At 41.6% G+C, this 72,089-nt stretch overlaps 2 protein-coding genes and 1 long non-coding RNA gene across 5 annotated transcripts; all 3 read left to right on the plus strand.

Moving 5' to 3' along the window:
* The first annotated feature begins 5,609 nt into the window (after nt 1–5,609).
* Nucleotides 5,610–17,327, plus strand: LOC131697545 (uncharacterized). 3 transcript variants are annotated; one of them, XR_009307357.1, is made up of 5 exons: nt 5,610–6,665; nt 9,598–9,653; nt 9,770–9,853; nt 13,170–13,268; nt 14,770–17,327. It is a non-coding gene; the product is annotated as an uncharacterized LOC131697545 (long non-coding RNA). The 3 variants fall into 3 exon arrangements; XR_009307358.1 differs by lacking the exon at nt 9,770–9,853 and having other exon boundaries at nt 14,770–14,816; nt 15,184–17,324; XR_009307356.1 differs by lacking the exon at nt 9,770–9,853 and having other exon boundaries at nt 14,770–17,326.
* A 14,606-nt stretch (nt 17,328–31,933) lies between these two features.
* LOC131697543 (skin secretory protein xP2-like) lies at nt 31,934–33,463 on the plus strand. Its single transcript, XM_058987180.1, has 2 exons — nt 31,934–32,526; nt 32,646–33,463. The coding sequence occupies exons 1-2, from the start codon at nt 32,068–32,070 to the stop codon at nt 33,306–33,308; spliced, it is 1,122 nt and encodes a 373-aa protein (XP_058843163.1). The 5' UTR covers nt 31,934–32,067; the 3' UTR covers nt 33,309–33,463.
* Nucleotides 33,464–35,021: 1,558 nt separating this feature from the next.
* Nucleotides 35,022–37,049, plus strand: LOC131697544 (skin secretory protein xP2-like). Its single transcript, XM_058987181.1, has 2 exons — nt 35,022–36,112; nt 36,232–37,049. Exons 1-2 carry the CDS (start codon nt 35,566–35,568, stop codon nt 36,597–36,599), a joined length of 915 nt encoding a protein of 304 aa, XP_058843164.1. The 5' UTR covers nt 35,022–35,565; the 3' UTR covers nt 36,600–37,049.
* Nucleotides 37,050–72,089: the final 35,040 nt, after the last annotated feature.

A 72,089-nucleotide genomic window follows, 5' to 3' on the forward strand; every position in this document is an offset into this window, starting at 1 on the left:
GTGGCGGAGGCAGAGGCAGCTCCAGCTCCTCTGCTCCTGGCGGTGGTGGAGGCAGAGGTAGCTCCAGCTCCTCTGCTCCTGGCGGTGGTGGAGTCAGAGGCAGCTCCAGCTCCTCTGCTCCTGGCGGTGGCAGAGGCAGAGGCAGCTCCAGCTCCTCTGCTCCTGGCGGTGGTGGAGGCAGAGGCAGCTCCAGCTCCTCTGCTCCTGGCGGTGGTGGAGGCAGAGGCAGCTCCAGCTCCTCTGCTCCTGGCGGTGGTGGGACCAGCAGGTATTCACCCTCTGCTGGTGGAGGTGGGAGGGGCAAGCAGTCCTCCCACTGCGGTGGAGGTGGAACCAGCAGGTATTCACCCTCTGCTGGTGGAGGTGGCGGAGGTAGAGGCGATGGGGCTGATGCTGGCCACTCAGAGGGAGGCTGTGGCGGTGCTGGCTCCCTCTGCTGTGGCGGCTGGGCATGTGCGCACCGTGCTGCCTTCAGCAGCATAGCTAGAGGCTGCTGGGGGACACCAGCATCCTGCCCTTCTCCCCCCCAACAATTTTCAGGGGGTTGAGCCTGTAACACCTCCCCTTCCGGCTCTTGGGGCTGAACCAGCAGGCATTTTCCCTCTGCTGGTGGCTTGGGTCCCAGGGCTGTGGAAGCCCCGACTTGCCTCCCTTTGGGCTGTGGACGCACCGACTCCTCCCTTTTGGGCTGTGGACGCACCAACTCCTCCCTTTTGGGCTGTGGACGCACCGACTCCTCCCTTTTGGGCTGTGGACGCACCGACTCCCCCCTCTTGGGCTGTGGACGTTCGGGCTCCTCCCACTCAGGCGTAGGACGTTCGGGCTCCTCCCACTCAGGCGTAGGACGTTCGGGCTCCTCCCATTTGGGCTGTGGACGCTCAGGCTCCTCCCGCTTGGGCTGTGGACGCTCAGGCTCCTCCCGCTTGGGCTGTGGACGCTCAGGCTCCTCCCGCTTGGGCTGTGGACGCTCAGGCTCCTCCCCATAACTGCGGAAGGGACAGTGGGCGAACAGGTGATCCTGGTCGCAGAGGAGGCACCCCGGCGATGGCTTGTTACATCGCCGTGGATGCCTGGCCCTTAGGCGGCACTCCTCCTCCCTGTCCTTCACCTCTTTATCCGTCTCTGCCTCCCGCTTGGGCTGTGAAGGCAAAACCAGCAGGCATTCACCCTCTGCTGGTGGAGATGGGGACAGCAGGTACTCACCCTCTGCTGGTGGATATGGGGACAGCAGGTACTCCTCTGCTGGTGGTCCTGCTACCTGGGCTGCTGTTCCTTTTATGGTTGCCTCCAGGTAGCTGAGGACAAACTCCACACCTTCCTCCAAGGTGTTTGGGGTGTGTTCCTGCTGATAGGCCTCCCATCTCTCACTGTCCATCATCCACAGGGCCCGGACGACTATGGGCAGAGACTGTGCCTCCAGCCCAGCATTCTCCAGGAACCAGCCCCGCAGTTTGATGGCGTCTTCTGCCATTTACTTTTTTTTTTTTTTTTTTTTTTCTTTTTTTTCCCCAAAACAATATTTGTAATCCTTTATTTATTTATTTATTTATTTTAAATCCAGACACCTCCTGGTCTGACGCTTGGAGGCGCGGCTATCCCACGAAGACACCACGTGTCACAAAGACGGCCAGAGTGGGTGGCGTCAGACCAGAAGCAGGAAGGAATACAGAGAGACTTGGGGTTTTGGTATAGCTGAGCGCGTGATCGCGCTCAGCATTTAATAAACAGAACAGAAAATAAAAAGGTTGTAACAAAAACACAGGACACGGCACTTGTAGCAATATGTGCGGAACCTATTGTTGTGTGTTACTGTGTTCCTGGGGGGGCGCTTTAGGCGCGGGGCTGCTCCAACAGGTCATTGAGCAAGAGCAGAGTAGAAAGAAAGGCAGCAAATGAGTCCTGAGTAATAAAAGCTAAGTTGTTTGTTTCACATCTGGATTTGTGTCGACTTCTTACGCCGGGGAACACATCAAGCTTTAAACATGGTGGCAGCGGTATGCTTTCAGGAACCCTGAAGTAATCAATGAAGACGTGTTTGCGGAAAAAAAAAAAAAAAACAGCGCGGAACGGAAAGGACTAAAAGTTAACCGTGAGTAGATCGATACATTGACACCCTAGATATTGTGTAGAGTAACAAGAGGAAACACTGAAAATTGATTGTTAATAATAATAGAAATAAATAAATAAATAAATAAAAAAAAATGGAACACGCACTCAAACCCCCAGGAAATATAGACTTTGATGAAAAGAACTTATCGTTGGCCTGGAGAAGATGGAAAGAGGAGTTTAATTCATACATTGCCCTGACAATGGGGGATAAAGAGGATGTTTTGAAAGTGAAACTATTGTATTACTTGATTGGAGACAAAGGCAGGGAGGTGTGTGAAACACTGAATGAAGGCGCGCAAGCCGATCGTACGTTAGTACAAGTAATGACTGCGCTAGACAATTACTGTGACCCAAAGAAAAATGAGACGGTAGAGAGATACAATTTCTTTACACGCAACCAAGGCCCGGATGAAAGTTTTGACAAATATGTCACATAATTAAGGATATTGGCAGCCACCTGTAATTTTGAAAATATTACAGACTCCCTCATAAGAGACAAAATTGTGTGTGGAACTCGAGACGCACATTTAAGAGAACGCCTACTAAGGGAAGCTGACTTAAATTTAGCCAAGTGTCTACAGATTGGGAGAGCTGCAGAACTATCCAAAGAAAGAACAAAAACAATTGAAGAACGGGGGTCTACACAGATACATGCAGTTACACATAAGGAAACAATGAGACAAAAAAGACCCACACCAAATGACGCTAATTTAATACAATGCAACTACTGTGGAAGAAGACATGAGAGGAAAAAAGAAAAATGCCCAGCATATGGCCAGCAATGCAAGGGTTGTGGCAAGTGGAACCATTTTATTAGCAAATGTAGAAGTAGCATTGGCAGGAGAAAGCAAAATGTGTTAGCATTGGAGAATGTTTCAACTGAGTCAGACAGTGGCGAGGATATCCTATGTGTAACCTTGGAGCCGGAATCAGAGAACATCAATGCAGTACAAGCGTCAACACTACAGCCTCACGCAGCACTGTTTGCAACCATGTTACTGAACAAACAACCAGTTAAATTTCAACTTGACTGTGGTGCTAGCTGCAATGTAATCCCAGAGAACCTCCTAACAAGAGACATCCACCTTGAAAACTGCAAGCAAGTGTTAGTAATGTATAATAAAAGCACAATGAAGCCAGTTGGAAAATGCAAACTTAAATTAAGAAATCCACGCAACAAAAAAGCGTATAGGCTGGAATTCATTGTTGTCAACAATAATGTTCTCAGACCACTGCTAGGCAGCAAAGCCATACAGGCTATGGAGTTAATAACAGTACAGCACCAAAACATTCTAGCAGTTGATAAATCCACCAGCAACAGAGACATTAACTCGTGGAGCATGGAATCAATCCGACAAGAGTTTGCAGATGTATTCCAAGGGGAAGGACGACTCGAGGGAAAACTCAAGCTAGAAGTAGATGATAGTGTAGAGCCTGTGAAACTACCAAAGAGAAGAGTACCGGTGGCGCTGTCAAAACCATTGAAGAAGGAACTGGCTAGACTGCAAGAACATGAAATCATAGCTCCAGTTGAGACATGCACAGACTGGATCAGCAGTTTATTGGTTGTGAAAAAACCCTCAGGAAAGTTAAGGATATGCATAGACCCTAAGCCACTAAACAAAGCACTCAAAAGAAGCCACTACCCTCTTCCAACCATTGATGACGTCTTGCCGGATCTGGCAAAAGCAAGAGTTTTCTCAGTATGTGATGTTAAGAATGGGTTTTGGCACATTGAATTAGAAGAAGAGTCAAGCTATCTCACCACTTTTGCAACTCCATTTGGACGTTATCGTTGGTTGCGCATGCCGATGGGAATCAGTCCTGCACCTGAGGTCTTTCAGAGAAAACTAAACCAAGTGTTAGAGGGGGTGCCAGGAATCAAAATCATAGCTGATGATATCCTTATTGTTGGGGAAGGAAACAATGATATAGTAGCTGCACAAGACCATGATGATAAATTGAGAAAGCTCCTGGAAAGGTGCAGAGAATGCAATGTGAAGCTAAACCCAGAGAAATTTCAGCTCAGGCTGAAAGAAGTGCCATATATTGGACACCTTTTGACATCACAGGGTCTGAAAGTCGATCCGGAGAAGGTCAAGGCCATTAGGCAGATGCCCAGACCAACAGACATTCGGGGAGTGCAACGATTCCTGGGTATGGTGAATTAACTAGCAAAATTTTGTGAACACCTGTCAGGGATGTGCGAACCTTTGAGACAACTGACACACAAAGACGTATTGTGGGAGTGGACTGATTGGCATGAAGAGGCCTTTGAGAAAATTAAAGAGGCAATTGCAAAAACTCCAGTACTAAAATACTACAACCCAGAAGAACAGCTTGTTTTGCAATGTGATGCATCAGAAACTGGATTGGGGGCGGCACTCATGCAATCAGGACAGCCAATTGCTTACGCAAGCAGAGCCCTGACAGATACAAAACAAGGCTACGCTCAGATAGAAAAAGAGCTGCTGGCAGTACTGTTTGGAATAGAGAGATTTCATCAGTTCACATATGGACACACGGTAGAAGTACAGTCTGATCACAAACCACTAGAGAGTATAATAAGGAAACCCCTTCTTTGTGCACCCAAACGACTACAGCGGATGCTACTGAGGTTGCAGAGATATGATGTCAGACTCAGATATTACCCAGGAAGACATTTACTACTGGCAGATACGCTAAGCAGGGCATACCTACCAGACTCCAGCTCAAAACATCCAGTAGAAACTGAAATTGAATCCATTAACATGGTGCACTACTTGCCCATCTCTGATGAGAGGCTAAAGGCCATACAAAAAGCAACAGAGCAGGACAAGGATCTTCAGGTGTTAAAGAAAGTGATCCTACAGGGTTGGCCGGACACTAAGGAACACGTACCTCGGGAAGCAACAGTGTTTTTCCATAGCAGAGATGAGCTTAGTGTACAAAATGGAATTGTCTTCAGGGGTGAGCGTGTAGTTATACCAGCTTCTCTCAAAGCAGATATTATGCGAAGAGTCCACTCCTCACACATTGGAATAGAAGGATGCCTAAGAAGAGCACGTGAGAGTATCTATTGGCCAGGCATGAATGCACAGCTGAAAACATACATGGAGCAATGCAGTGTGTGCAGTGCACAGGGAATCAAGCAGCAAAAGGAAACTTTAAAATCACACGAAGCACCAAGTAGACCCTGGGAAACAGTGGGAACAGATCTTTTTACAGTCAATGAGAAGGACTATATGATTACCGTTGACTACTACTCCAACTTTTGGGAAGTTGACTTCCTGGAGAACACGAAATCCAGGACAATTGTACGGAAGCTAAAAGCACACTTTGCAAGATATGGGATTCCAGACACACTGCACTCTGACAATGGACCACAATACACAGCAGAAGAGTTCAAAGAGTTCAGCAAAAAATGGGACTTTAAACACAAAACGTCATCCCCTGGCTACCCGCAGAGCAATGGAAAAGCAGAATCAGCAGTGAAAACAGACAAAAGGCTAATGGCTAAAGCAAAAAGAGCAGGATCTGATCCATATCTGGCCATGTTGGACCACAGAAACACCCCCTCTCAGGGTGTAGACAGCAGTCCAGCACAAAGCCTGATGGGCAGGAGAACTAAAACCCTCTTGCTGATGAGTGAAAATCTACTAAGGCCTGGGGTGACCAGCAATAAGCAGAAGATGATCATGGAGAGCCAACACAGGCAGGCACAGTACTACAATACATCAGCAAAAGATCTACCTCCACTACAAAGAAATGACAAGGTGAGAGTACAGCCATGGAGTGGACAGAGCAAATGGTGGCAGAAAGCCACGGTGATTAAGCCAGTAAACATGAGGTCTTATGAGATACTAACAGAACAAGGACAGACCTTAAGAAGAAACCGAAGACACCTTAGGAGGTCTAAAGAACAGGGAAACCACTTTCCAACTCTGGATAAGCCCCAAGAACTGAAGGAGACAATCACTGAGGATGAAGAGCACAAAGAACTACAGAAAAGTACACAGAGTACAGAGGGCCTCGCGGAGGACATCAGGGGTCCAGGGAGTTCCGAGGACCAGGGTCAGCCAGCCTACCGTGAGTCTTCAGCGGTTGCAGAGTATGCCCACAGTAGATATGGAAGACCCCTTTGCAGGCCCACACACCTAAAAGACTTTGTTTGAATCAATAGAGATGTTCATCATCATTTGTTTTAGTTCAGGTACTAGAGAGTACAAATGCTAACAAAAGTTAGTTGATATTGTTTAGTTGTTTAAAAAAAAAAAAAAAAGAGAAAGGATGTAGCAATATGTGCGGAACCTATTGTTGTGTGTTACTGTGTTCCTGGGGGGGCGCTTTAGGCGCGGGGCTGCTCCAACAGGTCATTGAGCAAGAGCAGAGTAGAAAGAAAGGCAGCAAATGAGTCCTGAGTAATAAAAGCTAAGTTGTTTGTTTCACATCTGGATTTGTGTCGACTTCTTACGCCGGGGAACACATCAAGCTTTAAACACTTGTAGCCAAAATAAAAAGACAGACAAAACGGACTAACACTAAACAAACGGTGCACGGAGAGACAAACAAACACGGTGAGAACAAACACTTTACGTTTACGATTTTATTTTACTTTTCCTTCTCCTTCTCCTTCTCCTTCTCCTTCTCCTTCTCCTTCTCCTTCTCCTTCTCCTTCTCCTTCTCCTTCTCCTTCTCCTTCTCTCTCTCCCGTTCTCCTCTTCCGAACACCCAACCCTGACTGAATGAAACGTGCATCTATATATACTGTTGTGCTGGGATTCAATTACTAATTAATTATTCACTTGAATCCCAGCACGTGAATTAATTCTGTGCAACCCCGTGCTCGCATATTATATTTTAAATGCACGTGCGTGATGTGCAATCCCGTGCCTAAATACAAATATACAATTTAAACACACGTGAAACACAGACCTGTTTATATCCCGTGTACCAATCTATACACCAACATTAACATACGCACGCATACATACAACATAGAACACACAAATGCACACAGGGGCGGGGCACTTTGCCACACTTGTGTATTTTACCTTTTTCCTGCTTGACAAAAGAAAATGTCTGTTTCAGTACACACCCTCTAAATGTAGTGTAGACCAGTGCTTTTCAACCTTTTCAGCTCAAGTATTAGTGTTTCCAGCAGGGACCGCCAGGTGTACCAGTAACTATGTGCAATCTTAAACGGCTGTTGTAAAACTGAGACCTAACCATTACAACCAGGTTTTGTTGTGTCTGTACTCACTTGTTTGTTGCCTCATTCTGCTGAACGGTTAATCTATGCAGCTGATGACTGCAATGAACTAAGCATGTTTATATTTTAAATATTTTGCAAGTGTTGTGTATGGAATTGGTGACCGCACCATTAACTGTTTACAGTTAATATGGAAATAGCATGCTGCAGCTCCCATGCTCAGTGTTAATGAAGTCCTGATCTGACAGCAACACAGACAGCTCTTATGATTACATGTTACTGTTTATTTTTCAGAACAAAACAGTGAGTTTGTTCTGCTATATTTACGATACTAAATATACCACAGCAAGCACATTGTCATGTATTTCAGATATTTTCATTAGCACAAGCTAAATTTAGAGAATGGCATTTTTTTGTTACTGCAATCAAGTAAGCTGCAATACATTTAATTTTTAATTCCCTTTATTTTTTTCTCAGCAGTACACTTCCTAGAGAGTCATAAGTATTTATGTGTGTTCTGCTTTCACATTTCTTAAACTTGTCAATTTTAAAAATAAACCTTGTTTTCCATGCAGCAGCTGACCCTGCTTTAAATACTAAAATACTGTTTTACATTATGGTATGCCTGCTTCTTTGGCTGAAGAGATATTATCAGCTCATCATCTAACTGGGGAATCTGCTGCGTAATTAAATCAGCCTTAAACTCCTGATGGTAAACAACACAATTAAATCTGTTATATCTGGGATGGAAGATGCAACAGACCAGAGCTGGAGTTGAGTCACAATTGGTCAACAGACCAAAAAAATCAGTTTGTGTTGCCTCAAAAATTTATTTAGGCACTCTACGATGTGACTGAAGATAACGTTGGGTTATTGAAGTTGGTACGGTAACCTTTTCACGTCCTTTTTTGTTTAATTGTTGAGCTGTTTGCTGCATTGCAGCTCTTTATTATTTTCTTTGTGTTAATGGCACCTGTGCAACACACAAACCGGTGTAATACCTCGTTTCCATGAACCTGTAGCACCGTGCTGGCATTGTTCTGTCACTGTTATGAAAGCGTGCCACATTGTTTCCATCATTCTTGTAAAAACCCATACCGTTCCCTGGCGTGTCAGCACCATGCCATGCCAGCATCCTTTCGTACCTGATACTGGCACGGCACGGTAGCTGCCCAGAGCCAGGTGGGTGTGTGTGGGAATGTGTAACGAAACAGAAAAAATGTGGGTAAACAAACAAAGAACTCTGGGAGGATTTTAAAATTAAAATGTTGATAAAAACATGTTGAGAACATAACATCCAAAAGCAACTGAATACTGCTGTTAGGAACATAAAAGTGTCACATTATCTCACCAGTCTACTCGAATAGAAATCAATGTTTCCCGGTGCTGTGAAGAAGAAAAAAGAAAAGCATTTTGGCCATTCACAAGCCTTATATTGAAATGGAAGAGAGATAGAGGGAAAGTTACAGATTTGCAGCAGCTGAAAACCAGCGATTATTTGTAGATGTGCTTGTTTTACTAATAGCAGAAAAGTTTGCTATCACGCAATACTGCCCGTGAGACTGCTGCCTTCTATGTAAATAGTGCATTGATATTTTTATTCTGCTTTCGCTCATTTTCATTTTTTTGTTTGTGAACTTCAATAATTCATACATTTTTCTGTAAATAAGATCAATAATTAAATTACATTTAAACAAAACGTTATTGTCAAAGAGTGTTTATGCAAAACCAATGTGAATTTACAATATAACAATATAACTTTATATAACTTAATATTATTCTGAGTGATAATGTAAATCTTCTATTGTCTTTTCCCTATAAGTGTTTTTAATATAAAAGCAATTAAAACCATTGCTTAAAAAACAAAACAAAAACCGATTTAACATATCCATCTTGACGCGTCTTCGATACCATGTGTTACCATGGTTACCATTGTACGTATTGCGTCATTTCTGTTATCTACACAGATTTATATATTTCGTGGGGACAACTTGGCATGCTTCCATTACTGTGCTGTTTAAGTAACGTGCTGACATGGTATGGAAATAGTAATCGTGGAAACGGAACAGAACCAGAACTGGAACGATAAACAGAAAAAAACCCCGAAATTTTTCATGGAACAGAAACAAAAAAAGAAACAAAATTTATTTGTTATGTTCTGGAACGAAAATGATATTCAAGATTTTGTTTATCGGTTAATGTCAGGGGTGCGTCAAAGAAGAACAGGGCAGGCTTGCTCCCCCTGGTGGTAAGACACCAAGAACTGTACACACCAATTAACCCCTCTTTCCCTACAGGTTCTAGGATCTGGCAAGACACTGGGATGCTTAACTGGACAGACAGCTCCAGACAGGTAAGTTCCAATGAAACTAACTTTATTGTTCCCGCAGAGGAAATATAAAATACTACAAATAGGTAAGTTAAAATTGATAATAATCGGCTCCAGTCCTCTCTTCTCTCTCTAAACAGACTGCAATCACTGGGAAACAGGTGCAGAAAGAGCTTCCATTAGCCGCACCCGTCTGCAATCAAAACTGCATCACTGCACAACAGGTCTATTTAAGTGGCAATTACCTTCAGCTCAATGTAATTTAGTCACCCCTGTGACATTGATAATGTTTTTCATTCCCTTTCAGCCTGTTCTCTCCGTCTCTTTCCATTGTTTTCAAACATACAATAATTTGAAAAAAGCGCTCTTCCCATTTCAGTGGTCAACAGTGTTGCCAAGTCTCCCAAAACAAGCCCAACCCATTTCAGAGGGAGGGGAATGAGTGTGTTTTTACAAATTCCATATATTTTTTTAGTAGTTCTATTTTTTTTTGTAGTTCTAGTTTTTCTTAGTTGAACTGGTGGGGATAGAATGATTAAAAAATTCTAATGACATGCATATACATAGACACCAGTCAATTACGCAGCCCGCGACTCTAAAAAAATTCAAGCGACGTTTTAAACAACAAGCCCAATTCCGCTTATTATATGTGGACTTGGCAACTGCGGAGGTCAACAACAGAGCATTACATCACAGCCAGCTAATGAAATTCAACATTACATTTAGCTTTCTTTTTCTGGAGCAGCCAACAAATCAAATAGCACTCTATCTTCAGTTCACACTTCCACCTTGCGGTCCTTACGTGATCAGTCTTGTATTCGCTCAAACTAAACAGGTACTGTTATAATTATTAACTTATTATTAAGCTATGTACACAAAAAAACAAGCTGTAAAAGTATATGTGGCAAGTGAAGCGCTTTGTTAATAATCAGAGGTTTGCTAGTTATATTAAGAGTTAAGACATTTTTCTGTTGACGAGAAAACAGCAATGTTTATTGTATAATGAAATTATTTCATTGTATTCTCAATCATTTAACGATTCGTGATTTAATTTCATTTCATTTCCATTGTTAGATCCAAAAGCAGTATGTAGAAAGGCTGTACATGTTACAATTGTTGTCTTACCTTGAAATGTGCATACCGATGATAACAATGTTCCTCTAGTGCAGTTCTTCCCACTGTGTGTTTGTTTTAATTTAAGTTATTCAAACTGAGTTAGAAATAGTCAATGCAGTGTGCTACTTGTATGCCGCAGGAAATGGCTGGTACAGCTGGATTACATTTTTTTCCCCCTGAAATTCAGTGAACACAAGCAGTGAAATGAGCACAGATTAGAAAGCAATGTGTTTACGGGAATGCTAGATGTAGATCTGTTTGTTTTTAAATAATGCTGTCTAAAAAAAGAAGTCTGTAATTTTGACAAGACAAATGTGCCATCATACTGCGTAAGTTATTTAGTTAGTACAGCAATCTGTTGCGTATCCGCCCATCCCATATCCGCCCTAGCCGTTTATCCACCATGAGCAACCTCTTCTGCAACTTTAGTTTATTATTGAACAGAGAAGATTAGTTCAGAGATTGTAGTTCCTACCAAAGTTTTCGTACACTGTATTGTATGTGATCAGTGCGCTGCCGTTGCTGGTAGTGTCACGTGAGCCGTTAAATGTGTTCATATGTAAATAAATCCTGTTCACCTGCGGGATGTATAAAGGTCTCAATCTCCTGCCTGTAACTCAGCAGTGAATGCACGCACCCACACGGCAGACGACTACTCTCTCACAAGCACTGATACATTGTCTCTTTCTACACAAGGGATTTGGGGGCGCTCCCTAATAAAAGCTGAATCTCAAAACAATAATTGTGTGACTATAGTAATTGTTACAGCTGTGTATAACGGACCACACAGGAGGCTGTGGTCCAGTGGTTAAAGAAAAGGGCTTGTAACCAGGAGGTCCCCGGTTCAAATCCCACCTCAGTCACTGACTCATTGTGTGACCCTGAACAAGTCACTTCACCTCCTTGTGCTTTGTCTTTCAGGTGAGAGGTTGTTGTAAGTGACTCTGCAGCTGATGCATAGTTCACACACCCTAGTCTCTGTAAGTTGCCTTGGATAAAGGCGTCTGCTAAATAAACAAATAATAATAATATTTAAATCAGGATTAATTCATCCGACTTTTTACATATCCACCATTAGTCTGGTCCCACCGCAGTTGGATATGCGACAGATTGCTTCACATTACAAAGCTATTTCAGTTAATATACTGTATATTCATTTATTAACACACCCATAATAAAAGAAAATAGGTAAAGGGGAAAAATTCAGACTACATACATATCTTATTATTATATATCACGTGGTTAAAGCTATTTGTTTAGAAATATTAGTAGCACAACGTGTGATTGTGTAGAAATCGTTTTTTTGCAAAAACTGCGTAATTGTATTTTGGGAGTTGTTTGCAGAGCACCTGGAGTTTGGACAACAGGTTGGGAACCACTGCCTTTGTGCTTAATAATAACTTGTTGAGGATTTTTTTCTGCATATCTTCTGTTTAAACAGAGTAGCTATACAATAACACATATGTAGGTATGGTAACTATATAATGCTTTGAAGAGAGTTTGGCACAAAAGTGTGTTTTTTTTGGTATTACCTTTCAAATACACAGCAGCTGTGTAGAGCCCTGGAATTATTTTTTTTTTATTAAGTTAAAAACACCACAGAGTTGAAAGGTGGAACAGAACGAAGAAATAAATCAAGTTGCATATTTGATGGATCCATGATCTCGATTAGCTGCAGAGTTTATTTCAGACAAACATCACATTAAATTATTATGTTGAATGTAAGGATGCTAACCCACCAAGATTGTTGGAAAATGTCGCTGTTTTTAACTGTTTAATATATATATATATATATAATCTCGAACGGAGGCAAAAAAGAGTTGCAACGGAGAAAAGAAAAAAGAAGCGGGCTGCTGTCATTTTCTTTTAAGGCTGCAACATAGGCATTGCTGTTTCTATAGACACATGTCGACTTGAAATTTTTTTATTCATCAAATGTGTTTGAATGTTCATGTTGACCAACCCTTATCTCAACATTTGGTATATTTTATTTTATAATTACGGTATTGTATGAATAAAATGTGTTGCTCACCTTACTACACTGTGGTATGAGTGTATCTTTTGATAGGGTTGAAAGTTCCTGGTAATAGTCATTTTGAGTCCAATCTTTATTCCTGCAACTATCGGAACAAAGACCCTTATTTGTTCTTAATTATACATGTACTTAATCCAAATACAGTATTTCTATGGTTGTCACTACATTTACATAGTAATCCATACAGTGTGTTTTGGTGAGTAGTGTTTGTTTTGGTACAGTCGCCTACTTCTGCCTAAATGCTGATACCTCTTTAGTGATGTCATCAGGAAAGGGCAATCCCAACATTCTAATTCATTAATGAGCATTCATAGCCCAAAAACATGAATCAACTCTAGAATGTTCCAAAATTGGGTTTTGTTCCAAAAGTAACTTTCATTTTATTTTAGATATTAAACCTGGAGTGGAATGGACCCGGAACATTAGCTAAGACGAGATGATCATAGTGCATGCTGGGATTGTTTATTTCAACTAGGACTACGATCCAGGTCAGTGAGATACACTACCCGACAACCCAACAGCTTTCACAATACACAAAAGCCTCCCCTTTTAGACTGTTCTTTGGAATTGTAAACGCTCCGATGTAGTTAAATAATTCAATAAGGCACAGCATGTTGGCCGTGCACATTGTTGTGATGACAACACCGATCTTTCTTCTTGTACAATTAGAATGTTGGATGGGCAGCTGTAAAGTGCAGTGGAGTGGAAAGCCTATTCCGTGCCACAGCTCATTACCTTGCCAGGGAACTGTGCCTTGTCATATGATCTGGACTCCAGGTCTCTGACTAAATGGTTTCCACTGCATTTGATCAATTGAACACTCTCCTATGAGCCCTGTTGATAAATATTGCACAACTCCCAGTCTGTGTCTAACACAAGCATGGCTTGTGGAAGAGCAGTGGCTGTTTCAGGCTGCATTGTTCTTAGTACAGTCTCTCCTGGAAAGGTTCTTTATACTGTTAAGTGCAGCAATGTTAGATGGGTAACTGCATTGTAACACACATCTACTGCCTTTTGCTGACTAGAACAAACCTGATTGAATGTAATTAGTCTGTATTGCATAGTTCTGCTTTATTTGTAAAGGGTACGCATCATCGCCTGCTTCCTTTAACATTCATGAAAACAAGTGGCTTTGAAATAACTAAATCTAAAAGACCATCAAATGACGAATTGTCTTCAATGGAACAAAACTTCTAAAAACGGAGAAAGACTGTCAATCGATTACAATATTTGATCAGTTAATTTATGGCATTAGTTGATTAATCGGTAGATTAATCTGTGCACATTTTTAATAAAGTTAACAATATTATAGCGGCTAAATAAAAAAATCATTATTATTATTTTTTATTTTAGTAAATGTAACACATTTTCACAGAACAACCATTCTTTCGGGCCACTGTCAGTCACATAGGAGTACCTGAAAACATAAGACAGCTGAGCTGCGTTTCCAGCATTGGTTGTTTAATCTACCATTATAGCTATGTACTTGACTTCCTTCCTACTTGAACCTGAGGCACTGAAGAGATTAAGCTGTTCTGAATCTTGTTACAGGTATCTGAGAATACTGTGGCTATTGACAAGTGATTGCTTAACATTGCTATTGTAGTCAGAAATCAGAGAAAGTAATTCCACATATTACCTTTATTTGAGGAATTGGTACCTTCATTGTGCCCTCTGAATGCCAGTTCTTGCTTGCCAAGGTATACAACAGAATCAATCAAGTATTTAAGAACCTCACGATTGTTTCTCACTTGCTCATTGTGATGAACTGTATCCCTGTGCTTCTGCTCATCGAGTTGAACATCACTCTGGGTTTGTTTAAAAGTTTTAAGTGTAACAGTAGCTCGCAAGTGGCTTTGGGAACGCTCATGTTTTAGTGCTGACTTCGTTAGACAGCCTAGATTGCTGTAGCCAGTGCTGTTCTATATTGCCTTTTCTGTACTGAACAAAATACAATTCCAGCAGTATAGTTTTTTTTTTACTTGACAGCTACCGGTAAGCCACAGATACCTTTCATAATTTGAATTTTGGAAGTGGTGAGTATATTTTTCCTTTCCTGTGTCAGTTCAGGTATTTGTAGTGTATCAATTATTCACATTGATGACAGTCCAGTCCTCTTGTTTAATTACTAAAATCTGTTTTTCTCGATAATTATTTTTCTTTGTTTTGCTTTCTTCATGCTTTGGCTGTTTTCAGTAGTTTTCAATAGTATTCAATCTTTGACTTCAGAGCTGCTGTTTGTTTAATTTCCCTTCTTTTCTTCATTAGGTATTTTTTCTCTTGCATGATCTTCTGGTCGCATTTTGTACTCTGTGTTCCAACTATGTTTTTTGCTGTTTCTATAATTACTTTTGTCACTTCCTCATAGATTTTGTTTACCTTGATTGCTTCATCTTTTTGCAGATCTTGAAGAGCATTGAATCTATTCTACAGTTCCAGTTAAAACAACAAGCTTTGCTTCGGGAGCATTTCTATGTTGATTGTGTTGGATTTCGTCATCACGAGTTTTGCTCTCTCCAGTGCTGTGTTTAAGTGTATTTTGCAGCTTACAAGTCTGTGTTCACTTCTTGTGTTAAAATTGTTTAGTACTGAGACATCTTGTACGGTGTGTTTCTTGTTGGTGAGTATGTAGTCTCATTCTTCACTCCGTTGGGTCCTCTCCATGTCCATTTCCTGATGGGTTTCTTCTGGAAGGAGGTGTTCATGATGAATAAGTTTTTGTTCTCTGCAAATTCGACTAGTCTGTCGCTCTTCTCGTTCCTGTTGCCATGTCCAAATTTGCAGACTGAATTCTCATCCTCTTGCTGGGCTCCTATTTTGGCGTTGAAGTCACCGATGATGAACTTATAGCGGCTCTTCCCATTTTCATGTAGTTCTTGTACTTCTTCATAAACTGCCATGGTCCAGCCTCCGGAGAATGAGGGCCATGTTTTTGTCTGTGCTTTCATCATGGGGAGGTTGGCCATAACTCACCATGCTGGCCAGGCTGGTTGCTGAGTGCCCCTTCCACTTTGGCAGAGTATGTTACTCAAGCTTTCACAGCATGGTTGAACCTGCTAGAGTCAGGGGACCCCGCTGTACATTGTCTCGAGAACCCGTTGTCACCCTCCTGCCACTTTGAGGCAGTGGAATTTGGACTTTAGGAGGGAGATATATATATATATATATATATATATATATATATATATATATATATATATATATTGTAAAAGAACCGCTGCCACACGGGTTCGTTGCCCCTTTAAAAATACGACCCAACACACTGGAATGGATTTTTATGCGCTGATGCACTATTTTTAATTCACACAAAATAAACAAACACGAAATAAACACCTAGCTCTTTCGGAGCACTAACTCAACTTTCGGGAACAACCTGACTACAAGTAGGACGGCTAAGCCATTTTCCCACCAAACCAAACACAACAAACAAACAAAACCACACAGGTTTACACTGCTTATGTTTTTCCTCTTGACTGTCCGGAAGCAGAGCACCTCTTCTGCCTCCTTCTACTCAGCAGCCCTGAGCAAACTGACTGTTCTCTCTTTATACCCTGCACCTGGTTCTAATTTATAATTACCACCAGGTGCAGGGGATAGTTAACACTCAAATAAATTAACAAAACAATTAAACAAATTAAATTCAACAATAAAGCAAAACAGTTAAACAATAAACCGAATACAATTAAATTAAACAAATGTGCATTTCGCACATGTTTTTTCTTCAGAGAGGCTTTAACCCCTTCCCTGCTGTCTTACAATATATATATATATATAGTGAACCGGCCGGCACCACTCACGGTTCTTTGCCCCTTTAAAAACTGACCCAGCACACAGGAATGGAGGTTTCAAAAGCGCTGACGCGCTAATTTTTAATAAACAAACAAAACACAAAATACACAAAAACAAACACCTAGCTCTTCTTTGAGCAATAACTAAAACACAAATCAGGAACCTAAACTAAAGACAGGACAGCTAAGCTGTTTACCTGTTGCACAACAAAAGGCTCAACACTACCTTTTTCTTTTTTATTACGGCTGTACTCACACACCAGCACAGTCGGGCTTCTACACTCTTCAGCAGCCCTGAGCAAACTGACTGCCTCTCTTAAATACCCTGCACCTGGTTCTAATTTTCAATTACCACCAGGTGCAGGGGATAATTAACAATCAATTAATTAACAAAACTAACCAAAAATGTGCATGCGCATATGCCTTACGCAGGGAGGATTTTAACCCCCCTCCCTGCTATGTTACAATATATATTCTATAACAGTGTGAATGCCAGAGCTACAAAAGTGTTCGAAAAACTTTTCAACACGGTGTGCTTTGTCTTGGGACAACTGCATACAAAAATCTCCTCCAGTGTTTTAAATCGAGGTCTCTCATTTGTTCCAACAAGTAATGTTAATGTTTTGGGTCTTAAGGTAAATTGTTTTAAGTTTACATGCCAATTACATTAAAAAAATAATATTTTAACTTGTCAAAAGCTGTCGTTGACTCTGATATGCAAAATAAAAAGAAAAGAACACTGTTCAAAAATAAATCTTATTTTCTTCCAAATCTAAATCCTAGTATTGTGACATTTTCTAATTTAGTGGACGTGCATATATTTCATGGGAACCGCACGTCCTGAACTGGTTTATACCGCTTATAAAACGGCTATTCCAAAGTTAACTGTCATTTAAAAAAACAAGAAGCTTTTATTGTGTATACATCAACAGTATTATATAGTCCCAAAGGACATAACCTTTCATTAGTATTCAAGAATGTGTTTGAAGTTTCACATGTTAAAAATAAACTACACATTTCCATTTATTGTGTTCTGCATTGAAAGTCAAAAGTAGAGGGTGGAGCACAAGCTGATGATGTGGATAGTCTAGGTGGCATTTCAAATGGGGAAGGAGGCAGTTCCACTGGACAACGGGGGTCATTGTCAGCCATTTTTAGTTTTGATTTAGCCTTTCTGATCTCAAAAGATTATTTTTGTCAGTTGCCAGACACACTCGCACCCAGGTTGTGCCAGGTTAAATCCAGGTTGGTAATATGGGGGTGGTTTTTGGCCTTGTCGTTTCATGTACAGGTACACATTATTGCTGGTCTTAAACTCGCTGTCAACAGAGGGTCAATAGCATCATACCAAATGTAGTCCACTTGATGTGTCTAACTGGTGGATTAAGCGGGTTTAGTCCACTTGATTGGATTCAAATTAGTACACCTGCTAATCCCGATTGCAGTGTACCAGAAATTAATCATCGCAGTGGATCATCTGCTAAATCAGACTAAACAAGATCCCGATTGCAGCGTACCAAATCAGATTCGTGATGATCCTGTTCAAGTGGATTAACTTAGTACTGTGAAGGAGAAGACTAACTTAGTACACTTGCTCATCCTAAGCATTTACTACTTACATTTTTTTGCAGAGACAGCTGCATATTTCCTCTGAAATGACTAGTACTTGATCTGAAAACTTGATTCCGTACATTTCTCATGTCTGTCACATTCAGGCAGTCAGATCTGTGAGAATAAAGCCTTACACAATATATACATATAGGCCCTACATTTCAAATAAATGTTTTAGTCATGTACCTTTGGTACCATTTTCCATTTAACGCAATACAATTTTAGTTAAGATGCTTTTACTATAAACAACTAATGGTCCATTATCACAGAATTTAACTTTTCTGTGCCTATGCAGCAGAGTCGGCAGCTTAAATGCAAGTATGATCTGCCAGTCTGAAATGTGCATTGATGCACATATGTCTGATGTAATAAAAATGTGTCTTTCTTTTTGTACAGATCCTTTTATATATTTATCTGACACTCAATTCCACATATCAGATTAGTAAAGAAGGGTTTATACAGCTATGGCCAAAAGTTTTGCATCTCCTAGAATTTGAGGCGTAATTAAAAAAAAAACTATATGAACATAATTTACATATTTTATTTAACATCATTGTGACAGCAGCAGGCAGCCCCAGGCGATGCGGAGCAGCTGGCAGCCCCAGGCGATGCGGAGCAGCAGGCAGCCCCAGGCGACCCAGGCTGGCATCTGTGAGCGGAGCGGGCATGGCATCCCCGGGTGGTGCGAGGCAGGCATCCTTGAGCGGTGTGAGGCTGGCATCCCCGAGCGGTGCGAGGCTGGCATCCCCAAGCGGTGCGAGGCTGGCATCCCCGAGCGGTACGAGGCTGGCATCCCCGGGCGATGGCGAACTGGCATCCCCAGGCGATGCACGACAGGGCGGCAGCGGTCCCTCAGGAGGCGATTGCAGGAGGGGAGCCAGGACCAGCGGTGGTGCTGGGGTTGGCCCTCTTCTCAGCCGCGGTGACCTGGCCGTTTTCCCCCTTGCTCTTTTTAGCAGCCTGTGCAAGGGCAGCTGCGGACCACCAGGCTTCGGTTCGGGTCCGTCCTGTCGTGAAGGGAGAGGCAGCTCCTGCTCCTCTCCCTCAGGTGGTGGTGGTGGAGGCAGAGGCAGAGGCAGCTCCTGCTCCTCTTCCTCAGGTGGTGGTGGTGGAGGCAGAGGCAGCTCCTGCTGCTCTGCTCCTGGCGAAGGCGGCAGGGGCTCCTCCCCTTCTGGCTGCGAAGGTGGCAGGAACTCCTCCCCTTCTGGCTGCGAAGGCGGCAGGGGCTCCTCCCCTTCTGGCTGCAAAGGCGGCAGGGGCTCCTCCCCTTCTGGCTGCAAAGGCGGCAGGGGCTCCTCCCCTTCTGGCTGCAAAGGCGGCAAGGGCTCCTCCCCTTCTAGCTCCAGCAGGAAAACCAGCAGGCATGCTCCCTCTGCTGGTGGCGGCGATGGAGGCGGAACCAGCAGGTACTCTACATCTGCTGGTGGAGGTGGGAGCGGCAAGTCGTCCTCCCACGGAGGTGGAGGCAGAACCAGCAGGAACTCACCCTCTGCTGGCGGAGGTGGGACCAGCAGGTACTCTCCCTTTGCTGGCGGAGGTGGGAGTGACACACAGTCCTCCCATGGTGGTGGAGGTGGAACCAGCAGGAACTCTCCCTCTGCTGGCAGAGGTGGGAGCGACACACAGTCCTCCCAGGGCGGTGGAGGCGGTACCAGCAGGAACTCTCCCTCTGCTGGCAGAGGTGGGAGCGACACACAGTCCTCCCAGGGCGGTGGAGGCGGAACCAGCAGGAACTCTCCCTCCGCTGGTGGAGATGGGAGCGACACACAGTCCTCCCACGGAGGTGGAGGTGGAACCAGCAGGAACTCTCCCTCTGCTGGTGGAGACGTGGGCTGTAGACGTTCGGCCTCCCCCCTTTTGGGCTGTGGATGCACCGGCTCCTCCCTCTTGGGCTGTGGACGTTCAGTCTCCTCCCTCTTGGGCTGTGGACGCACCGACTCCTTCCCCTTGTCTCCTTTGGCCTGTGGAGGTGATAGGGTCTGCTGGTCCAGCAGCCAAAACCACCCTGACGCACAGGACACCCTCCCCATTGTGTAGGCTTCCCAGAAGCAGGGGTCTTCATAGGGGCAGTCCCCCTGGTCATGTCCAAACTCCCTGCAGATGACACACAGGGGAGCCCCTTCAGCTCTCCACTGCTCCTGTTCTGTGTCCCAGTATGGGGGTCCCAGTTGGGTGGGGTCCTGTGACCACCATCTCCTCCCACCTCTCTCCTGCTGCTGCTTCTGTTGTTGCAGCCTTCTGCAGCTCTTCCTCCTTCCCATACTCCTTCCTCACTCTCCTTTTCTCCACACGCAATAATAAAAAACAGAAAAAAACCCAAAAAAACCTCTTAAACACCCACCACGAGATAGAGAGCTGCAGGCTTTTTATACAGGTGACCATATTAATTCGGGAGATGGCCACCTTCTGCACGAGTCTTCTAAATACTGTGTGTGGATGGGGCTTCCCATCCACGCTACTAAATAATAAACAAACGGCTACACCGTCACTTCTATAAACAAAACAACAAAACAACAAAACCTGCGGCGTTTCGCCGTCATATTAAAACACTAAATCATAACGATAATATTAATACAAAACACTGAAGGACGGCACCTCGCTCGTCCTATATAATAATAAAACAAACAAATACAAAATAACACGGACGGAGGGGGAAACCCTGTTCTAAAATAAATATACACATTTAATCAGCAGGGCTTACTATCGCCCTGCTACAATCATGTCTGTAGAAACTACAAAATGATTATTGCAAAAGTCTGCCAGAAGCCATAATAGTCGTAGTAGGCCTACAGTATTTTATGTTAGATTTTGAAATGTCACATTTTTCAATTTATCTGTTTTTTCTTAAGTATATGGAAAACTACAAAGCGTTATGTAATTATATATACTGTATATATATATATATATATATATATATATATATATATATATATATATATATATATATATATATATATATATATGTTCCGATCAGTTAAACCAGTTACTGGGATAATCTGCTTGGTATGCTGCAATCATGATTAAGTTAGTACAGACTTGCAGGATTTTCTGGTCCACATTTTAGTCCACTTGACAAAAAGGAAAGAAGAAACAGCATTCTCTGTTACAATGCTCCCAGACTGTGGAATAAACCGCTGTCTGATATTAGCTTCACATGTTCATATTTTTAAAATCGCTTTAATTAATTTTATTGTAACTTTTAAAGCACATTGAGATATTGAAATATGAAAGGTGCTATATAAATAAATAAACTTAAACTTAATGTTAAAAAGCTATTAAGTTCATATTTTCTTTAAAAACATTAATAACCCATGTTGTACATGTAGTTCAGGAGGGGCTAAGGAACGACATCCCCCAGAATGCCACGGGAGGGAGCCAGGAAGAGGTACACCTGGCTCTAATTATAGATGAGTGCCACATGCCTGCGATTAGCAGGGAGGTATATAATTAAAGGAAAATGTTTGTTCTAGGCAGTCTCCAGTCTGTGTGAAGTGAGGCTGTCACTGTGTGAACCTTTTTGTTTGGGCTTAAATTTACGGTGTGTTTTGAAACTGGTAAACAGCTTAGCTGTCCAGGATGTGCAGTTAGGTTCCGGAAAAGTTTAGTTAGCACTCCTGTGTGGAGTTAGGCTTTTTGTTTGTTTTGTTTAATTTTATTTATTGTCAATAATAAGTGCGCAAAAGCGCTAGAATTGTAAATCTTGTGTCTGGGTCTGTGTCTATAAGGGCAAAATGAACCTGAGCCATAAGGCTCTGTTACAATATAGATATAGATATGTAGTTGTAGTCAAAAGTTTACATACCCCAATGGAAATATATAATTTCTAGAAATTTCTTGACAACAAATAATAATAGGAAAAATCTTTTGTAGCAAAAGTTTTGCTTTTGTGGATGAGGAAAAAAGTTACAAGAAATAGATGCCTACAATTATTTATTTCAGCAATTTTTTAGAAAACCCAAAATGCTCATTCAAAAGTATTCATAGGACAAGGAGAAATACATTAATATATTGTAGTAATAATAAGCTCTTTTAAACAATTAGGATATTTGTCAGTGAGCTTTTGACATGATTCTTTAGTGATTTTTGTCCATTCTTGAACGGAAATAGATCTGGACTTTGACTAGGCCATTCCAGAACCTTGATTTTATTCTTCTTTAACCATTCTGAAGTAGATTTTGATGTGTGCTTTAGATCGTTGTTGTGTTGGAACATCCAGTTGCACTTTTAAACCAAGTTTTGTAGTAGAGATTTTCAGATGATTGGCCAATATCTTTTGGTACGGTATGGAATCCATGGCTTTATGCCGATGTTTGGGCACATATGGATTATTATACAATAACCAAATACATTCGGAACAGCAAGGTGGGATAGTTTATGTTTTATCTTTCATGTAGTGCTGATGTACCCTTTGACATTCGCTTATCCACATACACACTGTATTGCAGATCTATAGACTTTAATTGGATGAAATGCAGGAATCAGAATTTATCATATGCTGTCTGTCTGACGTTATGGTCTAGCCTTGTCATTGTGACACTACTATCAAATTTGATTGGCTGGTATTGAAAATGTTGCCTTGAAAGTGTTGCCTGAAAAATACAACATCGTCTTAAGTGGGAGACACGTCGCCGGGGTGTTACCGTGGTGTTGCCCAGGGTGGTCACACAAGGCGACAACCTGGCAACATCTGTCATCGCTTTGTTGCCGTTGACAAATGTTGCCTGTGTGACCAGGGGAAAAACAGCCCCACAGAAGGATATTACCATGTCCATGCTTGATAGTAGATATGGTGTTCTTTTCTTTGTTCGCCTCACCAGATTTTCTCCAAACGCAACGATTATCAGCATGACCAAATAGCGCAATTTTCTTTTTTCTTTTTTCTTTTTTATTCATCACTCCACAAAACCTTTGACCAGGACTCCTATCCATCATTCAAATGCCGTTTTGCAAACTTTAAGCGATTGTCCTTGTGACATTTTCTTAAGAGTGGCTTTTTCCTTGGCCTATGACCATTGAGACCTTCACCATGCAATACTCGACCTATGGTTGAAATGAAAACTCCAGTCCCACTTGCAGCCAATTCACTTTGAATATCTTTGGCAGTCAATCTTGGATTGTTATTAACCATCCTCACAATTCTTCGACTTGTTTTTGGTGAAAGAACCTTCTTTCTTCCAGACCAAGGGAGCGTTGTGACAGTACCATGTGTTTTGTACTTTTTTTTTTTTTTTTTTTTTTTAATTTAGTCGTCGCCAATTATTTTTACCCCGGTTTTCACCCCAATTTAGCATGCCCAATTATTATCTGTATCCCCGGCTCACCGCTCGCAACCCCCCCGCCGACTCAGGAAACGGAGGCTGAAACACGCGTCCTCCGAAACGTGCTCCTTCCAAGCCGTCATTTTTCGCACTGCAGATCCACAGCAATGCTACCAGACCTATAGTGCCGGAGGACAACACAGATCTGGCGGCTCCGCTGCAGAGCCACAGGCGCCCTATCGGCCACAGGGGTCGCTGATGCGCGGTGAGCCGTGGATTCCCCTGCCGACCTAAGCCCTCCCCACCCGGGCAGCGCTCAGCCAATTGTGCGCCGCCCCCTAGGAACTCTCGGTCACGGTCAGCTGTGACATAGCCTGGATTCGAACCAGCGATCTCCAGGCTATAGGGCACATCCTGCGAGGAGCGCCTTTACTGGATGCGCCACTCGGGAGCCCCGCCTGTGTTTTGTACTTGATAATAGAAACAATAGTTGAAATTGGGATACTCAAATGCTTGGAAATCTTCTTGTATCCTTCTCAAACTTTATGACAATAATTAATTTTCTGCCTAAGCTCTTCAGATAGCTCTTTACTTTTAACCATATTGACTTATTGGTAATGACAGCAATCATCCTATGCCTAACCCTTTTATACTCTCTAAGAATGTTCACCTACAATCCAGCATTTTCTACTTTCCTAGAATTAGGTTCTGCATTATCATATTGAAATTCCTAGCACCTTGTTGACAATACTATCATAGCATGATATAGAAGGCTGTGTGGTCCAGTGGTTAAAGAAAAGGGCTTGTAACCAGTAGGTCCCTGATTCAAATCCCACCCCAGCCACTGACTCATTGTGTGACCCTGAGCAAATCACTTAACCTCCTTGTGCTCTGTCTTTTGGGTGAGACGTAATTGTAAGTGACTCTGCAGCTGATGCATAGTTCACACACCCTAGTCTCTGTAAGTCGCCTTGGATAAAAGCGTTTGCTAAATAAACAAATAATAATAATAATCAAAGGGTATGAATACTTTTGAATTAGCATTTTTGGAGTTTTGTAAAAAAAAAAATGCTGAAATAAATAATTGTAGACATTTATTTCTTGTAACTTCCTCGTCCACAAAAGCAAAACTTTTTTCCTAAAATTCTTTGTTTTTGAGACATTTCTAGGAATGATACATTTCCATTGGGGTATGCAAACTTTTGACTACAACAGTGTGTGTGTGTGTGTGTGTATGTATATATAGACACAGTGCAGTGTTTCTGAGATGATATATGATGTACTGTAGCACCTATGCTGATACAACTATAAAAGTTGTTTCAGATAATCAGAGAGCCATTCAATTATTATGCAGCCACAACACAAATTCAGTTCACGCCATGTAAATATACTCTCAACCATACAGTTATAATGCTAAATGCTATAGCCGGTCAGTTATAGTAACCCTGTGGAAGGGCGAGAGTCCTGCTTGTAAATGAATTGTGGTGTTTTGTTGGTGGTTGGCAGGGATGGGGTTAATTCCTGTCCCTGCCAAAAACATGTGAGAATGTGGCTACTCCCAAATAGAATAATTGGTGATAAATGGGAGAGAGAAAAAAATATATATATGCTCCTGTATTTTTATGTAAAACCTCACCGTGATAGTGACAGACATGGGTGAGGGATTTTCGGTTTCATTTATTTTTGTTTAAACTTTTATTTTGACTGGGTTAGCTGTGTTTTGTTGTTCATTTTGGTTTATAAAAATAAACCTTCAACACTTCAGTTCTGAGTTTCCTTTCTACCTCCTGACTACCATAGAGTCCCGGCCACTCTACCACAAACCCCTAAATAAAACCTACATCACAACTGAATTAGACGCAGTTCATGCACAGTATGACTCAGAGTCATTGCTTTAGTTCTATACCCACTTCGGCGCCACCTCGCTTAACCTGAGTAGGTACTGTGCCTGCACTAGACCAGACCACACTGAGCTCAATACATTGACAGCACACGGAGAGAAGGGACCGTAAACTTGATCTCCAAAGCGTTGCTTAAATGATAAATTGAATAGCATCACCTGGTAACCGTGGCAAGGATTACTCTTGGCTGCCTGTGTGAAACGGTTCCCTTGGTAACCAGGGGCTGCTACTTGATTCATAACATGTCAAAAACATGAAGGTTACCACTATGGTACCATTTACCTTTACCACTGCTACCATTGCACCTTAGTAAAGACCTGTTGCATTATACCAGGATCGAGAGGAAACTGTACATCATTGCGCCAGTAGTGACCACAATGAGTGTCACACTGACAGGAGATCAAGATCAGAATTTCAGAATGATGATGATGACGACGACGACGACGACGAAGACGACGACGATTCCTCAAAGAAATCTCCAAAATCTTCCAATATAACAAAGTCCCGAGAACTAATGTGATCCATATGTGTCTCCATCCATTTACGTTTCCTTCCATATGATGATGTAGATATCCTTCTGTCTGGTGTTAATGGCTGAAGTGTAATGCTGGCTCCAGGGATCAGCTTATTTTGCCTCCCTGGCGCATCAGCACACACAACGGCCGCGATGCTGGCTCCGGGGATCAACCACAGTGCGGCCTCCCCAGCGCATCAGCATGACAACCGTCTGGATTGAGCTAAGTAGGGTACATCTCTGGGGTTTTCAAGTGGGCACCTTCCATCCTCAGTGTTTCGTCGACTAGCCCACGACACCAGCATCACCCCCCTCCGTCCCCCACTCAACTCAGCCCAGCTTACTTACCTGTCCCCAGCCAGAATCTTTCCGTCTCAACCACAGCCAGTTGCTGCTCCTCTCTGCTGCTTCAGATAAGTTCTTCACTGTGTGACGCAACTCTTGGCCACTGAATCCGACGTCTCTGAGAAACCGGGTTGTAGAGTGTGCCACAAATCCTCGACAACCCACTTCCACTGGGTAAACCCGAACTCTCCATCCTCACTGTTCCGCTTCAGTGGCTAGTTGAGCATACCGCAGTTTCTTCCTCTCATACGCCTCATCTACAGCATCCTCCCATGGCACTGTTAACTCTACCAGGTGAACAAGGCGTGCTGATCCAGACCACAAGACAATATCTGGTCGAAGGTTATTGGTGGCAATCTCAGGTGGAAAAATAAGCGGTTGACCAACATCTGCCAGCATTTTCCAGTCTCTAGCAGCTTCCAGTTGTCCTGGGCGAGGATTGGTTTTAACACCCTTTCTTGGTGGTTGCTCTCCTGGGCGGAGGAATGTTGTCTTTTGTGTGTAATGTTTTGATGGAACAGGTGACAACTTATTGGTCATGTTACGCTTGTCTTCCAATGCTAAGGCCAAACATCGCAGCACCTGGTCATGGCGCCAAGTAAACCGTCCTTGGCTAAGAGCCACCTTACATCCTGTCAAAATGTGCTTTAATGTTGCAGGTGATGAACACAAAGGACATGAGGGATCCTCTCCTACCCAGAGGTTTAGGTTCTGTGGTGATGGGAGAACATCATATGTTGACCTGATGAGGAAACTGATCCTGCTCTGTTCCATTGACCATAGGTCCAGCCAATCTTGCGTTGTTCCACACTCTCCCATCTCATCCATTCTCCCTGCTTGGCCTGGGAAATGGCCTTTATACACCTCATCCTCTCCTCCTGCTTTTGCACCTCGTTGACTACCAGCTTCCTCCTTTGAGCTGGGGCTGCCTTGTGCCATGTAGGAGGAGTTGAACTGAAACCAAGACCCCCTCTTCCATGCTGAACTTGCCCCATGATATCACCAATTCGAAGGGCAGCCTTTGCATCTTCCACAGCTTTCTTTGCCGCCCACTTTCTTCCAGTTTTCAACACAGGTGCTGCCTCCCTTACGCATTTATCGCGTGACTCTACTAATGTCATTTCCAGTCTGACCTTGGCGCACTTAAACTCCTCGGTTAGAGCAGATACTGGTAGCTGCAGTATTCCTTTACCATAAAGTCCCACTCTGCTGAGGCAGCGTGGAACTCCCAACCATTTCCTGATGTATGAACTGATTAAAGCTTCCAGCTTCTCTACTGTTGTCAAAGAAACCTCGTACACAGTCAGTGGCCACAGCAACCTCGGCAGTAGACCAAACTGAAAGCACCAGAGTTTTAGTTTACCTGGTAGAGCGCAGCTGTCTATGCTCTTCAACCCTTCCACTGCTTGTTGTCTAACTTCTCCCACACGAACTGTGTCCTTTAGATCCCCGTCGTACCATCTCCCAAGACTCTTCACTGGCTTCTCAGACACTGTTGGTATTGCCTCACCATTAATGAAGAATGTTTTATCTACTACTTTGCCTTTAATTATAGAGATGCTCCTTGATTTAGTGGGCTTGAATTGCATTCGTGCCCATTCAATGTTATTGGTTAATTTGCCCAATAATCGATTAGTGCAGGCTACTGCTGTAGTCATGGTTGTCATGTCATCCATGTATGCTCGAATTGGTGGTAGTCGCATTCCAGAAGCCAAGCGCTCTCCTCCTACTACCCATTTTGATGCCCTAATGATTACTTCCACTGCCATGGTAAAAGCCAGTGGAGAAATGGTGCATCCTGCCATTATTCCAACCTCTAGGCATTGCCATGTAGTGCTGAATTCTGAAGTTGAAAAACTGAATTGCAAATCTCCAAAATAGGCTTTCACTAAATTTATGCAAGGACGGTTTACTTGGCGCCATGACCAGGTGCTGCGATGTTTGGCCTTAGCATTGGAAGACAAGCGTAACATGACCAATAAGTTGTCACCTGTTCCATCAAAACATTACACACAAAAGACAACATTCCTCCGCCCAGGAGAGCAACCACCAAGAAAAGGTGTTAAAACCAATCCTCGCCCAGGACAACTGGAAGCTGCTAGAGACTGGAAAATGCTGGCAGATGTTGGTCAACCGCTTATTTTTCCACCTGAGATTGCCACCACTAACCTTCGACCAGATATTGTCTTGTGGTCTGGATCAGCACGCCTTGTTCACCTGGTAGAGTTAACAGTGCCATGGGAGGATGCTGTAGATGAGGCGTATGAGAGGAAGAGACTGCGGTATGCTCAACTAGCCACTGAAGCGGAACAGCGAGGATGGAGAGTTCGGGTTTACCCAGTGGAAGTGGGTTGTCGAGGATTTGTGGCACACTCTACAACCCGGATTCTCAGAGACGTCGGATTCAGTGGCCAAGAGTTGCGTCGCACAGTGAAGAACTTATCTGAAGCAGCAGAGAGGAGCAGCAACTGGCTGTGGTTGAGATGGAAAGATTCTGGCTGGGGATCTCAAGCACAATAGAAAGAAAGAAACGCTGATGTACAGGTAAGTAAGCTGGGCTGAGTTGAGTGGGGGACGGAGGGGGGTGATGCTGGGACGCCAGAATCACCGTCAAGCCCTCTTGAGGTGTCGTGGGCTAGTCGACGAAACACTGAGGATGGAAGGTGCCCACTTGAAAACCCCAGAGATGTACCCTACTTAGCTCAATCCAGACGGTTGTCATGCTGATGCGCTGGGGAGGCCGCACTGTGGTTGATCCCCGGAGCCAGCATCGCAGCCGTTGTGTGTGCTGATGCGCCAGGGAGGCAAAATAAGCTGATCCCTGGAGCCAGCATTACACTTCAGCCATTAACACCAGACAGAAGGATATCTACATCATCATATGGAAGGAAACGTAAATGGATGGAGACACATATTGATCACATTAGTTTACTGTAAAGGTACGTCTTAGTTGGTGCTTTTCTTGGCGAGAGCCGAGTTCAAATCAGCATGAAGTTTTAACATCTACTCTCGTGTAATGGAAATCTGCAACTGCATTGCCACAGAAGATAATTTGGTAAGGACATATATGGGTTAAAATGCCAATATTATGTATTTATTGTGAGGCAGAATACAAAATGCAGAATGGTGTATAGAATGGTGTTTTTAGGTGGTGCCAGCTGAACCATTATCTCAAGCATGTCAAACCTTCTTCATATGATCTGTATTGACTCCCACACACAGTGTTCTTTAATCTTTTTAGGATTTACTGACACTTCCAGACCTGGCATAAATCTGACTGAGATTGAAAAAAATAATAATTTTTAAACTCTGTAGAACAAGGTGATTATTCCACCTTAACTCTCACATTATAAGCACAGTATTTTATCTGCAATATCTTTCATCAGTCCATTTTTCATGAGCTATGCATGCAGTGAAATCCCTGGGGTAATTTAATTTTATTTATTTTCCTCTTCAAAAACTATTTAGATTTTTACTTACCACAAACTGACTGTTGGGTGTGGTTTTGAATGCTAATATAGCCTGATTCTTAGCTATACTGGCACACTGCGAGTATATGCTAACCCTGTACCATTTTAATTAATGTAGCAGTACACTTGCCGAGTAGGAAATGTCTTTTTTGAATTGCATGTGAGGTTATATAGTAATTGCATTGTAAATACATAACCACAGGTGTAAATACAGTGTAGTTTGTAATTAAGCACATTGTTGCATTTTATTTTCACAGCCATCTCTGTAATTACTGTGTTATTATAGTGTAGTTAATGTAAAGTTTCTACAAAGCCAGTAAATAAACAAAGAAGGAGAGGTAAGGGGTGGGGTTTTCAAAAGTTTGTAAATGATAACTCCAGTGTTAATCAAGAAATCGGCATGTAGCATTCATTGATTTTAGCATTTTCAAGCGTTCATTATGCTTATTTTGTTATTAAACAATTGTCCTAATGTGATTTACGAAATGATGTTGATTTACGAAATAATGTTAATATCTTAACGAGCAGTGCTTGTGCGGCTATTTCTTTTGTTTGTGAGGAAATTTAAAAGCAAATCCGTATTAATTGTCATAATTTATCAGGAGTTCATTTGCACTTGGAAAAGGAGGGTTTAAATTAATGAAAACAGTATATAACTCACCTTGAAACAGAAATGTAATAGGCCGTGGCTGACGATACAGAGAGAGTGTGCAGGACCAGAGTTAGCCTTTTCTAAACTTGTGGTTATGAAAGAGATTTATTCACTTGTTTTAACCATTTGTAACCTTATGGAACATTTGTTGTATTGCTAAAATGATATTCCGTTATTTGCATGTGTAGTGTTACTAACAAGAAATTATCAATGCAACTGTAGCCTATTTGAATCCTGCATCTGTACATTATATGACAGCTGACCTCTACTGTAGATTTTATTTGAATTTTACAATCTTGGTATAGAAAATGGCATATTAGATACTACAATAAAGTTTCCTTGGGTGATTGCGGATTTGCAATGCGTCCTTGGCTTTTAACACCTCTGTCTTATCCTCACAAGAACGAAGAACAGGCGTACAAGGGCACACAGATCCACTACGAATGTGATCGAGATCATTGACATGAAATTTGACTTTATGTAGAATGTACACTTTCACCTTCACACGTTTGTATGCATATAAAATGTTCTTATAATACTGTAAGTGTAACATGTTGAGTTTATTTATCATGGAGGCGAGTAAGTGTGCAAGTTGAGATTCTCTGGACTTTGTTATATTGGAAGATTTTGGAGATTTCTTTGAGGAGTCGTCGTCTTTGTCGTCATCATCATCATTCTGAAATTCTGATCTTGATCTCCTGTCAGTTTGACACTCATTGTGGTCACTACTGGCACAAGGATGTACAGTTTCCTCTCGATCCTGGTTGATGAGAGTGAAGCTGCATCCACACTGGACTTGAGTGAATAATTTAAAAGTCACTGCAGTCAAATGGGTGACATTGCTTTGAAATAGAACTCTCTGAAATAGCGTCTCTGAAATAGAACTCTTTTTTTTCGTCGCAACTGGAATGAAACTGACAATCAGAAGCAAGGTTAACACCCTTGACACACGTCAAACACATGCTGGAAAACACGTCACGCCTGAAAACATGTTAATCATTTTATATAGTACCAGTAGTCGAGCACCGAGACATTTTCTTTCCAATGGTGCAAGTTGCATAAAAATAGGTTTATTCATAAGCAAAAATAAACCGGACCATACATGCAGTCTATATAGCCAGCATTTAAATGAACAATTTGCACTTTTGCACTCTCTTAAGAATTACACAAAAATGAATGTAGCCATGTATCAAAACATTCTACTTTCTAATAATGTGATATGTTGTAACAATTGTAAGTCGCCCTGGATAAGGGCGTCTGCTAAGAAATAAATAATAATAATAATAATAATAATAATAATAATAATAATACGCATTCACACAACTTGTACATGTGGCCTCATTTTAAGCTATGGCTTTTTTTGGTTTGTTTGTTTGCTTTTATGATAAATAACGTTTTGTTCACTAAATTGTTCTGTGGCACAAATAACAAGAAGAATGTCGTTACATATGCATAAAGCGAAGTTTTGTGGAGATTTACCAAAAAAACTAAAATACTATCGAGGTCCTACTATTCTATACGTTGTAAAACAAAGCCAACAACTCGTTTGTATTCTGTGTGACACATCCCAGCATCACCAAGCTCATAGTTTGATAATGAGCCTGTGGCGGAGTGTCCCGCCCCTATTTATTATTATTTGTATTTTTGTTTGCGGCGCGGGTAAAAGCGCCGCGTCTTTTATTATTATTTAAAAACCCCGTGAGGATGCATGGCTGATCAGCTACTGATTACTTAAATAGCTGACAGTCATGCATCCTTACCAAACGCGTGCAGACTCTGGCCAGGAGCAGAGCAGCAGGAGCTGCCTCTGTCTCCACCACCACCAGGAGCAGGGCAGCAGGAGCTGCTTCTGTCTCCACCATCACCAGGAGCAGAGCAGCAAGAGCTGCCTCTGCCTCCGCCACCTCCACCAGCAGAGGGTGAATGCCTGCTGGTTCCACATCCACCGTCGTGGGAGGACTGCTTGCCCCTCCCACCTCCACCAGCAGAGGGTGAATGCCTGCTGGTTCCGCCTCCACCGTCGTGGGAGGACTGCTTGCCCCTCCCACCTCCACCAGCAGAGGGTGAATGCCTGCTGGTTCTGCCTCAACCGTCGTGGGAGGACTGCTTGCCCCTCCCACCTCCACCAGCAGAGGATGAATACCTGCTGGTTCCGCCTCAGCCGCCGTGGGAGGACTGCTTGCCACTCCCAGCTCCACCAGCAGAGGGTAAATACCTGCTGGTTCCGTCTCAGCCGCTGTGGGAGGACTGCTTTCCCCTCCCACCATCGCCATTGCCTGGGGATGGCTGTTCTGCATCGCCTGGGGCTGCCTTTTGTTCTCCACAGGACACAGGGTACGAGGGAGAAGTGGAGCTCCCGCTGCCGCCTCCATGGCCAGGGGCTCCCCTCCCGAGTTCGCCTTCCGAGGGTCCGCTGCGGCTGCCGTCGCCTTCCGAGGGTCCGCTGCTGCTGCCGTCGCCTTCCGAGGGTCCGCTGCTGCTGCCGTCGCCTTCCGAGGGTCCGCTGCTGCTGCCGTCGCCTTCCGAGGGTCCGCTGCTGCTGCCGTCGCCTTCCGAGGGTCCGCTGCTGCTGCCGTCGCCTGGGGTCGCCAGGGATCCTGCTTCGCCTGGGGTCGTCGAGGGTCCGGCTTTGCCTGGGGTCGCCAGGGATCCTGCTTCGCCTGGGGTCGCTACACGATGGCCGGAGCTCCATGAAAGGGAGCTGCCAGAAATGAAGAAAGGGGGGGAGGTCAGGAGACCAGCTCCCCCAGCCGCACTTTCGCGGCTGGAGATCATGTGGTCGGAGCCCCACGGAGGGGAACTGCCGGCCATGAAGAAGGGGGGAGAGGTCAGGAGACCAGCTCCCCCAGCCGCACTTTCGCGGCAGGATAGAGTGTGGCGGGAGCCCCGGAAGAGGGAACTGCCGGCCACGAAGAATGGGGGGGTGCCAGAGATTCCACCATGGCCACCCCCCAGAAGTAACTTGCTTCCCCCTCTTCCGGGACTTTAAGACTGAGGGGGGAGGTGGCCGTTGGGGCCATGTGTGCTGCGCACAAGGGGGGGCATGTGTGGCGGAGTGTCCCGCCCCTATTTATTATTATTTGTATTTTTGTTTGCGGCGCGGGTAAAAGCGCCGCGTCTTTTATTATTATTTAAAAACCCCGTGAGGATGCATGGCTGATCAGCTACTGATTACTTAAATAGCTGACAGTCATGCATCCTTACCAAACGCGTGCAGACTCTGGCCGGGGGATAATAAGATAATTACCAACTAGTTAATCCCTCGGCCAGAGTATATAAACCTGCAGCTCTCTGCACTTGATGTTGGGGTGTTGGAGTAGAGAGTACGGGGAGCGGAGAGAAGGAATAACATTTAAAAAACAATTGCTAATACGTGCTGGATTATCCAGCACGGCACTTACTTGTTTGTTTATTTATTCGTTTGGCCCTCGTGCCCTTTTGTTTGTATTTTGTTTAAATATTTTGTTTGTTTGTTATTAAATACGCTGAGTGCTTTTGCACTCAGTTTCACCCGCCCATCCACTGTTTGGAGTCAGTTACTTCCTGGTCCGTGACGTCATCCACCACACCACTGCGAGCCAGACTGTCACATATGGTGGCAGCGGTGGGATAAAACAAACGCCTCCAATAGCCGGACCAGGAAAGAAAAGCTCGTTTTTTTTGTTCGTTTTTTTTTTCAAAGTGTTTTTGTGTGTTTTTTGAGGGGAAAAAAAAAAAAAAAAAAAAAAAATATGGGAAGAAGCGGACGGAGGAAGCAGCAGCTACAGCAGCGTGGGGCCGGTCGCAGGTCCCACTGTAGCTCAACCATGCTGGACGTCTGCCCCACCTGCTTGAAAGGTGAGGAGTGGTGCTTTGCTGTTGGGGAAGTGGGTCACATAGCACCCGACCAACCCCCTCCATGGCAGGAGAAAGAGGAGCCAGAGCGTCCAGTGAGGGAGGACCTGCATCCTCCAAAGAGGACGAATGCACTCTCCTCTGAGGGAGTCTGGGACTGGCTGGTGGAGCCGGGGAGGGATTATGAGGAAGCCCTCCCTGCAGTGATCAACCTCCTGTGGGCAAGAGATGGGGAGCGCTGGGAGGCCTGGGAACAGCAACACCACCCAGCTTCCCTCCCAGACATCGCAGCCATGGTGTTCAACTACCTGGCTGCGGATATGGGAGAGACCCTGCTGCTGCCATCTCCAGCACAAAAGGGAGAGGAGCCATCGCTACCGTCTCCACCAGCAGAGGGAGAGGAGCCATCGCTGCCGTCTCCAGCGCCAGAAGGAGAGGAGCCATCGCTGCCGTCTCCAGCGCCAGAGGGAGAGGAGCCATCGCTGCCGTCTCCAGCGCCAGAGGGAGAGGAGCCATCGCTGCCGTCTCCAGCGCCAGAGGGAGAGGAGCCATCGCTGCCGTCTCCAGCGCCAGAGGGAGAGGAGCCATCGCTGCCGTCTCCAGCGCCAGAGGGAGAGGAGCCATCGCTGCCGTCTCCAGCATCAGAGGGAGAGGAGCCATCGCTGCCGTCTCCAGCGCCAGAGGGAGAGGAGCCATCGCTGCCGTCTCCAGCGCCAGAGGGAGAGGAGCCATCGCTGCCGTCTCCAGCATCAGAGGGAGAGGAGCCATCGCTACCGTCTCCAGCATCAGAGGGAGAGGAGCCATCGCTACCGTCTCCAGCATCAGAGGGAGAGGAGCCATCGCTGCCATCTCCAGCATCAGAGGGAGAGGAGCCATCGCTACCGTCTCCAGCATCAGAGGGAGAGGAGCCATCGCTACCGTCTCCACCAGCAGAGGGAGAATGCCTGCTGGTTTCGCCTCCACAACCTGGGGAGGAGCCCGAACGTCCTACGCCCGAGTGGGAGGAGCCCGAACGTCCTACGCCCGAGTGGGAGGAGCCCGAACGTCCTACGCCCGAGTGGGAGGAGCCCGAACGTCCTACGCCCGAGTGGGAGGAGCCCGAACGTCCTACGCCCGAGTGGGAGGAGCCTGAACGTCCTACGCCCAAGAGGGGGGAGTCGGTGCGTCCACAGCCCAAGAGGGAGGAGTCGGTGCGTCCACAGCCCAAGAGGGAGGAGTCGGTGCGTCCACAGCCCAAAGAGGGGGGAGTCGGTGCGTCCATAGCCCAAGAGGTGGAAGTCTGCGCTTCCACAGCCTTAGGACCCAAGCTGCAGTCCCAAGAGCCAGAAGGGGAGGAGTTACAGGCTCAACCCCCTGAATTTTTCTGGGGGGGAGAAGGGCAGGATGCTGGTGTTCCCCAGCAGCCTCTATTTATGCTGCTGAAGGGAGCACGGCACACGCCAGCCCAGCCGCCACAGCAGAGGGAGCCAGCACCGCCACAGCCTCCCTCTGAGTGGCCAGCATCCGCCCCATCGCCTCTGCCTCCACCACCACCAGGAGCAGAGCAGCAGGAGCTGCCTCTGTCTCCACCACCACCAGGAGCAGGGCAGCAGGAGCTGCTTCTGTCTCCACCATCACCAGGAGCAGAGCAGCAAGAGCTGCCTCTGCCTCCGCCACCTCCACCAGCAGAGGGTGAATGCCTGCTGGTTCCACATCCACCGTCGTGGGAGGACTGCTTGCCCCTCCCACCTCCACCAGCAGAGGGTGAATGCCTGCTGGTTCCGCCTCCACCGTCGTGGGAGGACTGCTTGCCCCTCCCACCTCCACCAGCAGAGGGTGAATGCCTGCTGGTTCTGCCTCAACCGTCGTGGGAGGACTGCTTGCCCCTCCCACCTCCACCAGCAGAGGATGAATACCTGCTGGTTCCGCCTCAGCCGCCGTGGGAGGACTGCTTGCCACTCCCAGCTCCACCAGCAGAGGGTAAATACCTGCTGGTTCCGTCTCAGCCGCTGTGGGAGGACTGCTTTCCCCTCCCACCATCGCCATTGCCTGGGGATGGCTGTTCTGCATCGCCTGGGGCTGCCTTTTGTTCTCCACAGGACACAGGGTACGAGGGAGAAGTGGAGCTCCCGCTGCCGCCTCCATGGCCAGGGGCTCCCCTCCCGAGTTCGCCTTCCGAGGGTCCGCTGCGGCTGCCGTCGCCTTCCGAGGGTCCGCTGCTGCTGCCGTCGCCTTCCGAGGGTCCGCTGCTGCTGCCGTCGCCTTCCGAGGGTCCGCTGCTGCTGCCGTCGCCTTCCGAGGGTCCGCTGCTGCTGCCGTCGCCTTCCGAGGGTCCGCTGCTGCTGCCGTCGCCTGGGGTCGCCAGGGATCCTGCTTCGCCTGGGGTCGTCGAGGGTCCGGCTTTGCCTGGGGTCGCCAGGGATCCTGCTTCGCCTGGGGTCGCTACACGATGGCCGGAGCTCCATGAAAGGGAGCTGCCAGAAATGAAGAAAGGGGGGGAGGTCAGGAGACCAGCTCCCCCAGCCGCACTTTCGCGGCTGGAGATCATGTGGTCGGAGCCCCACGGAGGGGAACTGCCGGCCATGAAGAAGGGGGGAGAGGTCAGGAGACCAGCTCCCCCAGCCGCACTTTCGCGGCAGGATAGAGTGTGGCGGGAGCCCCGGAAGAGGGAACTGCCGGCCACGAAGAATGGGGGGGTGCCAGAGATTCCACCATGGCCACCCCCCAGAAGTAACTTGCTTCCCCCTCTTCCGGGACTTTAAGACTGAGGGGGGAGGTGGCCGTTGGGGCCATGTGTGCTGCGCACAAGGGGGGGCATGTGTGGCGGAGTGTCCCGCCCCTATTTATTATTATTTGTATTTTTGTTTGCGGCGCGGGTAAAAGCGCCGCGTCTTTTATTATTATTTAAAAACCCCGTGAGGATGCATGGCTGATCAGCTACTGATTACTTAAATAGCTGACAGTCATGCATCCTTACCAAACGCGTGCAGACTCTGGCCGGGGGATAATAAGATAATTACCAACTAGTTAATCCCTCGGCCAGAGTATATAAACCTGCAGCTCTCTGCACTTGATGTTGGGGTGTTGGAGTAGAGAGTACGGGGAGCGGAGAGAAGGAATAACATTTAAAAAACAATTGCTAATACGTGCTGGATTATCCAGCACGGCACTTACTTGTTTGTTTATTTATTCGTTTGGCCCTCGTGCCCTTTTGTTTGTATTTTGTTTAAATATTTTGTTTGTTTGTTATTAAATACGCTGAGTGCTTTTGCACTCAGTTTCACCCGCCCATCCACTGTTTGGAGTCAGTTACTTCCTGGTCCGTGACGTCATCCACCACACCACTGCGAGCCAGACTGTCACAGAGCCATATCTGTTCACCAGACTGTTTTAAAAGGAAAAACTAAATAAAAGTCTTGCGTCTTGCCATGGCACACAACCTTGTTCTGTGTATAATTATTCATAAGTAAATTAAGTCAGAGAAGACTCAAACACTCACCCATGATCTGATGCGTCACAGTCTTCAATAGTGTTTATGATAAAGTAGAAAAATAGATTTGCAGAACTGTACTAATACAAGGTAAGTGGTGACCTGCACATAATAACACTAATAATAATAATAATAGTAATAATAATAATAATAATAATAATAATAATAATAATAATAATAATGTTGCAGTTTAAAATACTAAGTTAATAAAAGTTAATATAAAGGATCCATGAAGGAATTTGTAACGAAACACAATTGAGATTGCAGTAGGTTGTTATATAAATGTATAAGAATAAAATAATTTTGTTGAAAATATCAGTTCAACTATACTACTATTGTCCAGCTGTCTGCTGACAGCTGCAGATGTACCGGGCTTCAAATCAGGCTACTACGACTGCGACTGGTACCACGAATAAACAATAATACTATGAGTACAACTGTACAATTACTACTAATATACAGTATGATAACAATAAAACTGTTGGATATGTAGGGATGTTCAATAACTCAGATCTATAGCTTTTACAAGTCCAACCTTTATTTTACAATGGAGTAGCTGGAGGTCAGGGTGCTAACCTTTTATCAAAACAAGGACTGTTGTGTAATGGGACCGCCCATCTCTAGTATGTCCAATAGAAATGCATGGGCGGGGTCATGTATTTATTTCCAGTCTTTTGGATCGTTTCTAAGTCGTGTCTGGTGTCATTATAATATACTGTATGAAATGAAAATAAATACTGAACAGTTCTTGTTAGTGAAGATCTTTGTACATTTAAGGTCGTCCTGCTTTCATATATTTTTACTTTCAAATTTAATAAATATATTTTAACGACCTGGACAATTGCTTTGTTGCAGGACTTGTTGTCTGTTCAGTTTATCAGGAATTCTCTGCAGTTTCAAATAAAACAAACATTTTGAGAATTCAACGTCATCTCCCTGAGTACTACTTCCTAAACATGAAAATGTTACAATATCAGTGCTCGAGTCCCCCCAAAAAATGTGCCGCTGCCTGGAAAATAAGTCACCTCTTGCATTTTTGCATATGCGCGAAATTCTAAATTAAAAGGGGAGGTTCATTGGTGTCTCCGTGAAGCTTTCAGGATGCCATTGTTTTTTTTTAAGAAGCAAGAGGTACTGCAAATAGTGTTTTTTGTTTAAAAACTGTGACATTTGTCATTTTAACATATAAAATATAAATATCAAAATGTAACGTTTATCGAAGTCATTGGAAATATAAGTGTTACATATAATGTATTTTTAATTTTATGTAATTTAATCGTCAGGAGATCGATTGCTGTATTTGAATATGCAATGTGTTTTTAGCAAAATTTAAATGTTTTAAAAACGTATTTGATAGTATAATTTACTATAATTTACATTTGTGTGTACTTAAAATCACCCCTTGACAAACGTTTACTTCCGTCTCTGAAAACTGTCAGTGTGACGCTCATTGTGGTCACTACTGGCGCAAGGAAGTACGGTTTCCTCTCGATACTGGTTGATGAGAGTAAAGCTGCATCCACACTGGACGTGAGTGAATAATTTAAAAGTCACTGCAGTCAAATGGGAGAATACACACCAGCAGTGAGCGACATTGCTTCGAGAACGTTTCGTGTCTCTGAAAATGAACTATTTTTTTTTTTGTCGCGACTGGAATGAAACTGACAATCAGAAGCAAGGTTAACACCCTTGACACACGTCAAACACATGCCTGAAAACAAGTCATGCCTGAAAACAAGTTAATCATTTTGGGCTAAAGCCATAAACTTTTAATGTATACAGAATGGTTAATAGAAGAACGTACAGAACGACTGGCTTACTGCACATAATGTGCTTTAGAGCAATTACATGATTTATTATGGGCATCTGTACCAGTTAACATGGTGGCTGCGTTACATGATAGACACGTACTCGCAACACACTTGCGTATTACAGTTTGGATAGCTCTCCCTCCATGAAAATCTGTAATCCTCACTTTCACAATAAGTCCCTATCCGTGGTATATTAGGAAAAATAAAACATCATGTCACATGCTGTAGTTCACACAATTTGTGGTAGTTGAACAACTACTATAGACATAATTAATAAGTAATTTAAAATATTTGTTAATGAAAAAGTATTGGCACCCCTGCTTTAGTAGTGTGTGTGTGTGTGTGTGTGTGTCCTCCTTTTGCTTTTTACAACCATTACAACCATTCCTGAAGTGTTATCGTCTTCAAGAATTCCAGAGTTGACTTTGTTATTATTTCGATTTTGTACAGCAGCTATAGCTCACTTTAAGAATACCTTTTGTACCATAACTTAATTCATGACCTTTATGTATCATATATAAAGATATCATGCAGCATATATCATATATGACAAAATATAATAAATTAATACTTAAGCCCATTTACATTTCTCAATTAATAACAGACATATTTAAAAAACTTATTTAAACATATAAAATAATGCAATAAAAGAAAAACAAAGGTGTAAAGGTTGTTATGGGAAGGAAAGGATAACATATTTACAGGAGTTGTGGTTTAATTCCATGCTGGAGGTTTTTTAGGAATATATCGTTACCTGTGTCACTCATATGGACACCATCCCCCCCTAAAAAGCCCAACCTGATCATATTTAATTTCAGGATGCAGTATTGAATACCCCCTAAACCCCGTACAAAATCAGAAATTACATTGTTCACCCAGTTACATGCTTTGTTTATTTTTGGAGATGCTTTCACATATTTCCAAAGATGTCTCTGGGTGGTGCACAAGAAAATCATTTTTATTTTTGGAAAGAGCTCATGCAAATTAGTTAAATCTTTTTTCATTCTTTGAATTAATTCCACGCTTTTCAATTTTCCTAAATCATTGCCTCCAGCATGGATCACCAGGATATCGGGTTCAGAAACAGGGGAATTGAAAATTAAATCATAAACAATCTCATCTCAGTCCCCTCCATCCAAACCAGCGGACAGAGGTGCTTGGCAGCTGCAGGTCCAGCCCGAGTGTTCTCCTGGCACGTTGCTCCCCCAGTGCACAAAACTGTGCCCAACAATCCAGACAGAGGTGGCTGTGAAGAATCACCATGTTTGATGTTATTTACAGTAGGTTGATTGCAACAATTTCCTAACTGATTGTTTTAATGCGCTGCTGAAAACTCAGTTGCAGCATATATACATCCCACACTCAAATTCAACTGGCTGTAACCCCCCCCCCCCCCCACACACACCCAAAACGTTACCGTAACCCTGGTTCCATGAAAGACAAGATGACCAGCAACGACATTATGTATGGGATATTCCAGCCCATTGGGTAGGTAATTGCTGAGCTCTCTATACCAGAGCTGACGATAGGCCCCTTCCTGGGATGACGCACTCGTTCCAGCCCACAGACGGATTAAAACCATCATCCTGAGGAAGCCATTTCTCTTTTTCCATCGAACCTGTGAGGGCGACCAATGCGACCTCACGGTTGGTAGTCATCTTCTCTTTCAGGGAACCAGGGTTACGGTAAGTAACCTAAGGTTCCCTTTCAATTCGAAGACGACCGCCAACGACATTATGTATGGGATAATGTATACCAGAGACATCGCGTGGGAGAAGGAACGCAACAGAACTGCATGACCTAAGGGTTAGCGGTGTGAGTTTACACCCCCAAGGACCCTTGTGCCTAATGAAGGCAGGGCAGGCTCTATCACATTATTTATTATTTATTATTTCTTTCTTAGCAGACACCCTTATCCAGGGCGACTTACAGTCGTGAACAAAAATACATTTCAAGAATCACAGTACAAGTAATAAAACAATTAAGAGCAAGATAAATACAATGACTTTGGTTCTAGCAAGTACAAATATGATAAAATACGATTCAATAACGGAGCAGATAACAGTGTCAGTGATAGTTACATCAGGATATAATTAAATACAAAATACTACAGATTAAATAACGCTTGACAGATTACAGTACTCTAAAGTACAGGATTAAATGCAGTAAAATAAGGAGCAGATAAGAGCAAGTAAAGCGCATTAAGGCACATTAAGGCGATAGAACCAGCACCATCATACGCAGTCGAGACTGTTTCCACAATCCAATGTGACAGATGCTGCTTTGAGACGGGCTATCCTAGGGTCTGTGTCCCGTGTCAGACAAAGAGCTGGTCAGACTGACGCAGAGCTCTTGTCCTATCCACTGGGAGCAATATGTGCACCGTGTACCGTGCGACGCTTTGTCTGTGCACTGACGCTGTAGCACTGGCCGCTGTGTGCAATGCGCACCGAGATACCGAAGTACCATGCGTGCACCGAGGGTGACTGCACAGGCAGTCGCTCACACACAACAGACAGATAAGAGAGTGTGGCCTACCACGCAAGCGGGGAGGCCGCTGAAAGACATAAAGGCAAAAGGCTCTGTCTTTTTCAGAGTCATTGATTCCGGGAAAGCGGCGAGCCAGCTTTCAGCATGAATGCAAGAGAAATACAATCGGCTCGATTCAACTCGAGAAGCTCTTTTCTATCAACACGCTAAACACAGCGGTCTTACCGTACCGTCTTGAGAAGGAAATAGAGAAATGGCTTCCTCAGGATGACGGTTTTAATCCCTCGGTGGGCGGGACCAAGTGCGTCATCCCAGGAAGGAGCCTATCGGCAGCTCTGGTATAGAGAGCTCAGCAATTACCTTCCCAATGGGCAGGCATATCCCATACATAATGTCGTTGCAGCTATCGCAGAATACGTTTTTTGTTTTTTTCCTCTTTTGCATTTTCTCTAAGGAATAAGTGATGTCAGCATGGCAAACAAGTACTTATTTCTCATTACTACTTTAAACAGTGTTCTAAGTTTTTTAAGCACTGTAGAAATACATTTCTAAAACTGCATTCTTGATAAATACATAATTTAATTGAGTTTACTGAAAACAAAAACAAATGAAAAATAATTATCATATACGTTATAATTATACTGCTGGAGCTTCTTAATTCATATCAGAAAGTGGGTGTGTGATTAAATATTCAGTTTTTTGCTTCTAATCTCCACTCGTTCCCAGAACACGCTATTGTTTGCAAGCAACGTCAATGAATTCACCTGGCAAATTCAGTCAAAAATTGTCTACCGTCAAACAGGCAGATATATCAGACTGATAGGACAGAAGGACTGCTTGATAGGAAAAAAATTAGGACGACAGAATAACTTAATACCACTTAATTTACCAAAATGAAAATTATTTATTATGGATGCAGGAAAAACACATTAACAATGCGCTGTGCAGCGTCAACCTAGAAATCTGTCTGTGTGAACTTCATGTTTTTGTTCCATTATGAACCTACATAAAGAGGAAATACCAGGGGCGGCTGGTTAACAGTGTTCGCTTGACACTGGCACATCAACAATGCCGTTCATCCCATCTGTTTAATGGGGTGAAGCCGGGCTGTGCTTGCTCAGCAGTGCAAGCACCCAAATCCGCCGTGCACATGCGCAGTAGCAGCCAGCCGTCAGCCAGGACTGGCTATGATGTCTGGATGGAGCACGGCTCTTCCCAGTCTTGCATAGAGTGTTACTTTGCAGAAAGACTGAAAACGTTTAAGCTGTTGGAATATTAAAATACAATTCACAAGTCTAATTATGTTGGTCTAACTTTGTCTAACTTTTAAATTAATGTTATTTGTCTTATTCAATTTTGTTCTTTTCACAGTTGTAATCTGCTTTTATTTTGCGTTGTCTGTCTCTTTTTCTCCCGAGGCTGCTGCCCTTCAGCAGTGCTTTAGCTGAAGCTCAGTAATATCTTGCTGTGTTCGGCAATTTTTATTTTTTTGTTTTTTTATTTTTTGTAAATTTACCGACCACTACTGCCTGTATGGGTTAATCAGTTATTAAATGTATCGTACAGTATATTTGTATTATTTGAATATTATTTATATAATATTTTATATTATTATTTGTTAAATCTTGTTGATAGCCGCATCAGGCTGGACAGTGCTTCTCACTGAGGTTGGCCCCCTGGACCCCACCCCCTCACCTGCATTTTGGCTGCCAGCCACCATTGGGAAATACATAAACATAATGTTTATGTGTAAAAGAGAAAAGATAAAAAATACATGATCTGAAATCAAATGAACTGAAGCACAATCTCGTAAATGCATCATTGTATTACAGACTTAATAAAAGTGTAAATGCAATGAAAGTGAAACATAACGCTTCTAATACTAAATTTACCATTTAAGAACACAGTATATATACAGTTCTGGCAATGTCTAAATGAGATTGGCAGATTTTACACGAATTGAAGTCAATGTAGATGCTATAGTCCAAGGTGAAAGTAACTTTAATTTCTTACTTATGTCGTGTTATTTTCAGGTATGTATTAAAAAGTGGTGCTCAGCGCACTGCGCTTGCTCGCGCATGCCTAAACAACTTCCATTAAGAAAGTAGGGAAGCGCCCATTCAAATATGGTACATGCTGTTTTCGGTCGTTTACATCTTTTTTAAATTTAATTTATCATATTTTCCAGTCTTTTACGTAGTTTTTAATGTATTTTTTCACCATTAAGAAAATAGTATGCAAATATTTATCATATGCAATACATTGGGTCTTGTACATTTTATTTTACTGGTGCAACTTTGCGGTGGACTTCTTGTGAATCATTTTTTTTCTTTTTAGATAAATTAATTGTCTGTTGCCAGTTTAAGTTTGCAAAACATAGTTAATGGTAAATGTACCTCTTTAGACAACAGGAAAACACCCATCAGATCGCAATTGATTGCACATGTACCAAAATATGTCATAGTACCACTTTCTGCCATAACATGAGTAAATTGTGGTACGCTTACCACATTCTGACGATGTACCACAATCTAACACTACACCGGCTCTGTAGTCCACATCATGGCTTCTATCAAAGTGAATAACAATGTCCACAAACTTGAGCTTTAAGCTTATCTATAAACTTCAGGTGCATTCAAACAGTATTCCAGTTCCAAAAGAAAAGAAGATAGTGACAGACAAGTTGAAAATGGCCTGCAATATTGTGTTTTTCAGGCAAAATAAAAGCGGATCGAACTTGCGTAAAAAAACATAAGCCAAGTTAGTAGAAACAATTGGGGCAACCTTGACCCCCACCACCTTTCAAATTTATTTTTTCTGTTTCAGATTAAACAGACATAAAAATTTAACAAACTTCTGCTGGAAACAAGACATTTAAAATGGTATGTGTTGGCTGCAAAACGTAACATGCAGACAAAATAGATTTTTTAAAAAACAATCTTGAATGACAAATTCAGCAACATTTTCAAGTTTTGTAAACCTTTAAAACTTATGTTGACACATCATTTAAAATGTGTAATTCTCATAGCCTTCTTTGCTGCCTCTAATCCCAAAATATTAAATGGGAGAAATGTTAACTGCAAACCTGAAATGACAAAAATCGAAGCTTTTGTGTCTTTCTTTATACACACTGTACATTAGTAGTATGTAGAAATGTCATTGTACAGTTCACCAATCATGAAGCCGGTATTTCTTTGACCCCATAGTTTGCATTAGTAACCAAATGCATGGCATTGAGCCGGACCGTGTACAGCTACTGTAGCGCTGCTTCTACTTGATAAAAGTATGAAATGAACAGGGGAGATGAAGAGTATATCCATCGTACAATAATAATATAATATAAAGTCAAAACACTAAGTCAACACGGTTCATTGCCTCTCCAAATGACCTACCTATTGTTAAATTGAGGTAGCCCATTTGGAGGGGAGATGCTATTTTTCAGATTAGTCTGTTAATCTGTTCTGCCGTAGCCCATTTTTAGGGTTTCAGAACACCGGCGCAGCAGAATTTTTGCATTTAAATGTGCCAGCTTACGCCATGCCTCATTCATTTTGGGCCAGTTAATACATTCTGGATGGTGTTATTATCCTGGATACTGGATCCTGGAGTGTGGAGATTGGTAGAACATCAGGTTGCCAAAGGACTGGCTCCATGCACCTCTATATACCTACAGCTATAGCCAAAAGTTTTGCATCACATATAGTTTTAGGATTGAGACAATGTAAAAAAAACAAAAAAAAAACCCACATGAACATAATTTCTATATTTTATTTAACATCATGTAGCCAGAGAAACTACAAAATAATATCACAAAAGTCTACTGGAAGCCATAATAGTAGTACAGTATTTCATGTTAGATTTTGAAATTTTTCAGTTTTTGTCTGTATATGCAAAACTAGAAAGCTGTATGTAATTCAATATGTTAACATAACATTATTCAGCAGGTTTCATTCGACTTTCTGAAGCAAATTTAGTTAATTCTATAGGGTGATGCACAACCTTTGGCCATAGCTGTACATACACATACAGTGGGTGAGCAAGTGTTAAATGCTCCTTCTGTTTAGTCAGTACTCTTGCTGAAGGTAGATGGACTTTGTTTCATTTTAACAGTGTGCACCTCAAAAGCTGTCATTATTGTTAGCTCTAAATGTAATACAATTGAATTGCATGAATAATTTGATCAGGCCCGATCCATGGTTTTGAGTTGCAGTACAGTCTGTTCTGAAAGGTCCTCAGCTGGAACATTGTAACTGATGAAGCTGTTTATAACCTTCAGGCCAACTAAACAAAAACAATAAGTTATCACTGATTCCAGATTGTGAAGCACTCAGCTTGATGCTAAGGTGCACTTTGACAAGTACATTTACAAGAAGGTCAGTGGGTACTTTAGCACCACCTCTGAAGACAGGGGACTATAGAAGGTGATTAATAGCCATGGGTTTATTTGTTGCTTTTAGAATGAATAAGTAGACCATGGACTCAATGGGCTGACCACAATGATGGGTAAAGTTAGGTTATTCATTTCTCCACTCATCCACGACATCTCCTTATACAGTAATACAAGAACAAACCCTCTTAGAGTACATACATGACTCCACAGGACTATGCTAGGTCACGTGTTTTAGTATGCAACATACTACAGCAAGTAGAGGTCACACATTATTTTAGGGTGCATTTATAACAGTGTCATTAATTAAAGACTAATTAATGTATAGTTTTCTACAAGATTATGCAACTCCATAATCTTGCTGTTGCTGTAATAAACCCCTGAGTAAAGCTGCACTGAGGCTTTAAGGTGCTATTTATTGACAGCACTCCTCTTACCAGGATATCTCCTCCTCCACACAGATAGCAGAGGCATAGTTGAGTTGGAGCAGCTAACAGAGTGGGGTGGAGCAAGAGAGGGTGTTGGGGAGAAGTGTCAGGGTTTTCAACGCAACTGTATTCCGAAGCCTGTGCTGAAACTAACCTGCCTAGAGTTGTGTATGACCGAAGGATCCTGGGGATTGCATGCATAAGAGATTGCACTTTAGTTGACGGGTAAGATGTTTGTCTTTGAACTGTGAGGTTAGCGTGCAACCCTTGCTTTTTTATTCCATTTATTGGGCTGAGATGCCAAGCCATTACAATGCGTTAGGCAGCAGCCATTACCTGCAGCAATCATATTAGTGCTACTCATTTAACTATAAACAGTGCAGGCATACAGGATGCAAACAGGGAGGATGCCATGGACCCAGAAATTCATTGGCATTTTTACACAAGTGGGAAAAAGAAATGCTGGGATATTTTAATATGCCCTTTCTGCAGATTCCTGTTATGGTTCAGATTGCTTTTTGCCTTTATTGTTTGCAGCACATGGGGGAAAAAAACAAAAAACCGTGTTCAGCAATACAGTTCTGTGAGTAAAGCGTTCTTGTCTACAGCAATGTATAACTGTGCATTATTTTTTTCCTCTGGTATTTGAGTACTTCATGAAAAATGTATGGGCTGCTTTTCATTTTGTACAGTGGGGCATGTGAACATTTGTTAAAAGAGCTCCATCAAGAATTGGCAATTCATACACAAGCTTATACATAGAATGACCTTGCTTGTGTACCCAACTTTACACTAAACAATAATGAGAAACTGGTAGAACTAATCAGTTTGAAAAACAGCCTGTTCTATTACACTGGGGCATCATTTATAATTCATGCTGCGTCCTGAATTTTTTACACCACCTGCCCTTTGTGCCTGCACACAAAGACTGCGGTTTCACAACACAAGAAGAAAATTACAGGTCTTGCCGCTTTAAAAAGTTGCTAACTTTGGATTGTGATATTATCATGGCTTCTGAGTACTCTGTTTACAAATACAGTAGGGGATCGTTGTGTTAGATTAAAAGAAAAAAAAAGATTTTGTTTGCACACCAGGAACAAACAACAAGGGAACTTGACAGGAAATAACTTGTCTGTTATGGTGTTTGCAATCACTGAGAGTGGTTCCGTGTTCTGATGCTCTGTCCATCTTGTTTTGAGTTTATCTCGAGATTTTCTGGATTAAGTCTGGACTGAGTACATGGTGAATTTTGGGGGTCTCCAAAAAGTCCATCTCTCTATGTTCCTTATCACAACTTGTATATGTTCCTTATCACAACTTGTATATGCAAAGATTGAAAGTATTTATCGCTGGAAAAAAGTGTTTGCTAAATGTAAGGTTAACATAATTTGTACCAAGTGTTGCGAGTGTACAAATAGATTCACATGATATTAGCTGGTAAAATTTCAGGCACCGAGCAACAACCGCCCAGAAACATTTTACAGATCTCTGAGCTAGAAAAAAAAAAACAGAAATATATTCATGGAAATACAAGAAACCCACAAAACCTGGGCATATTGTCAAGCTGTCTAAACACACTGCTTTCTCTTTGGATTCAGCAGGAAAGTGCCATCCCTACCAGAGAAAAAAATAGCAAAAAAAAAAATATATATATATAGCAGTGTGGAGTAGTGGTTAGGGCTCTGGACTCTTGACTGGAGGGTCGTGGGTTCAGTCCCAGGTGGGGGACACTGCTGTTGTACCCTTGAGCAAGGTACTTTACCTAGATTGCTCCAGTAAAAAAAAACAACTGTATAAATGGGTAATTGTATGTAAAAATAATGTGTAAAAAATAATGTAATTGTATGTAAAAATAATGTGATATCTTGTAACAATTGTAAGTTGCCCTGGATAAGGGTGTCTGCTAAGAAATAAATAATAATATATATATATATATATTTTGTTGTATAGCATTACAATATAATAATGTTTAATAAAACAAAATACAAAAAAAAAAAGAAATTCTCTAAAATGCAAGAACAAGTGACATTTTTACCTAAACTCTAGACTCAACATTCATTTACGAACAGCAGTTTTGGCTCCTCAGGGGAGGCAAGGCTCCGTTATAAACTCCTATCTGCTATTAACCACAGTACTGGCAGTAGCAGATCACGTGATCTGAGCACAGGTTTTAATTGGAGGGGTGCGTAGAGTTTTCTTCGTCAGAGGAGACAAACCTCTGTTACTAACTCCTATCTGCTATAACCACACACAGATGACGCAGCCTGACCCCTGGTTTTAATTGTAGGAGCAAATTAAGCCCTCCCGCCCCCTGCTGAAGCACTGCTTTACAAAGTATGCACGATTGTGACTGAAGTGGAAGAAGATTTTGACCAGAAAAAAAGAAATCCATCATAGGATAAGTTAAAAAAAACATCTGGGACGGTAGACAAAAAATAAACTGCGTTGCTGCTCGATATCACGGAAAATCCCTTGACTGTTTAGTCCCATTAAACCAGTTAAATACGAAGCCAGCGTTATTGACATGCATGGATTATGGGAGTTGTAGTTTTCCTCTGCATTTCTCCTGATTGGAAACACCTTTCAGCGTGTACCATATAAACTACTATTCCCAGAAGACACTGAGCGCTTGTATGCCTATTGCACTGTGACACCGGTAGCGTGAGTAAAGTGAGATATATTTTCAAAGTTTTATATTATGATACCACTTCCTTTCTCTGGAAACAAATCTAGTTGTTGGTTTAGTATTTGTTTATTTTCCCCATCGTAGACAAACTCTCTTTTCACCTGTATGGTCGGTATATAATTTTGTTAGTCAGATTTATTTACGTTAGCAAATTGATAGGATGTGCTTGATTTTTTGTCTGCCTAACAACTTTTGTTTAGAAAATATTGCATGCAAAGTATGTTAGTAACGTGGTCTTGAAATCTAAATGCTATATCAATGTTATATAAAGTGCATTTTTAAACATGCGCTGGCAGTGTGTAAATATGCTGGCATTAAAGTTTATTAGAATAAACTATGATGGCCTATTGTTTTCTTTTTTCTGTTGGCTAGTGGAGAAAATGTGTTTAACAACCGAATTGGGGTGACTTGCCTGACCTCAGCACCATGTTACTGGATCCTCAGCTGATGCACTATCCTTGCACTATTGCACTACTAGCCTAATATGTCATTGCAGATATAACTTGTTGTAATCCTATCTTGTTGCATCCTTGTTCATATTGTATTTTAGTAGTATTATTTGCACTTACTGTAAACAATATTGTGTTTAAATATTAATAGTGCACTGTAACCCTGTAAGTCAATTTGGATAAAGGCGTCTGCCTAGTAATAATAATAATAGTAATAATAATAATAATAATAATAATAATAATAATAATAATAATAATATGAAAGTGTATTATAGGGGCAGCGTCGTATCCAGAGCTGACATTCTACTGAGGTCAAACTTCGGTTTCAAGCTCTAGCTGCAGTATTTATGTGACTGCTTGGTATTTACTATTGAACTTCCAAATCTATGTTACACAGCAAACCGACGGAGAAAATTAAGGAGTCTTTTGTATTTTACCAGAATTTTTACATGAGCATCAGCACCGGTGATGCAAAAAAACAACCGAGGACACAACGTCCTCATATCTTGTGGCCATGTATGGGGGACACCGGGACAGAGTAATAATTCCACGCTGTATTGATTATTTTCACCTGGGAGATGAGAGGATGTTTGTGGAGCAATAGGCTACTGTTTTACTTCTTATTTCTCATTGGTTTTAGTCTGGGACTTTGAAGCTCTGTTTTTTTTTTTTAGTCTGGGACTTTGAAGCTCTGTTTTTTTTTTTAGTCTGGGACTTTGAAGCTCTGTTTTTTTTTTTAGTCTGGGACTTTGAAGCTCTGTTTTTTTTTTTTAGTTTGGGACTTTGAAGCTCTGGATTTTTTAGTCTGGGTATGACAGGGTGGCTGGGCGATGACGTCACAGCAGAAGCAGGAACTTAAATCACTGACACCAAATACTGCAGAGTTCCAAACAAATAGACGCGGCGCGCCGTTTTTATTAAGAAAAAAAAAAAAAAAGTTTAAACAAAAACACACTGTGCTCGCAGAGCAAAATAAAAGGTTTAAATAACACAAATCACGAACACAAAATAATAAATACAGGTCAGGCTGGGCAGTCACTGTCACTGTTCCTGTATATTTTAAATAAAGTTTCATTTTTCTCTCGCTCCTCTCGCTCGCTCTCTCCTCTCTAACACCCACCCCGAACATGGAGAGCTGCAGGCTTTTTATATCGTGGCCGAGGGGTTTAACTAGTTAGTAATTATCCTATTACCCCTCGGCCACAATCTGCACAAGTTTATTAAATTACTGTGTGGATGGGGTTTCCCATCCACGCTACTAAATAATAACAAACAAACATTCGGCTACGCCGTCACTAACACAATAAATAAATCATAAACAAATACAAAATAACACAGGGGCGGAGGGGGAGACCCTGTTCTAAAAATAAATAAACACATTTAAAGCAGCAGGGCTTACTGCCGCCCTGCTACACTGGGACTTTGAAGCTCTGTTTTTTTTTTAGTCTGGGACTTTGAAGCTCTGTTTTTTTTTTTTACAATACCATTTGTCCCCTGCCCCAACCCCCTGTCTTTAAAGCATGTATTCCTAATAAAAAGTAATTAAGAAATGATTATCTGAAATCAATTCTCCCCATTCATTTTCATTAAATTAACGACTGATTAATAACGCTGAGAGCTTACAAATTATGTTCAGGAGCAGCAATCAAAAACGGTCTCTACTCGAACCATGTTCTTAATTATTAAATTGTACCAATTAAACCCCTGACCTGTTCCTAAAGCACAGATTTGCCTACCCATGCTCTAAAGCACCTGAGATGCCTACCCATACTCTATGATATAAGCTAGGTTGTAACATTGTTACAACATAACACATACACGTTGTACAAATCTAATATAAACATTGTGCATGTTATAATCATGCAGGAATCCAACATAAAACAGCCTCTTAGTACAGCCAAACCACACACCTGTGCTCACACCTTGAGGACTGAAGTCTGTATCTACTGTAAATAGCTGGGCACATACTGATTTACCCATTCGGAAACAATGTAACAACTTGCCCAGGCTGCCCTACATCACACAGTAAAGTAGCTCATCAGGATCCTCACATTATTCGTGCTACAGAACGGTTGTAACCTTCATATGCTCCAGGGTCACAAACCCACCACGTGTGCCTTGGACCCCCTCCCCACTCACCTCTTTCAAGCTGCTGCCCCTGCTCTACTCCCCTTCATCTCCTCCCTCCTCAACACCTCTCTACTTTCTGGTATCTTCCCCTCTGCCTTCAAAAAAGCCTCGCTCACTCCCCTCCTCAAAAAACCTACCCTCGACCCCACCTCCCCCCAGAGCTACCGTCCTGTCTCCCTCCTACCCTTCCTCTCCAAAACCCTCGAGCGGACTGTACACCGCCAGCTCTCTGCTTTCCTGTCCAACCACTCTCTGCTTGACCCTCTCCAATCTGGCTTCCGCTCTGCTCACTCTACTGAAACCGCCCTCCTGTCTGTCACCAACTCACTTAAATGTGCCCGAGCTGCCTCTCTCTCCTCTGTCCTAATTCTCCTCGACCTCTCTGCTGCCTTTGACACTGTTGATCACTCTATTCTACTATCATCTCTTGCTGACCTGGGGATCTCTGGCACTGCTTTGGCCTGGTTCTCCTCCTACCTCTCCAACCGCACTTACCAGGTAACCTGGCGTGGAGCAACCTCCACACCTCACCCTCTCTTAACTGGAGTCCCCCAAGGGTCAGTCTTGGGTCCTCTCCTGTTCTCTCTCTACACCCGCTCCCTGGGCCCCCTCATCGCATCCTATGGTTTCTCATACCATTTCTATGCTGATGATGCTCAGATTTTCCTCTCCTTCCCCACCTCTGACTCCACCATCTCCTCCCGTATCTCTACCTGTCTGTCTGCTATTTCCTCCTGGATGCACTCGCATCACCTCAAACTCAACCTCTCTAAATCTGACCTCCTTTTCTTTCCCTCCTCCTCCCCCTCCTCTGATCTCTCCATCTCTGTTCCTCTGGAATCTACCACACTCTCTCCCTCTTCCTCAGCTAAGAACCTTGGAGTCACCCTGGACCCCTGCCTCTCTTATTCCCAGCACATCTCCACTCTGGCACGCACTTGCCGATTCTTCCTGAGCAACATCCGAAGAATCCGACCCTTCCTCACCAACTATGCTACCCAGCTCCTGGTCCAGGCCCTGGTACTCTCCCGCCTAGACTACTGCAACTCCCTCCTGGCTGGCCTCCCTGCGTCTGCCACCCGTCCGCTCCAGCTCATCCAGAACTCTGCTGCCCGCCTGGTGTTCTCTCTGCCTCGCTTCGCCCACGCTACTCCACTACTCCGCTCGCTCCACTGGCTCCCGATCACCGCTCGCATCCAGTTCAAGACTCTTGTACTAGCCTACAGATGCCTTGACCAGTCTGCACCCAGCTACCTCCAGACCCTCATCTCTCCCTACACCCCCACTCGACCTCTCCGCTCCGCCTGCACTAGAAGACTAGCTCTACCACCGCTACGCTCCCCTGCCTCCAAAGCCCGCTCCTTCTCCACCCTTGCTCCGCAGTGGTGGAATGACCTACCTACAGATGTCAGGACTGCCCAGTCCCTGACCACATTCCGGCGCCTCCTTAAGACTCACCTCTTCAAAGAGCACCTGTAGAACTCCTCTGTTTGTATCCTGGGACACTATCACCCTTCATGTAAATGTGCTTTACTTTGCTCTTATCAGCCCCTATTTTACTGCATTTAATCCTGTACTTCAGAATACTGTAATCTGCCAAGTTTTTAACCTGTAGTACTTTGTATTTAATCACATCCTGATGTAACTATCACTATTTAATCATATCCTGATGTAACTATCACTATTACCTGCTGTATTATTGAATTGTGGTTTGTCAAACTTGTACTTTACTTGAACAAAAGTTATTGTATTTCTTGCTCTTATTGTATTACTTGTATTGTAACGCTTGAAATGTTTTTGCTTACGATTGTAAGTCGCCCTGGATAAGGGCGTCTGCTAAGAAATAAATAATAATAATAATAATAATATGTGATAGTGTTATGGTATTGTGATTTTAATGTATTGTTAACGTTGGATTACTTACTGTAACCCTGGTTCCCTGAAAGAGAAGACGACCGCCAAACATACTTATGGGATATGCCTGCCTATTGGTAGGTATTCATGAGCTCTTTATATCAGAGCAGCCGATAGGCCCCATCCTGGGGTGACGTCCCTACCAAGGGACTAAAACAGTCAGCCCACGGAAGCCATTTCTCTTTTTGCATCGAATCCATGAGGGCAACCGATGCAACCTCTCTGGTTGGTGGCCATCTTCTTTTTCAGGGAACCAGGGTTACGGTAAGTAACCTAACGTTCCCTTTCAATTCAAAGACGACCACCAAACATACTTATGGGAAAGTATACCAGAGCAGTCGCGAGGGAGAAGGACCGGCAGCAGATGAGGGACGCATCAAAACCACATAACCCAAGTTTAGCAGTGCGAGTTTACAACCTCAAGGACCCTCGTGCCTAATGAAGGCAAGGAAGGATCTATCGCATTAATGCTATAGAACCAGGAGAAAGTATGTGGTGTAGCCCAGCTAGCCGCAGTACAGATATCGGACAGCGAGGACACTCTGACGAGTCTGGGCCATCTGCGCCTTGAGGGCCATTATGTCCCTTGTCTGCTTTGAGCGCGTAACCCGTCTAGCTTGCAGAGATGGGAAGTGGCTACAAGTATTCGACGTCTGAGCCTGCACGCAGGGAATGCCCTGCGAGGGGCTCTGGGACGGCCGGAGGAGCGGGGGGCCTGGGGCTGCAAGGGCCACTGACGGCTCGGCTATAGGGGACTGAGCCTCCACTAAACACTGTGCGCATGAGCATCGTGCGCACATTGTAGAAAAGCTGACAATCACAAAACCACTCATGAAATGAACGAAGTACATCTTTTATGGTGAAGAATGCAAAGCTATGCAAAGAACCTACTTTCCATATTCAGATCAGAAAAGCATTTTTTGTTTTGTGAGGGTGTTAAAGAATAGTTGGTGTGTTTACACATTTGTCCATAAAATTCAGGAATGTCTAATTGCTTCAGGCTTATTTATTTACCCCTCACATGGAAAACGAGCAGTCTATGTTTTTATTGTTGGCTTAAAGGCCCGTAAATAATTTCAAATGTCCATAGCAAATGTCCATTGTATTACTTTTGCATAGTTTTTTTTGTCTGATTACATATTTAAGCATACCTACAGTATTTTAAACATTTATGGGGCAGATTTCCAGTGGAAATAGTAAAACCCACTGAATTTCAAAACAAGGAAGTAAAAAAGATATGTATAGTGTAAACCTGCAAGGAGAGGTAGATGTATACTTGCATGGTGAGGTGTATACTTGCATGGTAAGGTGTATACTTGCATGGTGTTACCAATGGAATCATGGCTGGGAGGTATGACTTGTGTTGATGGCTGATAGATACATTTTCAAAGTTTTTTTGTATAGTAGTACTAAAAGGAAACATGTGATATGTTTTGTCAGTTGAGAAATCTTTATATGTTATAATGTGTTGAGGGAGTCACCTTCTTTACAGGATAATTAGACTTGATTGCAGATCAAACAAAAACAATCCTTTCAGACCACACTTTTGCTGTCAGCTGCAGAACATCACAATATCTGGGGCAAGGATACAACTAATCTTCACAAATCTTTTTGTTTTTAACAGAGCTGCCATGGGGGAGAAATTGTTAAGACTGAGATTTTCATCATGGAATTGGTGTCCTTTTTTGAGAACACTCGGGAACATTATGAAGTATTTTTTGTTTTAACATTTATTTATTTATTTATTTATTTATTTATTTATTTATTTTTAAACATGTTTTTGGACAAATTACCAGACATTTTTTCACCTGAGTGATTGCAATGACATAATACACGTTTATTCTCAGAGTCTTTGTAAGAAGTATTGGACACTACCCTCGATTATCTTCTCAAAATAAATATTTATAAATAAAATATTAGTTCTTCATGTCATTATTATCAGTAATAAGGAAAAAAAACATACCTGATAAATTTAGTTAATGAAATATTAACTGCTTATATATTTCTTGATATTTATAAATGTTGTTTTTTCTGTGTTCTGCTGAAAATGTCTCTGTTCTTTACAGTTAATTGCTGTCTCAGTGTATGTCACATGGAAAAAGAAACAAGCAGGCTGTGAAGTTCAATCCCTCCCCTATTGAATGATATGCGTTAACAAGCTGTACTGCAAAGTATGGTGGCTCAGTAAGTCAAAGAAACAACGTTTTTATCGTGTTTACCCCACCACAGGCCCAGAATGTCGCTTCAGTATGATTGTGTTTACATGATCATGGTCCTTAAAGGGTTAATAATCACGTGCGTGGGAATGATGTCAAAGTTTGCACATGAGCAGTACCCTATCAAAATAGGTTTTCTGAAAAAGGGTGTTTACATAACATAAATTGTTAGTTTTCGGAGTACTATTGGAATATTCTAGGTGGTATTTTTTGATACGTTTTTGTAAAAATTTGTTTACATGACTTTTGATATCAGAATTACCTTTCGGAAAACGATATATTCTGAAAAATATCATAATTCTTCATGTTCATGTAAACACACTGATTGATAATGGCAGTGCCACTCGAATACCATTACATGGAATGCCCATACGTGCAGCACACTAAGACGTCTTGTGGAAACATTTTCTTTTTAGTAACGCCTCCGTCTGTATTTCTATAAATCTCATTTCTAAAGTTCTAACTTGCAGTATGTTAAAGATGTTAGTCAGGTTGTGGTCCTTCTGTCAAACTCCTGCCATCCTTGGTGGGTCAAATAGCAAACTCGACATATCTGTAGCATTAACCCTGATCCTAAAGCACAAGAATGGCATAATACTGCCCTTCTGAAGCAACTAACAACTGTTACAACATATCACATTATTTTTACATACAATTACATTATTTTTTACACATTATTTTTACATACAATTATCCATTTATACAGTTGGGTTTATACTGGAGCAATCTTGGTAAAGTACCTTGCTCAAGGGTACAGCAGCAGTGTCCCCCACCTGGGATTGAACCCATAACCCTCCAGTCAAGAGTCCAGAGCCCTAACCACTACTCCACACTGCTGCTATATTCAAGTTCTAATCTAATTTAACTGTAAAATGTTCATGCTGGGCAGGGGATTTTTCTGTTTGAGAGGGGGCTGGAGATCCATTCTGAATGCACTATTCTCAAGCTGGATGCAGAATATTTGACAGGTCTGTATCTGGTAACTGCACTGATCAGTCTAATCAGATCCATTGATTTCAGGCCATACATTGGACGTTAACCATTATAGCAACATAACCAAATGCCAAGTTCAGTACACACTAATAAAGTACTTGAAGCTCAGGGATCTGGTGAAACAATAAAACCTCTTGCGAAAGCTAGATAGATTGATTTGAGATTGTGCCATTAATGGGGAAAGATTACAGCTGTCAAAAACTTTAGAAGAGAGTTCATTCGCAGTAGCATTTGAAATGTATATGCCATCAGCAATATAGTGTGGCGCATTAGTATTTTATAGAACGCCATTGGTTTCATGAGTTGTTTCTTCTGTTGTGGAGCAGCGGCTTCATAGAATGGTACGCAATAAAACCATTTAAAAAGACACTAAATCATAAAAATGGCACATTATTGGAGACCTGAAAACAGCTAAATAGCTGCCACTAGAACGATTGCCCATAACTCTTAACAAGTTTAGTAATTTTACACTGCTGTTATAAAATATAGGTTAATAATAATAATAATAATAATAATAATAATAATAATAATAATAATAATTAAATAAACAGTGTACATCTAACTGCATATAAGGCAATACATTAATCGAGGGGTTCTGGAAACATAATTTATAATAGCAAAACTTGAACCTAATATGGCATAACAGTTTTGTAATGTATAGTGAACACTAATAATACTAATAGGATACAACTTCTTGAACAGTGAAGACCCCCTCTCAGCATGACTTGATGCACCCCAAGTACTAATATGCTGCCCCACCTGCACAATGAAACCAGTCTGTTTAATCTAATCTTGTCTCATTCCAGTATCAAACTGGGGCAATCCAGTCTGCAACCTGGCATTACACACAATTCAAAGATCACTGGACATGTATCACTGTGAAAGGGCAGCGTCGCGGACGAGGCTGGTTCCCTCCAAGAAGTGCATTCACTGAATTCTCCTTCCAAATACCTCCTACTAAACAAAGGATTTGGTTCCCCTTATATACCATCAATTAGTCAATCAACACCCAGCCACATTCCACATGTGGATTTTGGCAAGGATGGAATTAACCCCATCCCTGCCAAACATATTCCAAATAACAAATCTTTATTTCCAAAAAAACACACACTATTTACATATAGGGCTTCTGCCCTTTCACAATCACATTTTTGTATATTTGCTTCTTATAAATTAACCTCCAATATTTCCCTGACAGAACAATATCTTCAATGCCTCCATTTCATCCTCCTACATACTTAATTCCGGCGGTTGTATTTAACACCAGTCAACTTTGTTGAGGTGTGCAGATGCTCATATTTTCAGAATAATTACCTTTGAGACGTATCTGTCGGCAGGCATTAAATAATTCAAAACACACCTATTGATTAATGTGTTGATTTCAAAAGAAGAAAAGCAGCCCTACCCTCTCCTTTATAATTGAGTACCAATCAATGACAACAAACTTGTGTGTTTTAAAAGCCGATTGGAAGCGAATCCTGGGCGGCTGTACCGAGGCTATAAACTGACAATGAAAATGTTACAAAACTACCAAATGCAACATAACTCGAGCTACCACTGTGGACACTGGGATATGTATCGGAGATGGTAGGTGTTACCTGTTGGGTGATTTGTCACAGAATTACCCTCGTGGCCATTGTTTCTAGAAGCCATTTATTGTGGTTGTGATACATATTTGATATTGGATGACTGAACTTAGCTTCAGTGGATTAAACATACCAAGGGGAGAAAATAAACATATATGGTATTTGCAGACAATATGGATTAGGGGCTTTGTTTAAAATCTGTTGAGGTAGACTGTATCCTAGTGATGTGCACCTGCATTCCTTAAATCACTGTCAAACAGTGTCTGAAACAGGATACCTGCATGGGACTGATAGCAAGCAGACCCCGTACAGTATAATATTTACCTCGCTATGAAATAAGAACAGATCAGTTGCATTATTAGTGATGTTTTTGATCCAGTAGAAGGTAACCAGACAGGACTGCTCCTGCAGACTGCTAATCAGAGAGCTTTGAGGAGAAGATCCTAGGTCTCTCATCTTGCAAACTTTTCACATATTCCTCATACATGTATTCTAGAGTTAAACACTACAGGCAGCATCTTTAAACAACGTTTTAAAAATACAATTCAGTTACAGGGCTCTTCCGACATAGTGACTGCTGAATATTTTTCAAAAACTAGTTTAATTATAGGGTCATTTTGTACTTATGTAGCAATTATTTTAGCATTAGTCATTGCTGTCATTCAGAGTCTATTATTTTTTTTTTCTTTTTCATAAGTGAATATAAAAGTAACATTTGAAATAAAAATAACATAAACAAAAGTACTTTTGGTTTTGACTGTATAGTTTACATACTATATAGTACATAAATATTTACACAAATCAAACGTTTGCCCTATTAAACACCCATACGGAAAGAACACGTATCTTCAATATATTATAAATATATGTAATCTACCATGTTATGTTAAATATATGCATCACAGTACAAATATTCTTCATATGTTTTTAAATATAAGCAAAATAGGAACAAAATTAATGATCTCATGAAAGTTGAGTAGATAGATGACAATACTTTACTTTTAACAAGATTTAACATTTAGCTAAATATTTAACTGGCCAGCTAATACAGGAATTTTCATATTTCCAGATTAGCATTACAAGAGCCAATCAAATCGTGTGAAAGCACAAGGGCGGAGCTCATTTGCATACAAACTCCATATTTAGCTGGCCAGTTAAATATTTAGCTAAATGTTAAATCTTGTTAAGAGATTTAAGATTTAGTTAAATATTTAGCTAAATGTTAAATCTAGTTAAGAGGTTTAAGATTTAGTTCAATATTTAGCTAAATGTTAAATCCTGTAATTAGATTTATAAAGTATATCTGAATGTACACATTTAAAAAAAAAAAAAGATTTATTTTCACAACATTTATAAATCTGGGGAAAAAATACAAGATTTAAGTTAAATCTGGAAAAAAGATTAATATATATATATATATATATATATATATATATATATATATATATATATATATATATATAAATTATTTATTTCTTAGCAGACGCCCTTTCAAGCAAGTACAAGTATGACAAAATACGATTCAGTAACGGAGCAGATAAGTGTCAGTGACAGTTACATCAGGATATAATTAAATACAAAATACTACAGATTAAATAACACTTGACAGATTAAGGTACTCTAAAGTACAGGATTAAAAGTAAAATAGGGTGCTGATAAGAGCAAGTAAAGCGCATTTAAGGAAGAGTGTCCATAGGGAAAAAAAAGAGGAGTTCTACAGGTGCTGTCTGAAGAGGTGAGTCTTTAGGAGGCGCCAGAATGTGGTCAGGGACTGGGCAGTCCTGACATCTGTAGGAAGGTCATTCCACCACTGCGGGGTGAGGGTGGAGAACGAGCGGGCTCTGGAGGTAGGGGAGCGTAGTGGAGGTAGAGCTAGTCTTCTAGTGCAGGCGGAGCGGAGAGGTCGAGTGGGGGTGTAGGGAGAGGGTGTAGGGAGGGTCTGGAGGTAGCTGGGTGATATATATAATACATATATATATATATATATATAATATATATATATATATATATATATATATATATATATATATATATATATATATATATATATATATATATATATATATATATTAGGGGTGTTCCCTGAATATTAATTTGTATTAGGATATGCATGAATAATGGTCTTCTTCCTAATATTAGTAATGGCCGAGTAGTGTCAGGCAGTATTCGTTGCAAACAAAGTGTTTGAAGTGTCTCTCATTTCAACTACGCCTCCCTCTGCAGTCTGTGACACTGGGAGTCAATCGGTGTGGGGAAGAAGGTGGAGCTGGTCTGTGTCACTGTACAGAGTCAATGCTTCAGTTCATTCGATTCGAGAGGACTATATAAGGAAAAGTAACATTGGAATTGTGATTAAATTTGTTTCACCGTGTCAAGAAAAAGTTTGTGTTGTCATAATTTAAATAAAATATTTTTTTGGAGAGGGTAAGAATGTTGACATTTTTTTAAACATTGTGAAAATATAATTGAATATTTTTGTAAACAGTTTAGCAAGACGATTGTCTCTGTGTATCATGCACGTGTGAAAGAGGAAAAACGCTGTCTCACTGAGGGTTGGGATTTTAGAAAAGTGTTTATTCAATTTTAAAAAACTGTGTTTAGAGCTTGCAGTCTCTCCATGTGTTTAGAGCTTGCAGTCTCTCCATGTGTTTAGAGCGTGCAGTCTCTCCATGTGTTTAGAGCTTGCAGTCTCTCCATGTGTTTAGAGCTTGCAGTCTCTCCATGTGTTTAGAGCGTGCAGTCTCTCCATGTGTTTAGAGCTTGCAGTCTCTCCATGTGTTTAGAGCTTGCAGTCTCTCCATGTGTTTAGAGCTTGCAGTCTCTCCATGTGTTTAGAGCGTGCAGTCTCTCCATGTGTTTAGAGCTTGCAGTCTCTCCATGTGTTTAGAGCTTGCAGTCTCTCCATGTGTTTAGAGCGTGCAGTCTCTCCATGTGTTTAGAGCTTGCAGTCTCTCCATGTGTTTAGAGCTTGCAGTCTCTCCATGTGTTTAGATCTTGCAGTCACTCCATGTGGTATTTCTTTAGCATAGTGTAGCTCACAGTGCTGTTTTTACACTCCAAAATCACAATTATTTATATTTATTAAAAAAAGGAAGCATTTCTCTCTTTGACTATGCTTGTCTCAGTAAATTCATTGCAGAATTGTTTTTATCGCTACGTTTTGATTGCTATGTTTCACTAGCTGTCTGCTTGTAAATAATAAGTTAAACTAATAATTTCTTACAATGTTCTACTACTGTAGCTCTTTATAATAAATAGTTTGATATTGGTGCTGCTTTCTCTGCATTGTAATTGTTTGAAAAAACTTTTTACATTATTGTTCATTCACTTTGTTGTTAATGGTTACTGTAAATAGTTATATTGTTTTTAGTAGATCTTTGTAGAAAGTGCAGTAAGCTGGACAGATCTGCAAGTGTATATATTGTACGTTTTGCTTGCACACATGCAGATATACTGGTTTGCACGTGGGAACAATACATTTGTGGAAATTATTGCACATAAAGACAATTTGTACAGGCCACGAGCCTTAAAAATATTGTGTATCTATTTTCATTATTGTTCATTTTAAAATAGCAGAAACGATAAAGGGACATATGTCATCAAAAATAAAATCCAAAACTGAAGAGCCCTACTTATAGTAGAGCTTTGTTACAAAATACAGCACAGGACTGGACTGCACAGTATATATTATACACAGTATAAGTGAAGTTTGCATGTGTGTTGCATTGAAAACTGCACATTGTTGCATTGTTTTGTCACTCAGGACATTTTTACAGTGTAAATAAGGGTAAAAAAACGAGTTTTGAACAACTTCCGATTTTGCCCCACCCACTTCCGGTTTGACGAATACACATCCAAATTCATAAACGAATAAAGAATAGCATGGGCACGAATACAGATACAGATAATGGCTCTATGTACCACACCTAATTATATATATATATATATATATATATATATATATATATATATATCCCTCCTAAAGTCCAACTTCCACTGCCTCAAAGTGGCAGGAGGGTGACAACAGGGTCCCCTGGCTCTGGCAGGTTCAACCATGCTGTGAAAGCTTGAGTAACATACTCTGCCAAAGTGGAAGGGGCACTCACCAACCCACCTGGCCAGCATGGTGAGTTATGGCCAACCTCCCCATGATGAAAACACAGACAAAAACATGGCCCGCATTCCCCGGACTCTGGATTGCCGCCGACCAAGGCAGCGGCCGGTTAGGCATGAAGGCAGAGGGTGCTAAGAATCACCAGGTTACGATTTTAGGCTCCCCCAGAACACTAACCCTGGCCACGTACAACTGCAGATCTCTTTCAGGTGAAGCAAGACTTTAAGAGTTGGAAGAAGAACTTGGAAGAGTCAAGCAGGACATCAATGGACTAAGCAAAGTACGACGAAAAGACGAAGGACTACTAGAACTTAAGAGTGGACATCTTCTCTTCTACCGAGGCACTACAGATGGACAAACAGGAGGTTTTGGATTAATTGTCCACAAGAGAATCAAGAATAATGTAGTAGAGATTGACAGCGCATCAGAGAAGTCTGCAAGACTGAAAGTTTCAAGGACGAATGAACTCCAGGTTATCCAACAAAAAGCAAAAAGAGGAAGAAGTTCCAGATGCTCTACCGGAAGAAGTGAAACATGCATCTTCAAGTTGTACGGCAAGTGATTCAAACCAGCAACGAGTGCGAACTACCACTTTGCTTGGGATTCATCAACTATGAAAAAGCCTTTGACTCTGTTTACACAAGATCTGTATTAAGCTCTCTGAAAAAACAAGGAATTGAGAAAACGTACAGAGACTTGATGAGCACCATATACAAGAATGCAACATCCACAGTAAGACTCCATAAAAACAGCGACAAAATCAAGATTTAAAAATGAGTTCGTCAAGGAGATACCATTTCCCCAAAGCTCTTCACGGCCACCCTAGCAGACATTTTCAAAACACTGGATTGGGAAAATAAGGGGCTGAAGAGCGGGTTTGAAAATGAACCTGAAGAAGACTCCAGTCATGTTCAGTCACATACCACTCCACAGGCAATTGAAGTCAATGGGATCAAGCTTGAAGAAGTCAATAACTATGTATACTTAGGACAGTTAGTTTTGGCAACCAAATGTGCGAAATCAACAGAAGGGCAAAAATAGTCTGGAGTGCCTTTGGAAGATTAAGCATGGTTCTGAAAGGGAAACTACCCTTATGCCTCAAGAGGAAAGTCTTCGACCAATGCGTGCTACCAGTGCTAACTTACAGATGCGAAACCTGGACTCTCAATGCAAAAATGACTCAAAAATTACAAATGACTCAACGGAGTAAGGAAAGATACATGCTGGGAATAACAAGAAGAGACATGAAAAGGAAGGAATGGATAAGAGCGCAAACAAAAGTATGTAATGTTATTATAAGAGCGAAAAAACTGAAATGGCAGTCGGCCAGACATGTAGCAAGAAGAACAGACCATCACTGGACCAAGGAGATACTAGACTGGATCCCAAGAAATATAAAGCGACCAAGAAGAAGACCTCAAAGGAAGATGGCAAGATGAAATTAGGAAACACGCCAGAGCAACGTGGATGAGGGACGCAGCAGACAGGCTTTTGTGGAAGAATTTTGGGGAGGCCTTCATCCAGCAGTGGATTGAAAAAGGCTGAAGGTAATGATGATGATGATGATGATGGCCGTGCAGTTCCCATGATATATACCACGGCTGGTGTCCTGATAAGCTTTAACCACCCCATAAGTGGTATATATCATCGGAACCGCATGGTCCAAAGTGGTTTATACCGCTTATAACATGGCTAACTGTCATTTGGGGGATGAAAAATAATTAAAACACATTTTAAATTAAGACAAAACCAGAAGCTTGTATTGTGTATACATCTGCAGTGTAATATAGTCCCAAATTGAATTTAATTTAATTTATTGTTCACTTATTAAAAATAAATTGCACATGTCCGTTTATTATGAATTTCTGCATTGAAAGTGGCATCTCGCTAGAAACTAGAGGACTGAACACACTGATGATGGGGCAGAGTTTCAAATGACACAGAGGAAGGGGAAAAGCTGCCATGGATGCTGAAGCTGTATCTGTATCAGGTGAGTTTGTGTACTCGTTATATTCGAGGCACATATATTCAAGTCCGTTTTCATCCTTTCAGATCTCAAAATATGTTTTTGTTAGTCGTCGGACACTCTCTCGTCCAAGTCGTGCCAGATTAAGTTAAAGATCAAGCCAGACTTTACGCACCAAGCCAACCGCGATGTCAAGGGACAGTGCCTCACTTTCCCTCAGACACTTAAAATCCAGGCTGGTAATTCAGGAGGTGGTGTCTGGCCTTGTCTTTACCGGCTTTTCTAAAAGTTTTCATGACTGACAGGAATATGTTCTTGTTGGTTTTAAACTCACTGTCAGCAGAGATGTTAAAACTTCTACTGTTAAAATATCTATTTACTCTAGCTCAGTGTTATAAAATTGGTAGCAATACTGGTCTCCAGTTGAACTTCTTGCACTGGCATAAAATTCCCTTATGATTTTTTAATGTCCATATTTTTTTCTTTAAGTAATACTACATTAACAGCCAATGCTGTAGTGTTTTTTTCAATCTTTGTTTTCTTCTATTTCATTTAGCTGTTCCTCATCTACTGTTATGTGTCTACTGGCACACTTATTTTATTTATTTATTTATTTTCAGATGGTCTGCTGTCTTCAAACAGAAAGTTGGTGTTGTACCAGTTATGTGGAGTTTCATCCCCAAATATATTAAAGGAAATAGGTGGAACGTCACTCAATTTTGGCAGTGGTTTTGTAACTAATAAGAAATAAAATGGCAGTTTGTCATGGAATTTAGAATGTAGCGGTGCGTAGTGGTTTATTCAGTGTGAAGCGGCTCATTAGTATGCAAGCCATGCTATACGCTATGAATACGCATGGTCATGTGATGCTGTTTGACCAATCAGAGGTTGATATTTTTCCAAGCCGTGTTATATATATATATACTGTATATGAATCAGTGGTTGAAAATTCTGGCCTGTGATTGGTTAAAACTTCATCATAGGAGCAAAAATAGATTTAACTATTGCCCGAACATCCCTACACCACCGGGCACGGTGTCAGTCCTGCCCCTTTTCAAAGGAATGTACCGCCTGCCGCCTGCACTCCTCACAACAAGAGAACATGGCTGAACGTGAAGAAACTGCTTAACAGCAATTCTGTGACTTAACAGAAAATGAATTACAAAACATACTAGAAAAGAATGATGCTCCAAACACTACAATGAATTACAAAACACACTACAAAAGAAAGATGCTCCAAACACTACAATGAATTAGAAAACACACTACAAAAGAAAGATGCTCCAAACACTACAATGAATTACAAAACACACTACAAAAGAAAGATGCTCCAAACACTACAATGAATTAGAAAACACACTACAAAAGAAAAATGCTCCAAACACTACAATGAATTACAAAACACACTACAAAAGAAAGATGCTCCAAACACTACAATGAATTAGAAAACACACTAGAAAAGAAAGATGCTCCAAACACTACAATGAATTACAAAACACACTACAAAAGAAAGATGCTCCAAACACTACAATGAATTAGAAAACACACTACAAAAGAATGATGCTCCAAACACTACAATGAATTACAAAACACACTACAAAAGAAAGATGCTCCAAACACTACAATGAATTACAAAACACACTACAAAAGAAAGATGCTCCAAACACTACAATGAATTAGAAAACACACTACAAAAGAAAGATGCTCCAAACACTACAATGAATTAGAAAACACACTACAAAAGAAAGATGCTCCAAACACTACAATGAATTAGAAAACACACTACAAAAGAAAGATGCTCCAAACACTACAATGAATTAGAAAACACACTACAAAAGAAAGATGCTCCAAACACTACAATGAATTAGAAAACACACTACAAAAGAAAGATGCTCCAAACACTACAATGAATTAGAAAACACACTACAAAAGAAAGATGCTCCAAACACTACAATGAATTAGAAAACACACTACAAAAGAAAGATGCTCCAAACACTACAATGAATTAGAAAACACACTACAAAAGAAAGATGCTCCAAACACTACAATGAATTAGAAAACACACTACAAAAGAAAGATGCTCCAAACACTACAATGAATTAGAAAACACACTACAAAAGAAAGATGCTCCAAACACTACAATGAATTAGAAAACACACTAGAAAAGAAAGATGCTCCAAACACTACAATGAATTAGAAAACACACTACAAAAGAAAGATGCTCCAAACACTACAATGAATTAGAAAACACACTAGAAAAGAAAGATGCTCCAAACACTACAATGAATTACAAAACACACTACAAAAGAAAGATGCTCCAAACACTACAATGAATTAGAAAACACACTACAAAAGAAAGATGCTCCAAACACTACAATGAATTACAAAACACACTACAAAAGAAAGATGCTCCAAACACTACAATGAATTAGAAAACACACTACAAAAGTAAGATGCTCCAAACACTACAATGAATTACAAAACACACTACAAAAGAAAGATGCTCCAAACACTACAATGAATTACAAAACACACTACAAAAGAAAGATGCTCCAAACACTACAATGAATTACAAAACACACTACAAAAGAAAGATGCTCCAAACACTACAATGAATTACAAAACACACTACAAAAGAAAGATGCTCCAAACACTACAATGAATTACAAAACACACTACAAAAGAAAGATGCTCCAAACACTACAATGAATTACAAAACACACTACAAAAGAAAGATGCTCCAAACACTACAATGAATTACAAAATACACTACAAAAGAAAGATGCTCCAAACACTACAATGAATTACAAAACACACTACAAAAGAAAGATGCTCCAAACACTACAATGAATTACAAAACACACTACAAAAGAAAGATGCTCCAAACACTACAATGAATTAGAAAACACACTACAAAAGAAAGATGCTCCAAACACTACAATGAATTAGAAAACACACTACAAAAGAAAGATGCTCCAAACACTAAAATGGTGATTAAAACATCACTGTCACTGTTCTCTGACTTTCTGAAATTCAAACAAATTTTTAAACAAATATGGGGATCTAAACTATTATGCAGCAGTCAGCAAGCACAAACATGTTCTGTTATTTATGTATTTACTTATGCTGTATCAGCTATATTTAAACAAAATATATAAAGTCAGATTTCATATCCAACCATGCCTCACTTATATTCTTGACTGATTCATATATTAAATAAGTACTGCAGACTCAGACAAGAGTGGAAAATGAAATGTCCCTTGGGAAGACTATTGTTACCTCCTGCCGCTTCGGGCATTATAGCCCCCTGTCAGTAACAATAGTCTTCCCTCAGGGCAATCATTTTCCACTATAGACCCCCCTCTCCAGTCCATATTTAATATATATATATATATATATATATATATATATATATATATATATATATATATATATATATATATATATATATATATATATAAGTAGAGAGAGTGAGAGCAAGTGAGAGAGGGAGAGAGATATTAAATAAATAAGGAATAAGTTAAAAATGTACACAAAAATGTTGTAGATATTAATATACAAGATGTGAGTAAATGCACTGATTCCAAAAATAAGGAGATATTTTATTAAAAAAAGATGAAGTATCAAATTTATAACAATCTACACAAAATAACTACACACACACACACCCAACGCCTACTTTTCAATTCATATTTTTATCAGACACTCGAAACATTTTTGTAAATAGCATAACATCCCTTTTTGCTTAAGGCTGCATTTTAAACTATGTTCATGAAACCTGCACTGCGTATATCAAACACCCACAGGTCCTGATATAAGATACAAGATAGCTTAGTTACACAAGATACAATTAAAGTAGCACCCATCCCTCCTCACTGTAACAGTCTACTAAGGAACAACCCTTCAATAATATTAGATTTTCTATCAGTTACTACAATACTTTGTGCTTAAGAATGATGGCAGGTAAAGATAAGCCTCAATTGCCTCTTGTTTAACTAAGCCATTTAATACAGGTTTATTCTTTAATTCGTCCCTTTTTAGGTATGTTTAAAACTTGGCTTTTTGTACGTTTAATATTTTGATCAGATACTATACAAAAGCAGCCCTATCTTGACCAGAGCCTGCATCAAGTAAATACCCATGGCAATTGTTACGTAATAGTAATCCCTTAAAAATAACATATAAGGGTGACTTTCTACAGCACATTTGGCAAAACTAAAAACATTGTACACCCCAATAACAATGGTAGTACATTCTCTCAGATGTGGCAGAAATGTCTGGGGTATGCATTCTCCAGTGCTATAAATATATAAAAACATAAATTTATAAAAACATGTATTTAGATTAAAAAAACACATATTTATGTACTAACACATAAAATCCTTATATGAAAAATACTAGTAGTTTTATTAACAAGTGTTGAAGAATGCCAGTGACAGCAGACAGATTTAAGCCTAGCTGTCAATATCTACAGCATCATCACCCCCATTGCCATCGTATCATCGTATCATTAGAGACAGGGATCAAACCCACTTTCTTGGCTGCTTCTTCACCTAGACTTTTACAGATGTCTTTAACACAAGGCTTGAGATGATCCTCTCCTATAGTGTGGGGTTTCTTCTCCTTTGCGATCCACAGGCTATCTTGGAAAGTTGCTTTTAAGGCAGTCCGATTTCCTTGGAATGCCTGAAATATCAGATTAGTGATGATGATGATGATGATGATGATGATGATGACTCAGCCAACATTGTGTGACCCTGAGCAAATCACAACCTCCTTGTTCTCCATCTTCTGGGTGAGACGTTGTTGTAAGGGACTCTGCAGCTGATGCATAGTTTACACGCCCTAGTCTCATATCTTGTAAAGCGCTTTGTGAAGGTGGTCCACTATGAAAGGCACTATATAAAATAAAGATTATTATTATTATAATAATAAACAAGAAACGTGTTGTTTTCTTTTTTTGGTTGCAACCTGAACATGCCTGTTATTTCCACTGATTTATGAGCTGCAAGGGTCCAGCTTTTGGCATGGTTTTCTAGTGATTTTTGACCATTCCTGTCATGTTGGAACGTCCAATTGCACTTTAAACCAAGTTTTGTAGTGGAGGGTTTCAGATGATTGGCCAATATCTTTTGGTATGCTCCATTTTACCATGTATTGGAACTAACACTTCCAGACCGAGGGAGCGTTGTGACAGTACCATGAGTCTTGTACATCTTGATAATAAAAACAATAGTTGAAATTATTGATTTCCCTGTGATGGGCCCTGTAGCTGTTGACCTTATTAACACTGGACTGTACCAATCAGGTACAGATAAGCACATTGCATTTCCTGTGCAGTTACTCATCATAAATGTGCTCAATTGTTTAAACTGCTGAAGAGGAAATGTATTTTGAAATTCTGTTGCTGCTTTGCATTACTTAGAGAGAGGATTACCATGTTCCCTGTATGAATACGTTACCATATATTTGTCCTGGACAAATGCATTTTTATTTTTATGTTAAAATGTTCTTGCAGGGAAACCGGACAGTCTGAGTTAACTGAGAGAGAAAAAACCCTTATCTTAAGCAGGATGAAGAAGCAGTTTTAGGTGTCTGTGTTGGGCAGCAGTGTGGAGTAGTGGTTAGGGCTCTGGGCTCTTGACTGGAGGGTTGTGGGTTCAATCCCTGGTAGGGGACACTGCTGCTGTACCCTTGAGCAAGGTACTTTACCTAGATTGCTCCAGTAAAAACCCAACTTGTATGTAAAAAATAATGTGATATCTTGTAACAATTGTAAGTCGCCCTGGATAAGGGCGTCTGCTAAGAAATAAATAATAATAACAATAGTAGAGGGAAATTGGGTTTTAAATACATTTTAATAAAATAATCCAAAGCCCCTGTGCACTATATGTTAATGGAATATCTAATTTGAAACATTTAATAGTTTGCCCTTTTCTATAAATCAAGATATTGCAATTGCATCTAATTTCAGGCGATAAAGAACCCCATTAGATCTATTATAAGTAATTTGCAATTTTCACACTTTATCAATGGTTTTGTGTCTCTGGGGCAAGGTATTTACAGAATGAGAGGGTACACAGATTACAGTTGTACATGATTGCATATAAAGAGGTGAATTACCTTTTAATCTTCCCACTTAGAATGGATGCTGTAATGTTTTCCATATAACATTTAATGTTTTGTATTAAGTGCATGCCTGGTAGCTTTGGAATACATGTCTGTATAAAGAAGTCCTCTTGTTTACTACCCTAGCAAAAGAATAATGCGCTAGTGTATTCTACTGTCCTGTGTTGATAATGGAAGGACACACTAGGGGTTGTTAGTCCTGTTTTCTTGTTTTAGGTACACAGCAATGAGCTACGCAGGACAGATTACTAGAGTCCTTTCACCAGAGCCTAATAGAGCTCCAGCACAGAGCTACTACAGCCTGCATGCCTCAAACATTGATGCTCTTCACAGCTTGCTCCATTCACTTCTCTGCTTGGCTATTTCTGCCCTCCAGTCCCCACCCTCTTAATGGCTAATGTCACAGCCCAGCTCCCAAAGGCTTTTGGTCTCTTAACCTACCGACACGTGTGCTGACATGCAAGTAAAACTCTGAACAAACCCAATAAAACAAAGCAAATGACAGGGGTTCATTTATCATCCCCTCCTCCCGCTGTGCGAGGATTCCTCCTCTGACCAGGGGCCAGCGTGACTGGTCTATAAGGCTACAGTACTATAGGAGCTACAATACAGAATTTTATATATATATATATATATATATATATATATATATATATATATATATATATATATATATATATACATTTTTTTTTTTTTATGTGTCACAGCAGTTTACTATGCACACCAGCACTGACCAAAGGAGGGGTTTCTACATTGGTACAATGTAACATCAGCCCCATTTGTTGCTAACCTGCAAATGCTTAACTGATTCAGCGAAAAACACAAAATTAATATATTGCAAATGTATATGAACAATAAGATAAAATAAATAGGCTTTCAGTTTCATCCAGTACCAAAGGAAGTAAACCTGCCGTTTTAAATCAATGACAGTCAATACTGAGATGCAATAAACAATTGCTGGAATTGTCTGGAATGTGAAGATGCATGTATTGCTACAAGATTATTAAATAAACCGTGTTCTCCTCTGTGAGCTCTAGAGCAGCCATGTTCTTCAATGATCTAAAATCAGAACGGAGTGCTGCCTCTGTGATGGGTCTCCAGCTTCCTCTGTACTGCACCAGCAGCTCTCAATCCTCTGTGATGGGTCTCATGTTCTCCAGCTTCCCCT

This window comes from Acipenser ruthenus, chromosome 15 (assembly GCF_902713425.1).
Source record: "Acipenser ruthenus chromosome 15, fAciRut3.2 maternal haplotype, whole genome shotgun sequence".
Lineage (NCBI taxonomy): Eukaryota > Metazoa > Chordata > Actinopteri > Acipenseriformes > Acipenseridae > Acipenser > Acipenser ruthenus.

Coding starts and splice junctions, on each gene's coding strand:
- LOC131697544 (XM_058987181.1), top strand. CDS start 35,566: ATGCTGCTGAAGGGAGCACGGCACACGCCAGCCCAGCCGCCACAGCAG. Junction 36,113..36,231: donor CCCAGCTCCACCAGCAGAGG/GTAAATACCTGC, acceptor TGTTCTCCACAG/GACACAGGGTACGAGGGAGA.
- LOC131697543 (XM_058987180.1), top strand. CDS start 32,068: ATGCATCCTTACCAAACGCGTGCAGACTCTGGCCAGGAGCAGAGCAGC. Junction 32,527..32,645: donor CCCAGCTCCACCAGCAGAGG/GTAAATACCTGC, acceptor TGTTCTCCACAG/GACACAGGGTACGAGGGAGA.